General features: G+C 43.0%; 1 protein-coding gene across 3 annotated transcripts; it reads right to left on the reverse strand.

Moving 5' to 3' along the window:
* Positions 1-4,190: 4,190 nt before the first annotated feature.
* GRP (gastrin releasing peptide) lies at positions 4,191-15,993 on the reverse strand. 3 transcript variants are annotated; one of them, XM_050768070.1, is made up of 3 exons: positions 15,783-15,993; positions 9,491-9,730; positions 4,191-4,550 (listed from the first exon to the last, which is right to left on the reverse strand). In XM_050768070.1, the coding sequence occupies exons 1-3, from the start codon at positions 15,850-15,852 to the stop codon at positions 4,444-4,446; spliced, it is 417 nt and encodes a 138-aa protein (XP_050624027.1). In that variant the 5' UTR covers positions 15,853-15,993; the 3' UTR covers positions 4,191-4,443. The 3 variants fall into 3 exon arrangements, with proteins under 3 accessions (XP_050624027.1, XP_050624025.1, XP_050624026.1); XM_050768068.1 differs by lacking the exon at positions 15,783-15,993 and adding an exon at positions 14,802-15,127; XM_050768069.1 differs by lacking the exon at positions 15,783-15,993 and adding an exon at positions 14,802-15,124 and having other exon boundaries at positions 9,510-9,730.
* Between the last annotated feature and the right edge of the window lie 50,390 nt (positions 15,994-66,383).

Raw genomic sequence — 66,383 nt, forward strand, 5'->3', positions numbered from 1 at the left:
AAATGCAGGGCAATTTCGCACTAAACATGGGGCCTATTGTCTAGGCATCTTCTAGCGGCTTAGGACCTACTGGCTCCAACTTGGTTCTTTCTCGGATTCAATCTTGTCATAGATGACATGGCAAACACCTCTGGTTGCCTATCAAACATCCATTTTCTTTTCCTTATTAAGAGAAATTTTGTTTTTGTTTTGTTTTGTTTTGTTTTGTTTTCAGGGGAGCAGGGAGGTGATATGGTAGCAACGTCCTCACTGAAAGATGATATTTTCCAGCTTCCTTTGCTGCTAGAAGTGATCATGTGACACAGTTCTGACCAAAACACAAAGGCTGAAGATTCCTCAGAAAGTTTTGTTTTCATGATATGCAGATCCCACTCTTTTCTGTTTCCCTCTCTCTTTTCTAAATGAAACTGGGGCGTGTTGGCTGCAGCTGCAGCCACCATTTTATAGGTAAACACGAAGGGAAATTTAAGAGAATCACAAAGATCTTGGCTCCAACTCCTCAGATTACTGCACTGGCCTGCACCTCTAGCCTCTAGACTTCTTGTGATATGAGAGAAAATTAAACTTCTATCTTCTTTAAGCCAAGGATATGTGGTTTGATTTGGTTTTGTCACATGTATCCAAAAATGACTTCTAATTAATATAGATACAACTGACAGCCAAAGTACCACATGTTTCTTAAGGAGAGGGTGCTGGATTTTTAATCATCGGTATAAATCAATAGGAGAAATCTCTTATTTGGATATATTAAACAAAAATAATTAACAGATTCTATTTTTACATTTTAAAAATATACATTAAAAACTCTTATAATTAAATAATTAGAAGGCAAAAGAGGATCTTTAAAAATATGAATTATCATGTTTTTATCATGCCCAAAGTGTGTGCGTGTGTGTGTGTGTGTGTGTGTATATATATATATATATATTTTTTTTTTTTTTTTTTTTTTGAGACAGAGTCTCACTCTGTTGCCCAGGCTGGAGTGGAATGGTGTGATCTCAGCTCACTGCAACCTCTTTTTTCCAGGTTCAAGCAATTCTTGTGCCTCAGCCTCCCGAGTAGCTGGGATTACAGGCACGCACCACCATACCTGGCTAATTTCTGTACTGTTAGTAGAGATAACATTTTGCCATGTTGGCCAGGCTGGTTTCAAACTCCTGGCCCCAGGTGATCTGCCCACCTCGGCCTCCCAAAGTGTTGGGATTACAGGTGTGAGCTACCACGCTCGGCCACCAAAGCATATTTTTAATGTTTAAAATATTTATTTAAACAAGAGGTAAAGAATCTGAGCAACACTCTTGGAAAGAGTAGTATATAATTAGTGTCAGAGAGTAGAAGGATGAAAAATACATTTTCTTCCTTGAGGCTATTAGAGTTTCCTTTGTAGTATAATATATCCTTGGCATTAATCAGGTGGTCCTCTCAATCCACCCATATCACAATCTACCTTTTCTGTCCATCATATATATGTTATACAATACAACATATATACGTTATATATAATATATTACATATATTATATATGTTATATAACATTTGTGAACTAAGTAGAGTGGAAAGGCGGGGAGAGGATTCTATGTCACATCTGGGTCTGATTTAAGGTGATTAATCAAAAGAAACAAAGCCCTTGGAGGTGGAGCTAGGAGCCTTTTCCATGCACATGGTGAACATCTTTTGTTGCTGTGAGGATGACAGTGGTTCACAATTACAGGTCTCCCTTGAAGAGTTATTTCATGTTGTCTGAATAAAACAGCCAGTGGCTAAGGAAGTGAATAATGAAATCTCACACTCTACTTAGATTACTCCCCACACAGCCAAGCTAGGTAAAGATGCTGGGTAATGATTAAATATTCCCCAAGTAGGGACTACAAGGCGAGCATTTTTGAGGCTAGAAATTGTACTGCACTGCTGGAAATGCCTGCTTGGTGTGTTACTGAACCGCTAATCACATGTGAAAACTGCCAAATTGCCCAGAGCAATCCACCCTGTGGCACTAAAAAATGAAAATTAAAAAAAAAAAAAAAAGACGGCTTTTCAAAGGAGAAATTCAAAGGGCATTACTGCTTTCCTCCCTTTTGGATTCTTCCTTCTGATTATCCTGCTTTGCTGCAAGGATTTCTAAGGTATCTGCTCTTAGAAGCAATCTTTTCATCTTGCTGTACTATGGACACACCTGGACTGTGTGCTGTGCAGAACAGCCACCAGGCTCATGCTTTCCCTGAGTCCCAGGCTAGGGACTAACTGTTCTCTAGAGTAGGGATGGACAGGAATCAAAGGGAAAATTCTTTTTGGGGAAAAAGGGAAGGGGCATATATTATTTGTGGTCAACCACATCTCTGAACACCCTCTCTCCATTTTGATAGGGTCCCATTATTTTAGTCCCACGTCCCCAAAGTAGAATCCTGAAAACTCCATTTCCCAGCAGCTCTTGCAGCTAGGTTACAGAGATATAATGGAGGTTCCACCGATCAGACACTCATTCAAGACTGATTTGGGAGTCTCTGGAGGGGATTCTACTGTAGGCACAGGTGGTAGCGGAGGCAGAGGAAGAGAGTGCAGACTCAGGCAGTTCTGTAGCATGCTTCTAGGGGTAGCCACCTCATCAATACAATTAGAGACATGGCTTTGGGCACTAAGCCTGCAAGATTAGGCTTGAGCCTGGTTCTCTGGTCTTCCCTGACTAATATCTACCCATCAGTTTTCTCCTTTTCTACTTAAACTACCCAAGTTGGATGCTATTATCTTCAGCTAAAAATTACCTGACCCAATAGGCACACACATGTGTGATGTAATATAACTACCCTTGCAAATAATTTTTTTTTTAATTTTGTAGGAAAGAGTAGACCTCTCAAAAAGATTCTAACCTTGACCTGGGTTTGGCACAGAGGAGCACTGCAAGCATGAGGAGATTTGAGAGAGCTGTTCTTACTTCGCGATCAGAGTTCATGGAAAAAAGTGACGGCTGCCAAAACACGGGATCACATAGGTTTACTCTTGTGAAACAGCCAAACAAGTGATCGTCTGGATGGGGTTATTCTAGGAGCATTGAGGAAACCTTTTCTCTTTGCCTGAAATCCCACCATTAGAGAAAGCTTCCCCTGGATCTGGAAGGTTTTTTGGTTTGTTTGTTTCATTTTTAGCTCTATGAGTGTCCTATTGGAAGGCAAATCCTTGAGAAGGCTTACACCTTCATCATCAGCAGCATGGGGGCTTTAGTTGACATAGCTCAGGATCAAGTTCTTGGGAAAGAGGCTGAAGATAGTCTCATGATAGAGAACGGGGCCCTGTAGAGGAACGTGGTAACACTGAAAACACAGTTCACACGTTTTCCCAGGTCTAGCTGTGTATATGTTGTGAATCAACATGGGTTTAAAAGAAATTAGAAAGAACACGTCATCTCTTATGTGGTTCTTAGGTAATCAAAATAAGAGCAAGACAAATCTCTTTAGGGTTGCAAATGTGATTCTCCTAAATGAAAAAAATTCTAAACATATGGCAAGAAGCTTCGAAATCTGTTAATGTGCAAATGTCATGATAAAAAAGGAACCGGTAAAAAAAAAAAAAAAATAGAACTAGTGAGTGTTAACGAACTGCCAGGCCACATTCTCTAAAAATGGAAGGAATTGAATTCATCTTATCCTTTAGCTGTGGAGCTAACTAAATGTGGCACTGGGGACGACTCCTCCCAGACTGGCGATGAAATTTTGAAAAAACAGTGCTACTTGCTAGGCATAACTATACTGAAAGGGAGGTTTAAAATGAGTAATGCAGGAAATCTGGTGACTGTGGATATGTAGATCCCACTTCCATTTACTATGTGACTTGGGCAAGGCACTTGATCTCTCTAATCCTCTGTTTCCTCATCTGTTAAATAGAAATGATAATTCTGAGCTTAAAGGACTATTAGGAGGTGTCCATCAATAATATCAGCAAAATACCTGGTCATGGTAAGGGCTGAAGGCTAGGGAATTCTTAAGTGATGAATAGGGCTAGCCTCCATCTTCAACCTGGCCCACCTGATGGGAATGAGAAAGTGAGGGAGCCTCTGCAAAGGCTCTTAGTCACGACAAGGATTCAAAGGGGAGAGCTTCAGCCTGACTTGGTCAGTGAGCACACGAGTACATCCTCAAGCTGTTTGTTCATCTCTGCCACACTATCCTCTCATTTGGGATTGAAATAAGAGAACAGCCTGTGTTTAAGCTTTTATTGTCAATGGTAACAGCTCGGGGCCTTGAATCTAACCAACAGGTAGCCTAGATGTAGAAAGCATTAATTGGAAGACTCTTTTCGACAATTGTTCACAGCAAACAAGTTCAAACCAGAAGATGCTGCTTGAAAATCACGAATTTAGTCAAGGATGAAAGATACAAGAATAGTCAAATATTTTGCACAAGGAAATCTTGTTGATGATCCGTAGAACTGATGCTTGCAGAACGCAGTCTCTTACGGGTTTTGTTTTTCTCCTTTGAGAGAGGCCATCATTGTCATTGCTGGTTCAGCTGGGGGGTTCCTTCCTTCACGTTGAGAACCTGGAGCAGAGAGTCTACCAACTTAAGAAATATTAGAAAGAGTTCAGCAAACAGAGTGAGCTGAAGTCTAATCCTAGAAGTAAATCCATTCCTACAAGCCATCAGCATCACTTGGGAGCTTGTTAGAAAGGCAAATTCTTGGTTCAACCTAACACCTACTAAATCAGAAACTCTGGGGGCGGAGCGCAGCAATCTGTACTTTCACAAGCCCTGCAGGTGTTTCTGAGCATGTAACATTGGCGAACCAGAGCTGTCCCCCAAGAGACAAATTAACTTCTACTTTTTTTTTTTTTTGAGCTACTGCATTTTGGGATCTTATTGTTTTATCAGCTTAACGTGCACCCTGATATGATTACTCAGGTATGTTTTAATCAATGTTGGTTAATGTACTATCCCCAGGAACTTATTACTAGAGGAGCAGCTGAGTGGTAAATTCTGGGAATGTGGAATTTGAATTCTTACTTTGCTTACTTTGACAATGCATCATTACACAAATCAAAGCTAGTTTCTGGATTACATAATTATACATTACAAACCTACAACTGTAAATGGTAGTAGTGTGGAAACTTGGGAAGAGGAGTTAATTTGGATTTCTGCCAATTCTAAATTTATTGTGGTTTGCTTGTTGTGGCTTCTGCTCAAATTAACTAAGACTAAAGAAAGAAAGAGTAGTTATAATTTTAAAATACTTCTTTGTTCCCATATAGCACCCTTTATGCGCTGAGATGAAAAAACACTTTTCGTTGAGACTAGAGCTTATTACTCTTCCCAAGATTCTCTGGCAATTCAGATTCCCCAACTTCCATATCAGCCATTTGTTTCTAATAAAGGAACTAGTGATATTCTTGGGCAAATAATTACCTGCTCTGTGGCTCAGTTGTTTTGACCATGTGCTAATGAGCCCAGGGCCTGGGGTTTGATTCCCACGCATGCCAATTAACTTTGCTCGCCTCCACCAACCCAGGCTGCCCTATTAAAGACTGCCGCCTGTCCAAAGATGCCAGCACATATCTTGCCTTATGAGTCACTGGTCATAAAAGCTAATGTGTGGGGAAAAAAATCTACGTAAGTCCCCCATTGGCTCAAAATGTTGAATAAAAGAGGTTTGGCTGGAAGGAATAAAAGCTAAAAGGAAAAAGAGAATTGTGGAAACTAGGAAGATTAAGGACCTGGGAGGCAATGGGGGGGGTCTACTGTTGGGGGTGGGGAGGAGCTGTATTCTAGGTGGGAGCCAGCTTTACTCTGCTCCGTCATAGAAAGTGCCAGCATAATCAGAAGGTTATGAGTGATTCTTCATTGTATGTTGCTTTTTCTATATTTGGCACTTCCTTTGGAGCATTTCAAATATTCAGAAATAAGACCTTCCTATTCTCTGTACTGATTTGATGAGACAGTGAGAGTAGTCCCTTAAAAGTGAAGAACGAACACATTTACTTTCTTTTCCATAACAGCCTTTGTAGCTCATTTCCTTGCCCCCTTCATGTCCACTAAATAAAAGGAGAGACCTAAGCTGCAAAGAATAAGGGACTAAGTCCAAATTATAAAGGGAGACCAAAGGCCAACTAAAACCTCCACTGAAACTCAGGAAAATGCACAACCACATCCAGGATCATGGATGAGGCCCTGGAGCTTCATCCATGGGGATGAGTTTCATCTTGCAGGGACAGAACAGTCTCATGTTGCAGAAACCATGGGGAAAAGTTTCATTAATTGCAGAATAGAATTAAAAGATTTGGGCCAGGCGCGGTGGCTCACGCCTGTAACCCCAGCACTTTGGGAGGCTGAGGCAGGCAGATCACGAGGTCAGAAGATCAAGACCATCCTGGCTAACATGGTGAAACCCCGTCTCTACTAAAAAAAAAAAATACAAAAAATTAGCCGGGCATGGTGGTGGCGGGCGCCTGTAGTCCCAGCTACTTAGGGGACTGAGGCAGGAGAATGGCGTGAACCCGGCAGGTGGAGCTTGCAGTGAGCTGAGATCACGCCACTGCACTCCAGCCTGGGCTACAGGGCGAGACTCCATCTCAAAAAAAAGAAAGAAAGAATTAAAAGATTTGTGAGAAGGGCACAGTTAAAAGGATTAAGGTTAACCTTGAACATTGCTGGGCATAATTGCTCTGAAAGTTCTGGAGCTGTTTCCATGATCGAGTAACCTAGTTTCAGTGCACATTACACACATCCTTTATGAATTAAGTAAATATCTTTGTCATCAAAACATAGGAAATGCTTGGAGTTTCTAACTACAGCTCCAAGAGAGTTGGCAACAGTACTTGATGTTTTATTACTAAAATGAGAGAGGAGAGCATATGTAGATAGTTTTTAATTTTAAGAACAGTCCTTCAGCCTCTAAAAACTCCTGCTGCTAATTCTGGCAATGCTTGGCTAAGTTATTAAGTTTCTCTCTAACACTCCCATAACTCTAAGATATGGGAGATATATGGGTTTCTAATAGAACTAATCTCTTGGCACCCCTTCTTTTTGAGTCAGATCATTGTAAGGTGTTTTCAATTTTCATAACAACATACTTTCATTGAGGTGGAATTTCCAGTGCAAGAGAAGCAATAAAATATTTTGGTCTCTGCAAAGACTAACTGTGGAATTTGTTTTTGTGTTACTAGGAAATAAAGCCAAAAGAATAGTACCAACGTGTGCAATAACTAATTATTCAACTGGAGGTGGAATGAAATGAGACGGGCTTTCTAAACCTGTAAAAAGAAAAACAATGCATAAAAATAATAGAAAAAGAAAGCCCGACTTTTTAAAATAATCTTTTTGATGACCTTTTTCAGTTCACTTGGGATAAGGACTGCCCCCTTTAAGCAGTCACTGTCCACAGCTGCCCACTCAACCCATCCTATTTTACTGCTACTCAGACACCTTTGTGGAACTATTCTTTTTGCCATTGCCTTTGAAGCTTACAGAATATTCTTCTGAATATGGTGGAAAATTTTTGATCCTTAAGAAAGGAGTTGAATTTTCCAAAAGATTCCAAAGATACGCGGGGCCAGGTTGCGGAAATAAAATAACGCAAACTGGACACTGCTGTTTGTTTCAAAAATGAGGCACTATAGAATAGTAACATGATTGTGTGTTAATAGAGGGGAGTATTTCATGAACGAGCTATGAGGGCAAGTCCATTTCAATGTTTGCAAAAATTATTTTCGAGGGTTTTGTGGTGGCAATTTTTGTTACTGTTCAGACAAATGAGAAGGGTACTGCTGTTGGATATCCACCTACAGGAACTCCAGCAAAGCACCTGACCATGAAAAAGGATGGCCAGCTAGAATCTGAGAAGTCACCTGCAAGTTCACAGAGCCCTCAGAGTATGGGATCCATCAGTAAAGAAGGGGGCTGATGACATAACACCTAAGACACAGGTATGGACCAGACAATCGCTTGGGGTTTTGCACAAAGTTGGTATTTATTTCTGTATTGATTTATTTAATCCGGGATTTTTTTTTTCTGAATAAAAGCTACAAAGACTTTCCCTCTAGGCGCTTAGTGTAACAGGTGAAATTCAGTTTCCATTTAGCATAGAAACCCACATTTGGGAGGCCGAGGCTGGGGAAATCACTTAAGCCCAGGAGTTTGAGACCAGCCTGGGCAACAGAGCCAGTCCTTTTCAAAAAAAAAAAAAAAAGAGAGAGAGAGAGAGAGGGAAAGGAAAGAAAAGAATAGAAAGAAACCACATAGACAGAACTAGAAAGAAAGAAAGAAAGAAAGAAAGAAAGAAAGAAAGAAAGAAAGAAAGAAAGAAAGAAAGAAAGAGAGAGAAAGACCACAATAGACTCAAAGGGCAATGAAATAGAAAGCTTCCCTCCAGAAAGCCAGCTGAGGCTTGGCAAAGGCAGCTCTGAGCCCCTAAAGGGGCCATCAGTCTTCACTATGAACGAGTGAAGAAGGAAGCTCTCCAAGTACAGTGAGTGGAAAACAATATTATTTATTGTCAGAAGCAGTAAGAAGCAAGGCCTTCAGCCTGGATGCTTTATATTAAGATCAATGACGACCATTTCTGGAAGATGTCTTGCATGGCAGACTGAGCACAGGCCCTTACCCTGATTTTATCAATGAAAAGCTATGGGACTAGTTTCCTTACCTCTAAAATGGAGAGAATAGTAGAATCTTCCTTCTAAGACTATTGTGAGCATAAGCTGAGAAAATGGAGGTAAACTGCTTAGCCCAATACTCGGATTATCGTAAATATTCAGTAAAACTAGCCACCATTGTTATTGTAATTATTATTTTGTATTTTGTTATACATTTCATGGAAACTTAAAAGTTAGTGATAATCACCTCATTTTCAGTTGCCTTGCTTTCTTCCTATAAGTTTTATTCTCTCTCTTATCTTGTTCACTGTCTTTGTAACTAAGTATTGCCAGTTTAGTATAATTATTTTCCCCTATCCTCTATAAAATCATATACAGGATGAATTTGTTGATCTCAGATATGTCCACTGAGTTTTAAAATATTAGTATGAAACCTGAACTAGGTACTTCTGGAACAAATATGAAGAAGTGCTACTTTGTGTCAAAGGTAGCAAACAAGAATGTTCTTTTCTAAAACTAGGAACCTCCACTAGTGTTCACCAGAAATAAACATAAAATATGTAGATCCACATGGATTTACTCAAATACTTTGCAGACTCACTATCAAAACATTCTGGTAGGGCCTGGCTATTAAAAAAATATATATGCCATCAATGCATAACGGCAAATAGACAAAATTGCTGAAAAAAACTCCTAAATTGGAGTTTGGAATCAATATCCTTTTGACTATTACGTCAAAAAGAAGAGAACATAGAAATTGTCTATCAATGTGCTTAGCATGTATTGGTGTTAGCCTAATATAGCAACCATGAAGGTTTATATCATAAGCAATTCTATTCTTCCTCATTTGAACTTGCCCTCTTTCCACCTCTCCCCAAATACCTCCCACCCATCTCGCACATATGTTTCTTTTACCTTTGCCTTTTGAACCTACATCTTTGAAGTTGCTGCTATCCTCTGAATCCCACGAAGGCTGCTGATTGCCCAGGGCCTTGGGTTGAGGTGGCTGGTGGTTTCTGTTCTCCTTTGCTTCTATGAGACCCAGCAAATTGCTTGCAGCTTCTTCCCACCTGATGTACTCTCTCAGCTGCTGCTTTAGGCTCCCTGTCTCAGAAACAGAAGACTCCCCTGTGCTCTTTTTCCCCATTAAGTGCCCTGTAAAAACCAAAACAAAAACACTCATAATGCCACAAATTTAACCAAAGGGAATGAACGAATGAGAAATTTAAAAGGACATCAATTGTGTTTGTGCTGCTTCCTCCTAAAATGCAGAATAAATCACGTTTTATTATTAAGAGTTAGTTCATAAATGACAGATAGATTTTGCTGTCTGTTCAAAATGTGCAATGAGCTAGACTGCATTCAGAACTGCAACCCAGAAACCCTGGGCTTGGTTCCAGCACCTCTACTAGCTAGTAAGGTGACCTCTGCCAAGTCGTGTAGCACCCCAGTCTTTAATTTTCTCTACTATAAAATGAACAGGGTAGACTAGATTAAATTTAAGGAGCCTTCCATATCTAAAATTCTATCATCAATTCTGTATGCACCAAATTCTATTTCCAACTGAAAGATGGAGTTTAAACATCTTCCCCAGCCAATTTTGAATTGCTGCTGAAAATAAAAGTCTCCATGCTTTTCTTTGTGTGGTTTTTAAAAAAATATTGCTTTCCTTTTATCTGTAGTAAAAAATACCAAAGGAATTTTTCATTTAAACTTTCTCAGAATTTTAGTTGAGATTGAACCTAGGAAACTACCTAGATTGATTGTTTGTTAAGAGTGTAGTGAAAACCAAGTTGAAAACAAGCCCTGAGTAACACTTTACAGCCACATAAATGCAGAATTTTCTCTTGGGTGTCTGCAAGTCTATCAATGGCTCCAGGAATGTGTGCTAGCCGTGTAAATGATTTTTTTAAAAAAGCAGCTGTTAAGGAGGCAAAACCACCAAAAACATGAAAATTTATGTATGCAAGAGGGGATAACTTGGAGTCAGAAGTGGGTACAGAATTCAAGGTCTGCGTTCTTAACACTTTAGACCCTTGCTTGAATATTCTCATATTCTCCACTTTTTACTGTTGATTTTTCCTCTCTCTCTAATTGGACTTTGTAGCACTTTGAAATTCCTAACGTCAACAAAACTATGGTACTTTTGATCTAAAGTGTGCAAAGGAAAAGGTCTTTGTGATGCCAACACTGACTGGCATTAGAAGTATTTAAGACAAACATAAAATTTGAAAGATCTTCAGTCTTAAAATGGAAAGAGGCCCTTTCCTAGAAGTTCTATCCACCAACAGAGAAGCCCTCACTGTAAGCAACTTTATTGCTTTTATGTGTATTGCGATTTGCAGTTTATGGGATGTTTAAATGTGCTTGATTTCATCTGATCCATATGCTAACTGGTTTGGTGAAAATGAGACTTGCCAGAGGTCACACAGATGTAAGTAACTGTTTTAGGATTAAAATCAGCTCACAATCTAGACTACATTATTATACTGCGTGGCAATGTCTTTTAACTTGCTAAGAATATAAAGCAGCTAAAATCATTCTGGGATCTGGAAATAAGGATAAGGTCTACAAAAGGCTTTCTAATGTTATAAAAATAGGGATTATATACCAATATATCATGACACATTATGTAATTGAGAAAAAATAATTCTATGAGTATTAAGGAGCATTAAAATCAGGTTGTACTGCATTGCAGTGTGAGCGTTTACCAAATTGCTTATGACATGAGACTTCACACAATTTCAGGACCCTAACTGGGAATACTGTCCCAAGCAAAGGCCTGGAATCCTGAATGATTGGCTCCTCGCTTATCAGCTTGGTCACGTGGTGCTCAGCTATTCACTCAGTAACTTTGCATTCAGCCATAACAGTGATTACGTTGTGCAACTTCCCAGGAAGTAGTGATGCATTTGGTTTTATTTATATGGAGGAAATTGAATCATGATGATTGGAAGGCAGGACTAGAATCCTGATACTCCCAGTAATGACCTAGGTCACCTTACCCTTCTAACTGCCTATCATCTAGTTAGAATGCTGGAAATGAGAAAGAGTTATTGCCAATAAAACAGAGGAGTGATAGAGATATCACACATAAGAACCTCATTTTTGTCATGCCTGAATAATTTTGTGGACTTTTCTAAAACGGGAGGAGAAAGTCATTCTCCAGTCTGTGATTGTACTAAATTTCAGTACATGCATATCTGGGGAATGTGTGGGGATCCGTTCTTTACCTCTAGATCCATAGACTGGTTGTTAAGGAGAGCACGCTATCTATAACATCCCAGGGAAGTACACATTCCCTGGGTCTGATTTCACTTTTGAGCTAGTGACTGTCAACCAAATCATCATCTCCATGGCAACATGGATGATATGCCCACTTCCACCTCTTCTCCCAACATCATTTGTCAAGTGCCCATATCATAATAATGGAAATCTCACCATAGACAAAAGACAGTCACTTGAAAAAAATAAAACCTTGATCAGAGAAAAAAAGGCTTTTGTTCTTAATCGTTTAAAGATACTACTAAAGGGATGGTTTGAAACAGAAATGAATACGGCATAGATGAAAGTGTTGAGTACTCCTAAGAACTAGTTTCTCTGGACCCACAGTTAAATTCTATTCCACAGTTTCTGGAGCCATAACAAGCCATTCTGCAGCTGAATACTGGCATTTCCAAATTCAGCCTTCTAGGATATGTCTCACATCCAAGTTAGAGCCACAGTTAGGAGCATTTCATGGGTGCACAGGGAATAGTCACCAGTGTAAGTGTTGACTTATATTTTCATCACACAAACAAAACATTTCCACAAACATCAAGCGGATAAACATTTGTTAAGTTTTCAAACTGGTAACCTTTTTTCCATTGCTGCGCCATCCTTCTCTCAGCTGGAAGAAGCAATTTACTTACCAAGCCTGTAAATGTGTGCTGACAGCATCTTCGTGGACAGCAGTATGTAGCTTTAGTTTTATATAATTAAAACGAAGCTACATGTCTTTGGTGATTGAAGAGGATAAGCATTTTCTTGGGATAATTGAAAGCTGAATTTAAAATCTAACATCATTCATCCTTGTCAATGCTTATATTCCAACTGAGGTCATTTTACTCAAAGGAAACTTTTTCTCAACCACAAGGTAATTTTAGGCCAAAATGTGTGTTTCTGCTTCACCTCCCTCTTTCCCTTGCTCCTCCTCAACTCTGCACAGCTATCAAAGGGAGAGAAAGAAGTGCGTTTGAGAGTAAATATGAAAGTAGTATTTGGGGTCACCACTGGTTGGTATTTTTTTAGATTAGAAATGCTCAAGTACCACTGTGAAGAGCAATTAAATAGCAGACACCCTAAATATCTGGAGACAGGTGTTTACCAGAACTACAGCAAATCAAGATTGGCTTGACTTGCACCAGAGATAACATGATGCCGCTCCCCAGTTAACTCTATTGTCCTCCTTTGGGCCTGCAAGGGTTACCTAATAATAAGCTTTATTAGTATAATAATATAGATGAGTAAAAAGAGATTGGGAATCCAGAAGTTTCATTCCACCTTTCCAGCCAATGTGGCTGGGTCAGATAATGGCCACTTGATCTAAGCTCCCAGAAGCTCTCTTTGAGAAGCATCAATTCTAAATTTGGATTCTTCAACACCTGCTAAGCATCCTTCATTCTTGAAACGCAGGGTTTTTCAGCTTCACCCATTCCAACCTCTCCTCTCCACACCAGACTGCTGGGTTCCTCCTGTCCCTCAGCGATCACATATCCTCTCATTCCTGGAACTGTCAAGACTTGGCAAATGATTATTTTAGCAACAGTGAAAACCACTGTGTTGCAACCCAAAGATCTCGACTTCCCTCACAAAAGCACACACAACACAGAAGAGCTGAGGAAGCAACAGTTCCAGTCCCACTCCTTTCCCCAAATTCTTTGTCTTCTATCAAGATTTGTGAATGAGCCGATATATGAATTAGCAAGTACTTGTTCAACACACCGTTCTCCAGCCCTCCCCGCCCCCCTGCCCTGCCTTCTAAGTAGATGGCTAAGGAAATACACACACACACACACACACACACACACACACACACACACACACCCTTAAATCTCTTCCCACGAAGCTGGTTGGGGTTGTTGTAGTTGACTTTTGTGGGGCGGGTGGGTGGGGGAGTGAGGAAGTTGGATGCTCTGCGTTTGCTGGAAGCTATGCTCGGCGAGGCCGAGAGCCGCGGGGTGATGCTGGGTGAGCCGGGGCTACGGGTCGCTTCCTGCCTCCCAGCTGAGCGAAAGCAGTGAGTGCGCGCGGGGCAGAATCCTGACCCCACCCGCGGGCGCCCTCCCCACCCGCAGCGCGGCCGTCCTCTCCGCCCGGGTTCTGGGGGCCGTGGCGAGGGAGCCTCCAAGCCGGTGCCTAGAGAGCAGGACCTGTTGCAGAGGGAATGGGAAAGGAGCGAGGGGAAAGGGCGAAATCGTGGGTCTAGAGGGGCGGAGAAAGAGCGGAGCTCAGAGGGGCAGAGAGATCGGGATGAGCTTGGAGAGCAGGCGAGATTCCCCAAGCTCAGAGCCTGTAGGCTGGAAAGAGGACAAAAGGGCAGGGAAAAGAATATCGCTGCAAAGCGAAGAGAAGGACTGTGGAAACTCCAGAGAGCCACAGACAGGCGGGATTCAGGGCACTGCGCACTGAACAGATGTGAAATCCAGGGCGGGAGCGCTGCGCCGGAGGTCCCCACACCTGTGGCTTTGCGGGGCGCATAGGCGCAGCTTAGATTTCAGCCCATGCCGGTCGGTGTTGAGGCCACCGAGCTGGACTAGGGTTCTGAGATGTTCTTAAGGGACAACGCTCTCCAAGATTATTCTAGGAAAGTACCGTGCCAGACAGGGTGAGACTAGGCGGACAAAAGGAGATGTAGGATGCACGCAGAGGGAAGATGATCTGCACCGGGGTTGGCAGTTGGGAGCTCGGGTGCCCTGGGGAATACGGGGAGACACCGGCTGGAAGCGAGCGGGAAAGGATCAGGGGACCAGCTTCCGGCTGGTGAGGGGCTCATGGGCTCCCTAGAATGGGGAAAGGTGGGGTGGAGTTTTAGGAGAATCGGGAAGGTGTTTCGGTAGAAGGGTCACAGCAAACCCAGCTCCCAAAGCTGGGCCCGGGAAACGCAAAGAAACGGGGAGACAGGTCCCCTCTGGCTGGCTGATCCAGAGGAGGCCAAGCGCGCGGCTCCCGCGGCCAGGACACTCACCCACCGCCCAGTGGTTGCCGCGCGGGTACATCTTGGTCAGCACCGTCCCTCCGCCTGCAGGCAGCGGGACCGCTCGCCCCCGGGGCGCCTGGAAGAGGACCAGCGCCAGTAGGACCAGCGGGAGCTCGCGGCTGCGCATGGTCCCGACGGGAAGCCCTTGGAGCGCGGCGGAGAGGCTGGGCGAGGCTGGGTTGTGCGCCCTACTGGCAGAGCAGCGACTGGTGACCCGGACCTCAGAGGAGCTCCGCCGCCGCAGCCACTGGTGCTACTGCTGCGGCCTCCACTAGAGCCCCTACTTTATATGGAAGCCCGGGCGGGGGGAGCTGGGGGCTCTTCTACCGCGGACCGGAGCGCTCTGACGTCTCCCTATAGCTAGCCGGGGCGCTGGGACGCCCGGTCCGGAAAACCATCCATCTCCTCACCGAGTGACGAAAAGGCTGAGTGTACATTGCCCCCTCTTTTTTCTTCATAGCCCCGTCCGCCTTCCCCACATCGGATTAATTCCTCCGGTCCTCGACGCCTTACATCCAACACAATTTAGTGAACTCCTCCCTCTCCAGGCTCGCCGGCGCCTCCAGTGTTAGCTGCCCTGAAATTCCTGGAGAGGGCGACCCCGCTGCCTGATCTGGGCCGGGAGGGGTTGGGGGGTGGTGTAGATGGAGACGGGTGAGCTGTAAAGATAGATGGGCTTTGCTAGAGGGATTTAGAACCACCATTGAAAGGCCTTCTGATTCTCCAGACCTTTCTCTTCGTAGGCCACATCTTTGCTGTCCCAGTCCACAGACCTTGCCTCCTTCTTGCAGATCTCTTTCTTTTTCTCTGGACCTTGCCTTTTTCTTGCAGCTCTCCTCCTCTCCTCTCTTCTCCTCCCCTCCCCTTCCCACTCTCCCCTCCCCCCATCTCTCTCTCTCTCTCTGTCTGTCTGTCTGTCTTTCCCTGCTGCCCTGCACCTTAAGTTTAAGGGCAGTATCCTTAACCCACCTGGTATTCCCAAGCAGCCCTGCCCACTTGCATGGCAAGACAGAAGACACCTGGCCCTTTTCACAAGCATGCAGCTTCCATGGAATAGAGAAAGAAACTGCTTTATGCCGGTTTCCCTAGGCTGCCTCTACCCGAAAGCTCAAACTGTCCCTGAACTGCCACATACACACCCCTCTAGAGTTGCTCAACGTTCCTCTGCTCCTTCTGTTCTCAGATCTAAAGAATGGTCACCAGCCCAATCCCCGAGGTTCTAAATACCATGGATACAAAGGGGATCGGCACCATAGCAATGCAACAATAAATAGAAGCTGGTAGGATGCTGTTGCCCACGTTTTGGCTGCCAGAGTTGGCTGTGTGGTTGGAATAGGTGAGGTCTATTCCTCCCCAAATGCTTGTTAATTGCCTCCCTGGTGGGTCTTTACTGTTCCATGTTGATATTGGTATTGATAAAGTTGAAAACATACACTTGTGTCTGAGTATCTGCTGATTCAATACATCCTTTTTTTTTTTTTTTTTTTTTTTTTTTGAGACAGAGTTTTGCTCTGCCACCCAGACTGGAGTGCAATGGTGTAATCTTGGCTCACTGCAACCTCTGCTTCCCTGGCTCAAGCGATTCTCCTGTCTCCGCCTGTGGAGTAGCTGAGATCACAGGCATGCACAATCACATCCAGCTAATTTTTGTACTTTTAGTAGAGATGGGGTTTCACCATGTTGGTGGGCTAGTCTTGAACTCCTGACCTCAAGTGAACCGTGGCCTCCCAAAGTGCTGGGATAACAGGCGTGAGCCCCCACACCTGGCCTTCAATGTATTCTTAAGTGATTACACACTCACATTGCATGACTGAGTATTCTTGGATCTGAAGAGTATTTTCATGCATGTGTCTGAGTCTAAGAGTAAGGAAGTTAATTTTAAGATCATTAATAGTTTGGTAGCCAACAAAATACAATAATACTACCCTCCAACAAAATACAATAATACTTCCTCCAACAAAATACAATAATACTTCCTCCAACAAAATACAATAATACTTCCTCCAACAAAATACAATAATACTATCCTCCAACAAAATACAATAATACTTCCTCCAACAAAATACAATAATACTACCCTCCAACAAAATACAATAATACTTCCTCCAACAAAATACAATAATACTTCCTCCAACAAAATACAATAATACTTCCTCCAACAAAATACAATAATACTACCCTCCAACAAAATACAATAATACTTCCTCCAACAAAATACAATAATACTTCCTCCAACAAAATACAATAATACTTCCTCCAACAAAATACAATAATACTACCCTCCAACAAAATACAATAATACTTCCTCCAACAAACTACAATAATACTTCCTCCAACAAAATACAATAATACTTCCTCCAACAAAATACAATAATACTTCCTCCAACAAAATAGAATAATACTTCCTCCAACAAAATACAATAATACTTCCTCCAACAAAATACAATAATACTATCCTCAGGGAGTGATTCAAGTGAAAATCAAAAGAAAAAGGCCCACATATTGGCCTGGGCTCCATCCCTCCCAGGTTCTCAGCCTCTCTGCATTTCGTCCCCAGGCTCTGTCAGTAGGCAAGTGTTCCACTGGCAGGCAACTGATCATCCCTAGGCTTGCTGCCTCCCACACAGTGAGCTTGCTTCAAAACAGGGATTGGTGTTGTTCCTCTGTGTGTCCACGGAGCACCTGGATCATAGTGGTGCTTGAGAAGTATTTGGTGAATGAACAACAAACCTAAGAAATGCCCAGGTCTAAGAAATGCCTTTTGCAACCCTGGATCTTTGGGGATGCATTAAACCCTTATCTCTCCAAATTAAGTTGTAGAAAAACTTAAAGCTTTCTCTTTAGTTTAACCAAGATTATTTTAGAGTCTTTCAAATGAAATCCTCCACCTCCCACCATCCCCATGAAACTAAGGGGAAGCCACTGTAAAGACATTCAAGTGTAGAAATAATTCTTTAGAAAGCACAACACTTCTGCTAATTCGGGCAACACTGTTTCTCATGTCCATTACAGGCCAGGAGATGTCTAGGCCCCTCCACTCACCTTAGCTCTTGCTCCAAAGCCACCCCAGCCTACAGGTTTCCTGCCTGCAGACCACGGCTGGGCCACATGACTTGCTGTGGCACCCTATAAGGACAGCACCCATGTCATGTTGCTTGATACTGCATCCGCAGTTCCTGGCCCAGTCTTAGGCACAAAGATGGAACTCAGGAGATTTGAATCAATACATTGTCCTCCAGGAAAAGGAGGCTGAATCCAAACTTCTCACCAGAAAAGACAGTGAACTGTTTCCAGTTAGAGAATGGAACCTGTGCATGTTTGATTCAGTTGATAGGCGTCCTCTCATACACCTCTTAAAATCCTCACTACAGACAGCTGGGTAAATATGATTAACCCCACTGACGTAGTTAGGGGAAAGCTGAACTCTTATGAGACAGAGACCTTGCAGTGCAGTGACCCATTCAAAAGAGAAGTCTGTTTCTCTTTTCTGTCCAGGGCAGGTGTTTCAGGTTGGCAGGCAGCTCTGTTCCACATTGATATTCAGAACCTGGGTTCATACCACCTTCAGTCGCCACCGTTCCCTACAGCAGCACTACTCAAAGGGCTGGCCCGCAGGGAGAGAAGGAGCTTGCGTCAGAATGTAAGTCAAGGCACTGCTTCCTTCATCAAGAGCATCTTGCTATGAAAGAAAAATGTCAGCTGTACTAAACAATGTGTGTAGCGAGGTCACTGATTTGTGTCCTAGCACAAGATCTTTATCTCATTGTGGATGGGAAACAAATAGTTTGGGGATGAGCAACTGGTCTACGGACCACATGTGATGAGCACTTTCTTATGTGTCTGCACGGCTTGGGTTGCAGCTGCCAAAAAGGGGAAGATGGAGGAGGCACACCCGCTCTCTTAACATACCAGCCAAAATGAAGCATGTATCTCTTCTGCTCATGTTTCATTAGCAAAAAGTCAACCACATGGTCATAGCTAACTGCAAGAGAGATTGGGGGTTACAGTCTTAATAATCAGTTATGCCTGGCTCTGATTGCATCACTGTGGAAGAAAGAGTCCATGGAGTTTGACAGATCGCTGAGAAACTCTACCAGAACCAACTAGTGCCTGTTATTCCATGATTTACGCTGTGACCTTTTAGCTCAGTGACCCCGGATAGTTCATCACCGAGTGCATTTGTAAAGTTATTTCATCCCATGGGGCTCAGGGGTATTTTGTGATTTGGAGTTTGTTTTTGTTTTTGTTTTGAGACAGGGTCTCCCTCTGTTGCCCAGGCTGGAGTGCAGCGGTGCAGTCGCGGCTCACTGCAGCCTTGACCTCCCCGGCTCAAGTGATTCTCCCACCTCAGCCTTCCAAGTAGCTGACACTACAGGTGCATGCCACCATGGCTGGCTAGATTTTGTATTTTTTGTAGAAACGGGGTTTCGCCGTGTTGCCTAGGCTGGTCTTAAACTCCTGGGCGCAAGCTATCCTCCCACCTTGGCCCTGCAAAGTGCTGGGATTACAGGCGTGAGCTACCATGCATGGCTGAGTTCAGGCTTTGATGAGCTTTTAACTGTGCAACAGGCCATATATATTTAGATTTCCCATTTTTTTATTCATCAAAGACATAAGGAACTGTCTATCAATCAGAGCTTCTAATCAGGTTGAAACAACCAGCATCACCACAGAGAGTCGATGTAATTCCAATATAAATCAATGAACCATTGCATTTTAGTTTCTTCATGGCTTTTTGAAATATGGAAAATAGCTCACGCATCTCTGCCATTGCTCTTCGGGGATTCCGGGCTGAGAGTCTCTGCTTAAGTTTAGCGGCTATTTTTGCCAAGTGAAAATAGCTCAGTGTGGGGAAATACCTTAAGCTGTGACTGGCCATTTATATGTGGAGCCAGTGAAGGCTTTGAGGGCAGGTCTTGCTGCCATGAGATGCTCCAAGATTCCCAGGTCCAGGCTGGAGTGAAGGAAGCAGAGCAAGAAGGGGAATGACGGAGAACAAGGAGGCAGTGGTGAGGAGTTTAGGAGTCAGGCTGGCCCGGGTTCCAATTCCTCCTCTGCCATTTAGGAGCCATGATTGGCACCTCACTTAGCATGGGCATGTCAGTTTCTTCATCTGTAAACTGAGTTGGTAATGCTTCCCTCCCTAGGATGGTAGGACAGTTAAATGAGATCATGTGTATCTATTGTCCAGCAGCTACTTATTCTTTAAATTAATAATAATGGACGACTGTAATTAGGGCAGGCTAATTTCTGTGTTAGATTGTGATTTTCAAGATAGCATCATTTTCTTGTTCAAGGCCTAATCCAGTGTTGTGCTATTTAAGTCTCCTGAGAAGGAGATCATAGAAGTAATAGCTGCTGCTTAGTGAGTACTTATTATGTGCCAGGGACTGCGTGTGATTGTTACGTGCATTTGTTCATGTGCTCTTCACAGCTATCCCATGAGGTGGGTGTTATTTACCCCATTTTATAAATGAGGAAACCGAGGCTCAGAAAGGTTAAATAACTTGCCCAGGCCCAGGTGGTAATTGACAGAGCCAAGAGTTGACCTCAGAGCCATCTGATTGATTCACGCATCTGGTAACAACAAATTTCATTGTAATTCTAGGGTTTTTCTGGGGTTTGACAAATCGCACTACCCAGCAGGCATAAAAGGGGGATTAAAAGATAATTTTAGAAGATATATCAGGGATCATTCTTAAAGGCCTTTGAGTGAAACCTCAGCTTAGTTTCCTCTGTTTGCTTGTTTTCTATTCTTCTCCACTCCCTAGCCCATCCTGTCTCTAGATCTTTGCCTTCTAACTTGTACACAGAAGTAGGTACAAATGGTGGGAACAGAAAATTTGCTGTGTGGAGAATGACAGGCTCATAGTTTTGGCTACAGCAGAAATGGCCAGCATCCCAAAATATAACCCACAATGTTTGAAACTGAAAATATATTTCTGAGATTCATCTACTTGAAAATCTTACTGCACGGTCCTGCTTGAAATCCAGCTCTTCCCAACATGTCGCTGATTTCCTTTCACGGTCTTCTGGGTTGCCAGACAGATGGGAGGGGGCGATTACCCTCCACTTAGGCTTTACAGCTTATCTAATTTAGGGTTTCTCAACCTCAATGCTATTCATATTTTGGGCCTGATAATTCTTTGTGGTGGCGCCGTCCCATGCATGGCAGGATATTGAGCAGTGTCCCTGGTCCCCATCCATTAGAGGCCAGTAGGACCTCTCAGTTGTGACAACCAGAATATCTCCATACATTGCCATTGTCCCTTTCTGGGGGTAGGAGTGGAATCGCCCCTAGCCAAGACCCATTCATCGAATCTAACTGCCCATTCTCCTTAATTGCATCCTTGCCCAGTGCTCGTGGTGTTTTTGAACATCTCCAGTGCTGGAGAACTCACTTATTCTCGTCTTCGGAGAAAACTGAATTTAGCAAACTCTTCCTTATATTGAACCTAAATATGTCTCCCTAGCTCTTCCCCTGTCACATGGTCCTATTCTGCACTGCTTTCTGGTCCTTGAGGAGTCCTTGAGACACTGTCATGCCCACCGTAAGTCTTCTCTGTGCTACACTTTCCTGTGCTATCAACAGCTCGTCGCATGGGACGATCATTCCTCCCTTCCCCACCTTGGCTGATCCATTTGAGCATCCTTCAGTGTGATTATTTCCCCTTTAAAGTTGAGAAAGTGAGAGACAGGGGTGCCGAGTGTGGCCACAAAGGAGCCACTTCCTTGGATCACCTCCAGAAGAAACTGAGCATCGGTCAAGGGACTTGGTGAGGAAGGGGTACTATTTTCCAGAACTTTCCATAGGTATATTCCTAGGCCTCTTGGCCAAGGGATCCAGGCCTGAGACAATGAAAGCCATTGTGCACTCTGGGTCAACCCTGCCTGGAAGGCTGGGAGGCTCCGAATGTTATACCCACTCCTCAGACAACACAAACGTGAGGACTAAGGCAGGAGAGGGATCAGAGAGTAGGTGATGGTGCAAGGGGTGGGGCTGGCAGCATTCTGGGGCTGAGCAGCTCTTGTTCTTTCTTCTAAGGATCCATCTGCAGGGGCCATGCCCTTCATCCTACCTTTCTTCCTATCTTTGTCAGGACAAAATTTAAAAAGACTATAAATATTGGCTGGGCGCAGCGGCTCACACCTGTAATCCCAGCACATTGAGAGGCTGAGGCGGGCAGATCACTTGAGGTCAGGAGTTCTAGACCAGCCTGGCCAACATGGCTAAACCTCGTCTCTACTAAAAATACAAAAATTAGCCAAGTGTGGTGGCACATGTCTGTAATTCCAGCTACTTGGCAGGCTGAGGCGGGAGAATCGCTTGAACCGGGAGGCGGAGATTGCAGTGAACTGAGATCGCACCACTGTTCTCCAGCCTGGGTGACTGAGACTCCATCTCAAAAAAAAAAAAAAAAAAAAAAAAGACTACAAGTATGAAACAACTTCATATCTCTACATAAAGAGCTGACTTCACAAAGGTAAAGTGATTATCTCTAAATCACCACTCTCACCCTCCCACCCGCACTCCTATCCCACCCCCAAGTAGCTGGCTTCTCCCAGCCATAGTCTCAACTTCAGCCAAGAAAAGTTGCAACCAAGTTCAGTAACAAGTTCCTAAGGAAAAAAGTATTCAGAAAAATCTCCGAAATGCCATTAGTTTAATCTGATTTGACTTATCAAATCAAGATACATCCATCTATCTCTCTTGTTGTCTTTCTTGATGGCGCCCAGCACTGCAGCCCCCAGGTTTTCAGACCCGTAGATTACATTATGGCAGAAACAAGGGTGTCTGGGAGGGCCAAGAATAGGCAAAGCCTCCCTGCACGGCCTCCTGGGAAGGCCCAGGAAGGGATAGACATTGATGGTGAAGCAGTATCATGCATATGAAGGTTTATTCACAGCCTGCCTACCATGGTGACAAAAAGACTAAGACCAACTCAGATGAGTTATCAGAAATCCTAAGACTACTTATCATGGTACCAAATATTATAATACCATGACAATCCTTCCCACCAAAATTGATATTTTAATTCATTTATTTTTCAATTTTTAATTTTTTTTGTAGAGACAGGGGCTTGCTATGTTCCCCAGGCTGGTCTGTAACCCCTGGGGTCAAGTGATCATCCTGCTGTCGCCTCCCAAGGGAAGATGTGATTACAAATGTGAGCCACTGCACCTGGCCCAAGTTGAAACTAGTGTTGGCCCTCTCAAGGTTCAGAGTAGTGTGGTCCACTTCAGATGTCATTGAAGACAAAGGAGGGACACTCTATAGGTATCCAGAGGCAGTGAGAGGAGTATTGCCCCCAAAGTTGGGAGACTTTGTGTGACCTTGGTTGAGTCACCCTCTGGTAGTAAATATCAATAATAGTAAAGTTTTTGTATTAATATCTCATTAAATCCTTATTGATGAGTAGGTGGTTTTATTGTCTCTTTCTTGGAATGGAAGAGTCTTGGAAAGTGTAGCCACTTATGGCCAAGCAGCTGCCTGGCATTAGAATCCCGGCAGTACAGTGCAGACTCTCCTTTCTAAGTATCACCTTTCATGGCTAACCCTGGAGTGAGTGGCAACTTGTACATGGAGGCCCTAGAGCTTCACTACTCTAATTCCATGGTGTTACCTGTTTGCATTAGTCAGTGTTCCCCAGACAAAAAAAACCTACCAGATGTGTATGAGTGTATATATATAAATCAATGAGGGCGGGGGAGAGAGAGAGAGAGATTAATTTATTGTAAGGAATTTGCCCAAGTGATTATGGAAGCTTGACAAGTTCAAAATGTGCAGGCTAGGCACACATAGGAGACCAGGGAAGAGTTACAGTTCAAGTCCAAAGGCAGTCTGCTGGCAGAATTCCTTCTTGCTTGGACAGGTCAGTCTTTTTCTCTGAAAGCCTTCAACTGATAGGATGAGGCCCACCCAAATTATGCAGGGTAATCTGGTTTACTCAAAGTTTACTAATGTAAATGTTGATCATCTAAAAAACACCTTCAAAGAAACATCTAGAATAACGTTTGACCAAATATTTGCATACTGTGGCCTAGCCAAGTTGACACAAAAAATTCACCATCACACTGTCTCTTCCTGCTATTGAATTGGGGCAATTACTGTCAATGCTGCCATAGCCCCTGTAGCATTCTGCATTTCCACTAGGTGTTGGGAAAACACCACTTTCCCTGGAGTGCTGCTTAAACAAAAGTGGAATTTTCTAGAAGCAATTTGGCTAGTGACGAAGGAAGCAAACAGAAAAAACATAAAAATGGAGATGTAGACAGACTTAAAAAATATAAATAAACTTTGTCGAGGTATAATTTACATATTAAAATGTTCCCATTTTAAGGGTGTACTCTGTTGAGTTTTGACAAATGTATACAAACACCACAATCCAGATATTGAACATTCCTGCCACCTCCAATAGTTCCTCCCAAGTTTATAAATCACTGATAAGCTTTCTGTTACTCTAGATCTGTTTTGTCTTTTTTAGAATTTCATATAGATGGTCCTCTAGTGTATGCAGTCTTTTGTATCTGGTGTCTTTTATTTACCACAATGCTTTTGAGATTCAGGGCAGCAGTGGCATATATCAGATACCTTCCTTTCTGCGGGTGTTCTGTTGTGCAGCTATCCCTCGATTTGTTTGCTTATTCACCAGTCAACGGATATGTGGGTGTTTCCAGTTTTTTTGTTTTTGTGAGTTTTTTTGATTTTGCTTTTTGTTTGTTTGTCAGCTAGAATCTTTTCCTGACACAAAAGCCAGTGCTCTGTGTTTGGAGAAGCCATCGAGTTATTTCGCCATGTTTGGGGGTGCCTCTAATTCTGACTTTATGTACTGCACAGAAATGCCTGGTGGACCCTTATTCTAGTGAATGCTCAAACTCCTCCATGGGTGCTTGCCCTGGCAAAGGAGCTTTCCAGAACCTGCTCCGATAGATTTTTGATTTCAGTTCCTTTTCATATACTCTACTGAAAATGAACAACGAGAATAGCACATCTTATCCCCCTCCTGGCTCACACTTTGGCTAGAATATGTCAGCTGCTCAAATCAAGACACTGCAGGAATCAGGTTGCTTGGTTGAAGAAAAGAAAGAAAAAGATACTATTAGCAGCTTACCCAATACCCACTTTTCCTTTCTTCCTTGCAGAGAGCCCCAGGCCCAGGTTCAGGCAATGGACCATGGTTGAACTCAATCACGGCAGTCCTGTGTCCTGCTTTCCCAGTCTCCCCTTGAACAGCAGTGGCCATGTGACCTAGTTTTGGCCAATGAGACTTAGGTGAAAGTCAGCCTGCAGTGGGTTCTGGGAAAGTTTTTGCCTTTGTGATCAAGGGAACAGATATAGATGGCACAGCTCTTCTACCTTCTTCCTGCCTTGACTGTAGACATTCCACTGACCTCTAGCAGCCATCTTGCTATCTTGAGAGAAAGGCCGAGAAACACACAGAGACTTCAGCCTTGGCATTGTTGAAATGGGAAATCATTGCTACTATCTGTCCACCACTGTGTTCATAGTTACATGTGACAGATAAGCCCCTATTTGTTTAAGCCACTATTAAGGTTTTTGTTACAGCCAAATAAATTCCTAGATGATACAGGGGAGGAGCATATTGGAAGTATCTGCTATCTTTCTTTCTCGAGGGCTGATCTTACCTACAGAGTTCACCACTCCTCAAATCTGCTAGGACTCTCCTAGGTTTTTTTCAGATTCCCTCTACTGCAGTTTGTTTCTCAAAGAACATGGGTTGATACTCCCTACCCCTTCTCTGCCATTGGTTGTGTGACCTTGGGCAAAACACTTAACCTCTCTGTGAGTTTTCTCATCTGTACAATATGACTAATAATATCTGGTGGTTGTGAGGATTTTTCAAAGCTAACTAAAGTTCTTAGAACAGAATCTAGCATGTCAATCGGAACTCGGTAAGTGGTGGTGAAGATGATGATGATGACGACGATAGAACGATGACGTGCAAAGCTGAATCACCTTGTAACCATATTAGGATACAAATTTCACCTGAATTTCCATTTCCCTGCAGCAAAACTCTATGACTCTGACCTAGGATGGCAGGTCTATAACACCGACTTGCTTCTCCAGCTGCAAAATCTCCTTAAAGACACAATCTGCTAAATTCTTAAGACAACCTTCCAAGGTGTGTGGGAGGAATGCCAAGTTTCCCTTCAGCTATCCCCAGCCTCCCTCTGTGTGCTATCTGATTCCTTGGACCTTCAGGTGTAACCAAGCCTGACGGTGTCATATTTTCCTTGTTCATGTTAAATTTCATCTTACTGAGTTCTGACCAAGGTTGTCAAATATTCAGGCCCTTTGGTAATTTTAACTTTAATTTATCTTTTGCATTTGCCATTTCTCACTCATTTTGCGTTATCTGAAAATGTAATCTAAGTCAAATTGACTTTCTCCTCCAGGTTGTTAATGAGCACTGCATATTGGATAATACAGTTTCCGGTACTGAGCTCTGTGGAATGCTTCTTGATTTTTATTGACATTCAGATCTAATTTAAGATGCCACCAATTATTACTTGTACTGACCATTTGTCAATAAAACCCAGAACTATGCTACCGTCAAATCTTCCAGGCCCTATCCCTTTAATTGATTATGAATTGCTTGGGTCAGAAGTTTCACATCAAATAAATGTTTCAATGATTTCCCCTGAATTCCCCTGTGGGGTTTCAAGTTCATAATTGTGTTCAAAAATGGCTCTGTCTGTGTTAGGGAGAATAACTGGAGGCTTTTGAATCTGCCTGGCTTGTTGCTCATTAGATTCTCTTTCCTCATGTGCGTAGAGATCAATTTTCTTATTAAATTTCTTAACGTCTTACCTGGAAGGGCTGGCAGACCACGAGAACATTCATTTCCTGAGTCACCGTGTTGATGAATATTCCTCTGTCTCTGAGTTTGGGATCATGCCAGAGCGCAAGATTTCTGCTGCCATGGTTTGTGCTGTGGCTTTCATACCTGAAAGCCCGAAATGTCCCCCACTTCTCTTGAAGCACCAAATTTTAAATACTCCAGTGGTTCTCAACCTTGGCTAATTTTGTCCACATACCTGGCCTCCACCCCCGCCAGGACATTTAGCAATGCCTGGAGGCATTTGTGGTTGTCACAGCTCAAGTGGAGGGGGACAGTGCACTGGCATCGAGTGGGCAGAGGCCAGGGCTGTTGCTAATCACCTTACAATGTACCTCATAGCACAGCACCCACAACCAAGGACTTTCTGGCCCAAAATATCAATAGTGCTGAGGCTGAGAAACTCTGTCAAATTTCAGGTCTTCTCAAAGTCACCCCTTTCCCTCCCCTATCATCACCACCAAGAAAGAGGAACTAATTAACCTGATTGAGACATGGAGAACTGCCCCCAACTGGCTGTTGACTTTACCTCTCTGGCCACAGCTCCCTCATTGTTCCATCTGAATGGGGATGAGAATTGAACTAGAGGTACTAAATTTCTAAATCCCATTTATGTTCTCCCTCTCCCTCTCATCCTCCCTCCCTCCCTCCCTCCCTCCATTTCCTTCCTTCCTTCTTTCCATCTATCTTCTCCTTCCTCCCTTCTTTCCCCCACTTTTTCCCCTCCTTCCTCCTTTCTTCAACAAATATTTACTGCTTTTGAACCATGGACCAAGCACTTCCATAGACAGTATAGATGCAGAAATTAACAAAAGAGAAAATTCCCTACCCATAGGGAGCTGATGTTCTAGCTGGGCAGTGAGATAATATGCAAGGGGAGGAATTTCAGAGACCAATGGGTGCTGGTGTTGCAGTACTTTTCCTTAGTTCAGCTAAAGACAGGGTCCTTACACCACGGCCACAAAAATATAGGCTCGCAGACAATTTGAAGCTTGAGTAAAACAGGGTTTTATTTGCTGAAAAGAAAAAAAAAAAGTGGTGGGGGGGTTGGGAACAGGCCAGAGTTCCCTGCTGCTGCACTTCCTGCCTCACAGTTTGAATCACAGGAAGATCTTCCATACAGGAAGAGGAAGGGCCAGGCTCCTCCCAGCTGCAAACTGCACGAGTTTCCCGAGGCTCCACCCCAGTGTGCAGGCCTGCTGGAGTTTTGCCAGGGACTCCTTACCCACTGTAAAGAAGTACATCTAGCTGCTGTTAAAATAAGGATAAGGACGAAAACAAATCTATTTTTTTTGTTCCCCCCTGAGATAGAGTCTTGCTCTGTTGCCCAGGCTGGAGTGCAGTGGTATAATCTCAGCTCACTGCAACTTCCACCTCCTGGGTTCAAGCGATTCTCCTGCCTCAGCCTCCCAAGTAGCTGGGATTACAGGTGTATGCTACCATCCTGGGCTAATTTTTTTGTATTTTTAGTAGAGATGTGGTTTCACTTGTATTTTTTAATATTTTTTTTATTTTAGTATTTATTTTTTTTTATTAAAATATTGATTAATTTTTATTAGGGAATGTTTTATTTTATGATTTATATATTTTAAAAATTTATTTTTTAATTTATGATTTGATATTTTATCATGTTAGCCAGGCTCATCTTGAACTCCTAACCTCATAATCCACCTGCCTCAGCCTCCCAAAGATGAAGACCAATCTTAACTGCTTCCTGCTGACTGGAAGGTGACAGGAGTGCTGTTTTGGGGAAATGATAGTCAGATCTCAGACACCTGTTTAAGGGTTTCCAGTAGAAGGGGCCATCCTCAGAGGCTCTGGTTGCATGACCGTTTGGAGTTTGATGGCCTGAAGGCAAGAACAGATAAAATGAATTATTAGAAAATATTTATCAGAACAAAACAAGGGCGAGGTAAGGACAGCTCAGAAATCCCAAGGCCTTTTACCAGTTTGCCCAGGAAGATAGGGGCTAAAAGCCTGACTGATAAAAAAAAAAACAAAAAACACGTGACCCTTTTGCTGGCGTGTTGGGCTTCTGAATTCCCTCTCCCTGAGCCCAATCTTAAGCCAGCCAGTTGAAGGTTTGGGAAATTAACTCCTTCTGGTTTGGAGGATGCATCTGAGAGGAGTGTCCCGTAGTACAGAGACACAATTATCTATCAATGAAGAGAGGACAGAGGAAAAGAAAGCGAAAAAGAAGGCACCTTTTAAAGGAGTCCCAGGGTTTCAGGATGCATTCAAAAGGGGTACAGACTGAAGAGGAATGGCTACCCATCTAGAAAGAGGGGAGCAGGCATCCCTGGTTCCCTTCTCTTCCTAGCAGATACCCAGGGTATGTGAGGGAGAGAGGGGAGAGAATCCCCTTTCCTCTTCCGTCCTTGCATTCCCGAGTCCCGGCAACATTGGCAGGCACCACCATGTGTGCCAAAGTGGCTTGCATCCATGAAGCAGGGAGGCCTAGGGGATGGGAGTCATCCACTCTTACCCATGTACACCCTATCTCCCCCGCTTTCAGTAGCCTTGAATTTCCTAGAGCTCATTTATGCCATGGATACTAACATGGCCTTTATCCATAAAACAGGAAGCTTGGGCTTGTCCTAATTGGCAGGAATCAGCTATGCTTACCTGCACTGTGTCTTTTAACCTCTGTTATCATCTGCCTCTGGATCCCTTAAATCCAGTTTTCTTTCCTATGGCTTTGGCCTGAAGCTTGGAATTGAGTTTGGGACAAAAATATGTCTCGGGCGGTGGGCAGGGGGCGGGGAGTGTTACATAGACTTCTTATCGTAAGACAAATGCTAAGGTAAAACTGTGGAACTGAGTCCTCCTCCAATAAGGGAGAAAAAAGGATGTCTTGTGACACACCCAGATAACTAGTGGTTATGGTTATGCCTGCTAGGATTTGGGTGCATTGTGCTTGGCTTTGGTTAGCTCCCTTGGTCTTACTTTCTCAAAAAGGAAACCTCCAAATTATGGGCATCCTATTTAATCCCATCACCTAGCAGGATTTACAGGATAATTGCTCAGAACTAGATTTTTTTTTTTAATTTTAGATGGAGCCTCACTCTGTTGCCCCGGTTGGAGTGCAGTGGCATAATTGTGGCTCACTGCAACCTCTGCCTCCCAGGTTCAAATGATTCTCCTGCCTCAGCCTCCTGAGTAGCTGGGACTACAGGCGCATACCACCGCACCTGGGTAATTTTTTGTATTTTTGGTAGAGATGGGGTTTCACTGTGTTCGCCAGGCTGGTCTCAAACTCCTGACCTCAAGTGATCTGCCCGCCTTGGCCTCCCAAAGTGCTGGGATTACAGGCGTGAGCCACCACGCCTGGCCAGAACTAGAATATTGATCCAGATTTTTACATTACCCATCCCTCTTGTTCTTTCTGAGCTGCAGTTGGAGATTGATGGTAGGTTCACAGGAACAAGCAGGGTTAGTGTAAAATGTAGGCAAAATCTTAAAAACAACTAGTGAGTTTAGAATTGAATGACAGATGTATGATAAGTTTTGAAACATAATTTCTCTCTCTCCAGTCCTCATTTTTGCTGAAAAAACATATCATCATAGGACTGAGCGATTTGAAAAATAGACTTTAGTTTTATATTTGGCCTGGTGGTTGGCATAAAGTGCAGCAAGAATAATTATTTCTGTATAAAAGCCTTTAGGATTGGCTTTGATAGAACTCTGTTCCCCAAGGAATCTCAAATAAGACCTTTTAAAGCAGAGTCCAACCTGCGAGTTGGGTGATCCTTTCCTCCTAAGGTCCTAAGATAAACTTGGAGTTTCTGAACCTGTTAGACAGTGACATTCTTTACTGACTACAGGTCGGAAACCATGTATAGGTACTGTGTTGGCAAGGGTATGAGGCCAGTTTCCCCACTGGGCTTTTATTGTCTCTGCAAATCAAGACTGACTCCTTAAAGGGAAGCATACCCTTCCCGTCAAAGCCTCGGTAAAATAAACACTTTCTCCAATTTTGTTCTGTTGCAAAAGAAAAATGGATTATCATTGCACTGATGTAAACAAATATATTGCCATAAGAATACTCACAGATAGTTTCCAAATTTTAGAGGAACCAGACAGAGAGAAACAAACATGCTCCAAATTTTGTTCATAGGCGTATACCTTACTCAATTATTAAAGGTCATAAATAGTTCAAAGCAAGTTTCCTTGACTCTGAAAAACAAAACAAGGATCAGCAATAATCCAAGCAAAGTCAAAAGGTTGCTTCAGCTTTCTGAGTTCAGTTCATTTAGTTAACTCTTGTTTTGCTTGATGTTCATGACCACTCCAGCTCTTTATGAGTCCTGTGCATTTTCCTTTACTCCAATGTTACAATCCCCAAAGTTATCGGAAGCCTATATTTGAGAGCACGTGTTAAAGGCCTATAGTATTGTAGACCATCTTTTGAAAGGGATTAAAAGAAGACAACAATTGTCTGTGAATAGCAAAAATGTCCAGGGTAGTTACAGTTAGAAACACAATTGACAAAGAAGTTTGGTTATCTCTGTAGTTTACAATAATTTAATGTAACAACCCTAATTATGATTGGTAGCATATACTTAGACATTATAATTTTAGAAATCCCATACAATTTTGGAATGTATATTAGCATTATTTACCAAGATATAACCTAAAGAAGACTGAACATCATTTTGGCAATCCCATGTTCCTAAACATGTCAAGTAATCCTGTTTACCTCTCTTTTCTGGATGTCTCAGGGGCCTTCTGATTCATCTGAAAAGCCAGATGTCAGGAAAGACAATTTTGAAACTGAAGTTTGATTTTGGGAAGCCTCTTAAATATGTTTGAAACCCTTTATATTATGAAATAGAATCCAGATTACCATAAGTTATTTATTGTGCCAAAATGATGACTCAGAAATTTAAAGAAGCAGAAATCTTTTATAACCTTTTTGAATTTAGTCAATATGTTCACACAGAGAACCCCTCTGCAAGATTAATTTCCACAATCTTTCCACCACTTGTTTAAACCTTCAGCTTTTCCTAACTCAAAACAATCCTTTAATCATAGGCAAAAATTTACATTTCCATGCCTTTTTGTAACCTTTTACTAAAAAACACATTTTACTGTTCTTATACTCCTTGCATGTAAATCTATTTTCAGCAGTTTCAATTACACATTATAATGGTAACTCCTAGCAATTTTTAACTTTGGGGTAAAACCGGGTAAGTTGCTTTTATTGTGTGCTAAGTGCAGCCAAGGTTGTGGTTAGTTCCACATGTCCCCAGGCCCTACCAATTGTGAAGCTGGCAAGTCAAATAGTTTCCAATACTCAAAAAGCAGTTTGTAACCTCAAAACATTTAGCAAACCTTGCATCTGACCTGTATTTTACCAATAGTCTTTAGGGCTGTTTTTATTTCTCAAAGATTAAAGTCACGTGAACTGAAAGGTACCACAGCTTTTAACTTCCCTTAAAAAAATGCTTGATCCAAGCACTCGTTTTTCTTTAAGCCAAAGTAATAGAGCTCTTTTTGCTGACATTACACACAATACACACACTGTCAGGCAGAAGAAAACCCAGTCCCCACAAGATCCTTTTTCACAACCAAAACTTTACAGAGAATATAAACAGGAGTGCTTATCATTCCTAGGCTAGCAAAAATTCTTCTAAAAGAAAAAATCTTGCTAAATGGTAACTGCTGATGGGGTGGAGAAGGCGAAGGAAAAAAAAAACAGTTTAAAAATGCCTGGGGGAGAACCTCTTATTATTATGCAACTGGTTTCTTCACAAGGAGAAAAGTTTAATTACTGTCCAATGGAGTAAAATCCCTTGGCTGGGGAAGAGGAAGGCTGCATGGCACATGTTTCGGAACCAGCCAGCTGGCTGTGCGGAACCCTTGGGCCATGGGTCCCAGCCCCAGCAAGGAGCAGGGAGCAGTGGCAAGCCGGCTGCTCACCAGGTCCATCCTGAAAAAGGAAGGAAAGGCCATGAAAAGGCTCCTAACCCCTGGGTGCGACAGGGGATGGGAATGTAGTTTCCTGTAAGCTCAGAACTGTGAAGATGAAAAGGCTCCAAAGAGAGAGAGGAAAAGAATTCTTGGTTTGCATCTCACTCACCGCTTCTCGAGCCCCACGTTGGGTGCCAAAAATGTTGCAGGACTTTTCCTTAGTTCAGCTAAAGATGGGGTTCTTGTCCCATGGCCACAAAAATGTAGGCTCGCAGACAATTTGAAGCATGAGTAAAGCAGGGTTTTATTTGGTGAAAAGGAAAGTAAATGGGAACAGGAACTCTCTGCAAGGCCAGAGTTCTCTGCTGCTGCACTTCCCACCTCACAGTTTGAATCCCAGGTTCTACACAGGAAGAGGAGGGGCCAGGCTCTTTCCCACTGCAAATGACATGAGCTTCCAGAGGCTCCACCCCAGTGTGCGAGCCAGCTGGAGTTTTGCCAGGGACTGCCCCCCTCCCGCCATTCCCCAACCTGGCCATCTCACTAGGAAGAAAAGAAGGCAAAGTTCTGTGATCTGTACTATAGTCACCCATTTCGGTGGCCTGAAACCCAGCTTGGGGAAAAATAAAGCTGAGTGTTTCACCACAGAGCTGTGTGTCGTTCTTATTGTTTTAGTAATGCCATTGCTAGTGCCATATACTAAGATGTAGTTACTTTCCATGGAAAGAAAACTCTCTAAAATAAACAATAAATTTCAGTTTTACTTCATTTGCACAGCTACAAGCCTTTTTGTCCGGGCCACACAAAAGCTTCTGGAGAACGGGGACTCTGGAGTTTCACTCCTAGGTTTGGTACTTATGAGCTTATGTGTGACCTGGAGCAAGTTTCTTAATCTTTTTGACATATGAATTCCAAGAACATAACAACACCTACCTTGGAAAGTTGCTCTAAGAATTCAATACAATGCTGTATATTAAGAGCTTAGCATATTTGTCAGTACATTGCAAAGTACTCAATAAATAAGATTTTTCATATCATTCATATGAAGGAAAAGTCCCTCTTGCACATTTCAGTTGTCTTTTGCATAATGAGCACCTCTGCCCTCTTCTTCCCCTGGTATTTACAGGGAAGCAGAGGTTTAGTAAATGTAAATACCACTTGGGTAGATGCCAAATCCTCCTTCATGGTCCTGGCCTTCCCAGGGACCAAGTCCTCCTTCATCAGTGGTGTCAAAGAAAAACAGCGGGACAGCTGTTAGAGGTGGCAAGATTGACTTTATTCAGACTACTCCAGCAGGGGAGAGAGGGACTTCAGTATAAAACCAAACTCAAATCCACTGAAATAACAGATGGGAGACTATTTATTTACTTTTTGGAGAGATGGGATCTCACTGTGTTGCCCAGCTGGTCTTGAACTCCTGGCCTCAAGTGATCCTTCTGCCCTGGGCTCCCAAAGTGATGGGATTACAGGCATCAGCCACTGTACCCAGCCTAGGCTTTTTAAACCATAGGTTGGATTGTGCTAACGGAAAAGTATTGAAGAATGTAAAAGTGGGGCAGCAGGGTGGTCAATGTGATTAGCAATCTGTGTTTGCTAACTGGCGCTTATCTGGAGGAGAAACAAATGTCTCATATCTGTATGGCAGGAGGTAGTTTTGCAAATTGGAGCAAGGCACCCACTGAATTTGGTCCCTCACCCTCCCATAGAGACTGGCAGACAAGGGAGCTATCTCCCTAGATGTTCGCATTCAAAGACGCGGTTCCCAGGTCCTCAGGAAACATTTCTGGGTGGAAGGAGATTTACATCTCAAAGGGGCAGAGAAAGGATTTATAATTGTAAGTTTTCTAAAGTAACTGCTCTAAACAAAGGGAGGGCAGGGGCCTATAGCTGTTTTAGTTGGAACAAGCAAATTCTTTAGGCACTATTTGAGCCTTCTCAGGCAGGCACTTTAAGAGGGACTGGGCTCACAGTCTTGGGCTGATAGAAGCCATCCTAGAGTTTGGTCAAGTTTCTTAGTGTGGGGAGGTTGGATGGAGTCATTCCTGCCTAGAGTTTTGCAGTTGTGAGTGGACATGGCTTCTTTGTGGTCCAAGGCCTCCCTCTCCTGGGAGGAGAATCTCAGGGCATCTTATGGGCCCAATTGGACTAACAAATATCTTCACCCTTCATTAATCCTCATCAATCACACTGAGGGTGTGCCAAGAGTAGTTACCTGTTAATAGATGGCTTCTAGTTTTGAGACAACATCTTTTCAAAAGTCGGTTTAAACATTTCTGTAAAAAATACAGTCTGAAAGGGAATATGGAAAAAATTAAAGTTTCCCTTTCCTTCACGTCCGACACCCTAGAGCTGATCATTACTAATGGTCTGTCTGATATTTTCTGAAAGTCTATTACATGCCAATGAGGCAGATACTCTTATTATTTCCATTTTACAGAAGTGGACACCAAGGCCTCTTTCACATGTCCATGGTGACCAGCTGTAAGTAGCGGAGCCAGGACTCAAACCCCCACAGTCTGACCACAGAGGACCTGCTCTTATCCACAATGACATGTGTGGAAGCTTTTATTTTTTCCTCTTTCAAGTCAGATCACATTCTATTCTTTTTTTTTTTTTTGAAACAGTGTCTCACTCTGTTGCCCAGACTAGAGTACAGTGGCACAATCTTGGCTCACTGCAACCGCTGCCTTCCAGGTTCAAGCAATTCTCCCACCTCAGCCTCCCAGGTAGCTGGGATTACATGCGCGGGCCACAACACCCAGCTAATTTTTGTATTTTTAGTAGCAATGGGGTTTCGCCATGTTGGCCAGGCTGGTCTTGAACTCCTGGCTTCAGGTGCTCTGCCCACCTTAGCCTCCCAAAGTGCTGGGATTACAGATATGAGCCACCACACCCAGCCGAGATCACATTTTATTCTGAAGCTTGCTCTGTTCACTAAACAATATGCTAAGGATGCTTTCCCATCACTACACATAAACCTGCCTTACCCTTTTAAAGGAATAGTACTCTTTTGTATGAAGGTACTATCATTTATTTAACCTATCCCCTGTTGATGGTTATCTAAATTATTTCTCACTTCTTTGTATTACAATGCTTTGATTGTGATGAATGTTCTTCTTCTTTTTTCTTTTTTCTTACTTTTTTTTTTTGAGATGGAGCTCAGGCTGGAGTGCAGTGGCGCAATCTCGGCTCATTGCAAGCTCCGCCTCCTGGGTTCACGCCATTCTCCTGCCTCAGCCTCCTGAGGCTACAGGAGCCTGCCACCACACCCAGTTAATTTTTTCGTATTTTTAGTAGAGACAGAGTTTCACTGTGTTAGCCAGAATGGTCTCGATCTCCTGACCTCATGATCCTCCCACCTCGGCCTCCCAATGCTTCCTTTTTCTTTTAAGAGATGGGGCCTCACTCTCTTGCCCAGGCTGGAGTGGTATGGAGCAATCACAGCTCACTGCAGCCTCAACCTCTGGGACTCAAGTGGTCCTCCCTCCTCAGCCTCCTGAGTAGCTGGGGCCACAGGTGCACACCACCACATCCAGCTAATTTTGTTTATTTTCTGGAGAGATGAGGTCTCACTATGTTGCCCAGGCTGGTCTCGAACTCCTGGGCTCAAGTGATCTCAAGTGATCCTCCCTCCTTAGCCTCTCAAAATGCTGGGATTACAGGCATGAGCCACAGCACCTGGCCCTGAGTATTTTTATACATGATCTTTGTACACGTTAGTGAATATCTCTGCATGCCATAGTCCTAAAAATGAAATTGCTCTGTCTAAATATGTGCACATTTAGAATTTTGCTGATCATTTCCAAATTGCCCAGAGGCCACCTTTAAAATGGTGCTGTGTGACTGCACTTGGTGGCATCTCAGTTGTTTCACTTTTGCCTGAAATATTTGGTCTGTCACCATGTACTGTCTTCTCAGGCAAAATAGCTGGTTAATGACTGTTAGTAAATTAGCGTGTTGGGTCTATTGCAGCTGGGAAGGCTCTCTGGAGTACCTGCCTGTATTGATAATTTTGAATTAAAGTTGATAGTTAATCCTCATGAACAGAGTGAGTTTGATAAGCCTGGCTTCAGCTCAGGGTAGAGGCTGTCCCAATCACTTTCATAATTGATAAATACAGGCATAAATTTTATCACAATTCAGATTCTAATTCTCCCATTGTGTTGAGTTTTTATTCTTTATCTGAGGCATAAATATCCTAACATAACAGGTTGAATTAACAGTGAAGTTAGTCATGAAGAATTCTTTCATTAGAGCCCCTAAAATCACCTTTTAACTTTCTTCTAAAGAAATTAGATACACCGATTTTGAACAATTGAAAAATATATTTTTAATACCAAGGAATATCCCCTTATTTGAAGGAAGGTGCTTTACCGATTTGGTTTGTTTTATTTTTCAACCTCTGGCAAAATGATCCAGGGATGAGTTTGGGGACAGGAAGACATTTATGCCAGTAATCTCATTGCTTTGCCATTAAAGTAGTATGTATGGGAATGACAGGAACGAAAGAAGAAAATTGCCACATATTTATCATCATTCAGCTTTATAACATGGTGGCGACAGTGTCTGCCAAGGACAGTGCTGATAAAGTCTAAAAATACTTGAATCAGGCACTAGAGGACAGGGATGTCTACACATGCTTGATGCAATTGAGGCAAATCTAGAAAATTGAGTTAAAAAACACACCGGCTTGAAGTCTTCTTTTGCCTTCTGCATGTGTAGACTTGTTGCCTGATTTCCCAAACCTTTGTACTTTCCATGGAGCATTAGATTAAGTCGTATTTTTATTTGTAGCAGAATTTCTTGTCCCTTTAAACAAGAAATGAGCAAGCAGGAAACCTCCCACCCAACTCGCCACTTCCCCAAATGGAGGATCTTCCCTAACTCAGGTGCCACTGTCACCTGGCTGTACCCCTGCCACATTCCCCTGCCACATTCCCCCCGCCCCATCTTCTGCTTGCCCTGCATTTTCTGAGATGGTTCCCTCTGCTTGGATACCCTACTTTGACCTTCCCGCCCTTCCCTGCCATCAATTCTGCCCCATCGTCAGGAAATCGACATACCTCCCTGGGAACCTGAGTCTTTGAGCTGCACACAATAGAACCTTCCCTACCTGTGGCCTCATTTGGAACTGACCAGCCCCCTGCCACCTTTGGCCACAAGTCCTTCATTCCAGGGAAGGCGGTCTCCCTCTTTTATCCTTACTATTCTGCCTGCCAGGAATTTTCTTTCCACTGGTTCTGGTTATGCACACCCTGCTATTCAAGGCTCAGCCCAAAGTACCACGCCTCCAGGTGGTCCCCTGGCCAGCCCAGCCCTGGGCTCTGCTTCCAATGCTTGTTCTGGCCCCTTCGAAGTTCAGGTAGTCATCATCTTCTGTTCATTGGTACTTAATCTCCTCATCCAGACTGTATATGGCTCAAGGGCAGAGACCAAGTCTCAATCTGGAGGCTATTTAATCAGCAATTGACCTGGCAAGAAGATTTCTTTGCCCAAGCCAAATAAGCACAGGAACAGTTTAAAGCCAAGCTTCAACTGTTACTGAAGCTACCTGCTTCAGTAACTGGCAGGACGATAACCCCTTGCTGAGCGTAATCAAAGTCTTCCACCTGCTCATGGGAACCAAAAGCTGGTCCTGGCCAAGATTATAAACCTGTGCAGTCCCTTGTCTTCAGCCCAGCCTTCGTTGTTTTTGCTCCAGTCTTTTCTTTCCTCTTCTTTCTCCCTCTTTGATCCTTTCATTGCCCTCAAGTTCTCTTTGCTTGTTCTCTTACATAAGTAGAAATCCTATCATTTATATGTTGATCAAAGAACCTTTCACATTTGCATGGATGGACTCATAATAGCTGCTCCTTATTGACAGTTTGCAAACATGACTGCATAAAAGACAATCGCCCTCTTAATCCTTAAAAGACCCCTATAAGGAAGGTGTAGATCTCAGTCCCCAATTTACAGATTACGAAGATGAGAGTCTGAGAGTGATGGAAACCACTTAAACAGCAAACGGGAGAGCTGGGACAGATCTCAGGCCCCACCTAATTTCAAAGCCTACACTCCAAACCTCCACTTGGTATCTTCCCCCTCAGTTTAACCTGTTGCACTTTAGGCCTTATTTCATTATGGTTTTTTGAGTGTATTGTGCATCAAGTTTTGTGATTTGGGTATAATTATGGTTTAAAAATATTTCCCTTTGCTGCAGACATTTTAGGCATTGGCCCAGAAAGAGATTATCTTTTTATGGGAAAGGAAAGAAATACCTGAAATAGTTAGTGGCATAAAGAGGTCCCTGAAACTGTTAGCTGCTAAGGTTTGGGAGATGCCTCAAAAATCCCATGCATCACCAGATCCTCTTGCAGATAGACCCCTGACACACAAAGAAGCCTGTCTATCACTAGGAAAGCCCTCCTCCTGGGATGACGGGGGAGCCTGTGATTCTTTCCATGACCCCTGTCAGTGCCCAGGACCCCAAGCCACCCCATATTTTCTACCCACTTTCGGACCCCACCATTAGAACTCCCCTGGCAACTGGTTCAGAAATTGAACCCTTCTCCCACCTTAATCCCAAACCTCCTTTCCATTTCTTCCCAAGATTCCTGGGTACCAAACATGAGTGAATGTGTGTGTATGTGTGTGTGTGTGTGTTTCCATATTTAACGGTTATTCCTATAGTTCCTAATATACAAACATACTCTCTCCCCTTCATTTCCTCTCTGCCTCCTGTCCTATCTTAAAATCCCTTTGGCTAGGGCATTTCTAAAAGGGCAGAGTGCCCTGACAGCACAGCCTGCTCATCACCCTAAGAGCCTTTGCATTTCTCTTGGGTCTCCCACAGCAACAAGTGGAGAGTAGAGTACAGGAATCAAGCAGAAGCTCAGTGAATAGCTGCTGGCAGTGTGGCTGCCCACTAGCTCAGGGAAAAGCAGGTCTCTGTTTGCTGCCAGCTGTATGAACATAAAGCTCACACTTACAGCCCTGGAAGTTCAAAGGGAAGCAGGAAAAAGCCAGTCAGGAACACACACCTCATTAGCTGGCTTCGAGCACACTAGGTTGTTGTCCTGCCCCTTGGACACAGCCCAGGCCAGGTGAGCTGGTCTCTGCTCCAAGCCATTTTAGTTGCTGCATCCATGAGAGCCCCCCTCTGCTGGTGTCTTTGGAGGGTAGATTTCTGGGTATCGATTACCAGCCTTGCAGCTGAACAACTCTCATTTCTTTTCTGTCTATAAACACCATCTGCTTGGGAGAAAATGGTAACAGGAAAAGGAGAGGGTACTAAGTAATTAGAAAGAGTCAAGCTGTGTGTGTGTGTGTGTGTGTCTGTGCGTTGGGTGGTGGTGGTGGGGGGCCTACTTCAGTTAAGAGGAAGCTCCAAAATGAGGAACCTGGGATAGGATTTTCCAAGTAACCGGAAGTCTACCGCTGAGGCAGAGGTGGGAAAAAGCAATGGCGTTGAATAACCTTCATGGTGGCCTTGAGCATGGTCTGTAATGAAATAGAATAATGATTTTATGTCAGGAAGATGTGGGAGATGTCTCTACATGTGTTTCTCTCCTTCCAAATTCCTCAGTCACCCGCTGCTGTATGGAGGGGATATATCTCAGGGCAGGGTGGAGGAGTGGCGGTGACACTCACGCTGCTCCCTCTCTACACACCCATGGTTGTCACAGTCAAGATGCAATGGTGGCGTCTGAACATATAGTCTGCCATCATATTTCCTCAGGAAGCTGTACTGAGAGTCTGTGCCCTAGGGCTCCATCCTCAGTGCTGTGCTTTCCAGCAGTGTGATCAACAGCTCCATGATGAGAACAAGCACGTGCATAGCAAAAGTGGCTCATGCCTGTAATCCCAGCCCTTTTGGAGGCTGAGGCAGGCAGATCACTTGAGGTCAGGAATTCGAGAACAGCCTGGGCAACATGACAAAACTCCGTCTCTACAAAAAAAAAAATACAAAACTTAGCCTGGTGTGGTGGTGGGCGCCTGTAGTCCCAGCTACATGGGAGGCCAAGGCAGGAGTATCACTTGAGCCCAGGAGGCGGAGGTTGCAGTGAGCCAAGATTGCGCCACTGTACTCCAACCTGGGTGACAGGAGTGAAACTCTGTCTCATAAAAAATAAAAATAAAAAGTATGAGTGGTCTAGTTCTTATGGGAGCTGACACAACATTGGGTAAAACAGGGATAGTTCAAAATACCCCCTAACCTGGTTGGAACTGTGGGATTGGGCACATTGCGAGGGAAGGAAGAGGGAGTTTGATAAGGATCAATGCAATTCTGTGACACAAGAAAAGATATGTTGTCGCAGCAGTTTTCACAAAAAAAAAAAAAAAAAAAAAAAAGGAGAGAGAGAGATTTGGGGGTAGGGAGAGTACTTTCTAACAGAAGCTACATAAGGCAATAGTGTCATATGATTGCCAAAGAGGCTAAAGTCATTTTAGGCTATGTTAATGAATACTTAAATCCAGATTAATTCAGGTGGGACCAGTTCTTCATGCTGATGAGATTCCGGATTATTGTGATCTTAGTGCAACAGAAAGGACTGATGTGGAGTGTGAAGACATGGGTTTGCATCCCAGTCTTTCACCGAAGGGTCAGTCGGTTTCTTCAGGCAATCCACCACACCGAGCCTCAGTTTCCTGGTCTGTTATATGTGACTTTTTTTTTTTTTTTTTTTTTTTTTTTTTGAGACAGAGCCTTTCTTTGTCTACTGGCTGGAGGGCAGTGGCGTGATCTCGGCTCACTGCAACCTCTGCCTCCCGGGTTCAAGTGATTCTCCTGCCTCAGCCTCCCAAGTAGCTGGGATTACAGGCGTGCACCACCACGCCCAGCTAATTCTTGAATTTTTTTTAGTAGAGACAGGGTTTCACCATGTTGGCCAGCCTGGTCTTGAACTCCTGACCCCAGGTGATCCACCCGCCTCAGCCTCCCAAAGTGCTGAGATTACAGGCGTGAGCCACCATGCCTGGTCCTCTAATGCCTTTGCTGCGTATCTCAAAGGATTGGAAAGAAGAACAAATAAACTAAAATATTAAATTGATGCAAAAGTAATTGCGGTTTTTGCCTTTAAAGTAATGTTAAAAAGCATCATATCATGTCCAGTTCTCAGCATCACATCTCAGGAGGTGCGGGCAGAACATGGAGGAAGTGAAGAAAGCAGGGAGGGCTTCGGTGTCCCGTGAGCCTCCATGTTTCAAAAGCCCCACAGAGTAGCAGAAAGTCTGTGGGCTCAGTTAGTCTTGGTTATGTGGCTTTGCTGCTTTTCCAGTCTTCTAACCTTAGGTGAAGTCACTTACGTGCCCTGGGTGGGCCTCCATTTCTCTATCTGGGCTGTAGATAATCATAGAAAATTTGAAGATTATATAAAACCCTATGTAAGCACCAGGCCATATATAACAGGTATTCAAGAACTGGCAGAGTCTTTTCTTTTTGAAAGAGCTGAGGATGTTTTACCAGGAGCGGGGATGTCTGAAGAAGGACCAGATTGTTGTTTCCAAACATTGATTTGAAGGGCTGTCATGTGGAAGTGAGTAGACTTCTAATGTGTTGCTTTAGAAGCTAAAAGCAGTGAGTGAGCGCCACCAGGGCTTCTCTCAGCAGGAGCTGAGCACCTTGCATGCCCATGTGCAGAACACTGCCCCGCGGAATGAGCACCTGTCACCATCAGGCGTTAAAGCAGGGCTTCATTCACCACCTGTCAAAGACGTTGTAAAAGACACCCCTGCCGTGAGAGAGAGGACGAACAGGAGTTCCACTTTAAAGCTGTACGGCCGGGCGTGGTGGCTCACGCCTGTAATCCTAGCACTTTGGGAGGCTGAGGTAGGGGGGATCGCCTGAGGTCATCAGTTCAAGACCAGCCTGGCCAATGTGGCCAAATCGCGTCTCTACTAAAAATACAAAAATTAGCTGGGCATAGTGGCGAATGCCTATAATCCCAGCTACTCAGGAGGCTGAGTCAGGAGAATCGCTTGAACCCAGGGGGTGGAGGTTGCAGTGAGCCAAGATCATACCACTGCACTCCAGCCTGGGCAACACAGTGACTCCATCTCAAAAACAAACAAACAAACAAACAAACAAACAAAAATATGCCTCTATGATCCATAATATGCTATTTCTTTAATTTCCTCATATATGTTTTCACTCACAAAGATAAAACCTACAAAAGCAATCCCTTAGAGGGCTATGAACAGTGCCTTCAGTGTACGCATGGCTCTGGAAAATAACCCCCGCAGCTCTGCTTCTAGGAGGATTGCCAAGCAATTTGGGGACATTCATCTGCCACATTCTCTACAGCAAAAATAGAAACCCCGAAGTCTCCTGAGATCTCCACCGAAAAGCTAAAGCCTAGACAGACGAAGTGTGGTGTCAATGGCCATTGAGAACTTGGGGCAGACTTAACCTTAGGCAAAATTGCCATCTATACAAAAGTCGTTTTCAGTACCCCCCACCCCCACCACTGTTTTAATTTAGTTTTTAAAATACAGAAAAGCACAGAGTAATATTATATATGATTACATATCATGTATATACTATGCAGACTTAACAAATCTTAATTTGTGTCATATTTGCTTTAGGTCTTTAAAAAATATATATCGCTGATGCCTCTGAAGCTGACTTTGGACCCTTCCCCAATCCCATCCCACTTTTCTGTGTCTACAGGTAATAACTATCCTGATATAAAAACATCCAGGCATGCTTTTCTCTATTTTTATTATACATATATGTATTCATAAGTAAGGTAGATGTATTAGTTATCTATTGCTGTGTAATAAATCACCCTAAAACATAGTGGCTTAAAATAATAGTTTAATAATAATAGTTTTTTTCTCCTGGTTTCTGTGGGTTGGGAATTCAAGAGCATCTTGAGTGAGCCACTGTGGCTTGAGGTCTCTGTAAAGTTGTTATCAGATGGTGGCTGGGGCTGTAGCCATTTGAAGGCTTCATAGGAGCTACAGGGGCCATTTCCCAAGCAGCTCACTCACAGGACTGGAAATCTGGTATTAGCTGTTGGCAGTAAGTTTTATTTTCTTTTCACATGGACCTCTCCACAGAGCTGTTTGAGTGTCCTCATGGCATGGTAACTGGCCTCTCCCAGAGCAGGCAGTCCAACAGAGAGAGAGAGAGCAAGAGAGAGAAACAGAGAGAGAGACATAGCATTACTTCCTCTCTACCCCGTTGGTCAGTGTGGTTCCAACTGCTCACTCAGATTCAAGGGAGGAAACATAGACCTGAGCTCTTGGTGGGATGAGTGTCTATCACATTGTAGTTAGGAATGCTGGACTGGATTTATACTAGGCAAACTGCACCCTACCCACCCCTGTCTACCTTGCACAAAAAGGCCCAGAAGACACTTCCTCATCTAAAGCATTGAGAAATACATAAGTGAGGGGAGAACCTGAATCCTTGAAGAGCTTTGTGGTTGCTCTTCTCTGTAGAGCAGTTATGACAAGGGTGGGCACCACCATTGAGATGGGCTCCATGATTTCAAAGGGGATAAAAGAAGCAGAAGACAAGTGGCTACATTTGATCACCAAAGTCATGGTGGGTGCATCTACTGTAAAGGGATGCAGAGATGCACTGGTATAAGAATTCCTAGACTTTCAAAGATGTTCAATGGTGGTTAATTGATCATAGTGTCCATGGGAAGAAAGCAGTATACTAGAGTGCTTCTTGGTGTATTTAACAGGAAGACTGTAAGTCTGGTAGCCCCAAAACTGACTTGAGTCATCACAGTGGAGATTCATGATCATTCACTGAATTTCCAGACATAAGTCAATTAACACACCCACAATCCGTTAATTGAAGCTAGCTTGGGTCTCTTTGAGGAAGTACATGCGTACAAACATACATAAAATTACGTATAATAAATGTACAAATGTTTGATGCACATATTATAAATCTTCCTCAAATTTCCCCCCGAAGACTTGGGACCATTTTTTAGATAAACAGTGCATTGGGTAAAGGAAACTACCTGGACTTTTTTGGGAATTGCTAGACACTGACTCTGAATTAATTCTAATTCTTAGAGACAGAAAATGCCACTGTGTCCCACAAACAAGAGCAGGAGCCTTCAGAAGTCAAGAGCTATTTGGAGCCTTAGCTTAAGTTCAACTTACAGTGGCCTAGTTAGTCTACAGACCACTTGGTGGTTATTTCTCCAGTTACTGAATGTAAAATTGGAGCAGACATCTTGGAAACCGGGAGAATCCCCATATTGGCCCTCTGACATATGGAATAAGAACCAATATGTCAGGAAAGGCTAAGTGGAAGCCCTTGGAACTTCCCTTCCCAACAGAGGTAGTAAACCAGAAACAATATTATATCCCTGAAAAAATTATAAAATTACACCATCAAACACTTGAAAGATGCAGAGGTAATTATATCCCTCACATCCCCAGTTAGGTTACCTGTTTGGCCTGTAGAAGCTGAATGGATCTTAGAGAATGACTGGGTACTGCCATAAACTTAATCAGGTGGCAGCTCGAATTGCACCTGCCATCCCAGATGCATCCTAATATCTTTACTTGAGAAAATTAACACATGTGGTATGCAGCTATCGACCTAGATGAAATGTTTTTCTCTATTCAAAATTACGAGGATCTCCAGAAGCAATTTGCTTTGACCTGACAGGGCCAAAAGTTCACCCTCACAGTCTTGCCGGGGCCTTTGTCAACTCTACTGCCCTCTACCCTAATAGTCCGTAGACAACGTGGTCGTCTCTACAGTCCACAGAACATTATACCCGTAGACTATGTTGACATTATTCTGATTGAATCTGATGAGCAGGAAGTAGACAGTTACTTTAGCTGCCCTAGTAAGTCATACGCAAACTAGAGGGTGGGAAACAAACCCCACACATTTCAAGGGACCACCACCTCATTGATGATTCTGGGGGCTCAGTGGTTTAAATCATGTCAAGCTATTCCCTTCAAGGTGAAAGATAAGTTGCTGCACTTTGTACCATCTACCATGAAAAAAAGAGGCATAATGCTTGATTATCCCTTTTGGGCTTCAGAAGCAACACACGCCACATTTGAGTGCTGCTTTGACCAATCTACAGAGTCTCCCACAAAGATGCTTGTTTTGAGCGCAGACCAGAAAAAATTAAGGCATTGCAGCATGTTCTGGCTGCAGCGCAATCTTCCCTACCATTTGAGTCTTATGATCCTGCAAATCTGATGATGCTAGAAGTGTCCATGGCAAATGGGAACATTACATAAAGCACCTGGCAGGCTCCAATAGGACAATTATGGTGCAGAGCTCAATGATTTAGAAGCAAATCTATGCCCTCTTCTGCAGCTACGATTCTCAGTAGCAAGGTTTTGCCCTGTTATTGGCTGTGCTTTGATAGAGACTGAACACTTAATCATGGTTAGGCCTGAGCTTCCTGTAATGAACTACATATTGTCTGATTCATCAGCTTTAACGGTTGGCATGTGCAACAGCAGTCAGTCATGTAGTGGAAATGGTATATGAGGGACAAAGTGCAAACAGGTCTGAAAAGTACAAGTAAGTGGCATGAGGTGGTACTTGTGATTCCTTCAACACTTACTCTTGTTGTATTTCCTTCTCTCCATCAATCTACATCTGTTGTCTCCTGGGAAGTGCCATATAATAGCAAAGAGAAAAAAAAACCCTCAAGCCTGGTTTACCGATGGGTCTGTATGGTGGGCTAGTACCACCCAACAGCAGACAGCTTAGGCACCGCGGGCTCACTCGGGGAAAACTGTGAAGGACAGCAGTAAGGAAAACCCTCCCAGTGGAAAACCATTTTGCAGTACATTTGGTTGCCCAGTAGATTTGGAACAAGAGATGGCCAGACATGTACTAATTCATGGGGAGTTGCTAATAGTCTGGCTGGATAGTAAGGGACTTGTGATAGAGGCAAGACGCAGACAAATGCCTAGGCAGATAGGGAAGGGTCCCTGGTGAAACCTCACCTTCAAGCCAAAACAGCCTGAAGGCTGAAAGACCAGACTGCTGGTCCCAGATGAAACCCATGACCCAGAGGGAGGACTTCTGCCCCTGCTTGCCTGCCCTTTCCTGATTGATTCTTTCTGAATAATGCCTTCAGCCTCTCGAATGTAGCCTTTTTTGATACTATCTACGGCTTGCCTGGGCATGCCTGCGTGTGCACTAGGGTAATAGGGTAGAGCCACCAGGAATTCACGCCTTATGCAGGGGCAGAGCCTGGCCTCTTCAGCTAGTGTGTGGTGGCCCTGGTGAGGTGGAAACCTGCTTGTAGGACCTCTCTCTTTGCTGAGAGCTTTCCTTTCACTTAATAAATTCTGCCCTCCTCATCCTTCAATGTGTCTGCAAATTCTGAAGATATTTGTGCTCCACGTGAATGTTGACCAAAGGGCATTGATATAGTTTGGCTGTGTCCCCACCCAAATCTTATCTTGAATTGTGGCTCCTGTAATTCCCACGTGTCATGGGTGGGACCCAGTGGGAGGTAATTGAATCATGAGGGCAGGTCTTTCCTGTGCTGTTCTCATGATAGTGAATAAGTCTCATGAGATCTGATGGTTTTATAAAGGCCTGTTCCCCTGCACACGCTCTCTCTTGTCTGCCACCATGCAAGACGTGACTTTGCTCCTCCTTTGCCTTCAGCCATGATTGTGAGGACTCCTCAGCCACGTGGAACTGTGAGTCATTTAAACCTCTTTCCTTTATAAATTACCCAGTCTCACGTATGTCTTTATTAGCAGTGTGAGAACAGACTAATACAGGCATCTACTGCAGAGGAGGCTCTGCAAAATAATCTGCAAAATGATGGGCTCTGAGGATATTAGTCTCCCTCTTTCCCTAGCCACCCCAGTGCTTACTCAATGGGACCATGAACGAAGTGGCTGTGGTAATAGGTATGGAGGCTCTGCATAGTCTCATGACAGGGACTTTCCTCTGCCAAGGCTGATCTGGCTAATGCTCCTGATAAGTGCTTCGTCTTCCAACAGCAGAGACTACATTGACTCAATATGGTGCCATTCATTGGTACACTGGACCTCTCCTATCACGGGGAGGGCAAGGATCTGTCTAACTTGAATAAACGAGTGTTCTGAATATGGATGTGCTTTCTCAGCCTGTTGTGTTTCTGTCACATCATGCTCGCAGATGCCTTATTCATTGTTATGGAATAGCATTGCCTCTGATGGAGGAACCCAGTTCACAGCAGTGGGCTCATGTCTGTGGAACCAACTACTCTTGCTTCATACTCTACCACTTAGAGATGACTGGCCTGATGGGAAGCCTGAATGTTTTCTTGAAGATTAAGTTATAGCACCATTTGGAATACGGCACCTGGAAAGTATGGTGTTCTATCTTAAAGGATATGTACAGACTTTGAATCAGAGACTAATATTAGGTCTATCTCTCCCAGATCCAGAACTCTTGGGCCCAGGAATCAAGGGATAGGAGTGGAAGTGACTTCTCTCACTATTACACCTAATAATTCATTCTCTTTTTCTGTTTTCTGAAAAAGCTTATAGAATATATAAATTATTGGTTCCTGACTATGATGTAAAATGCACTTATAAAACTATCTGCACCTATGGGGGCAGAGGTATTTGTCTGGTTATTTAATTTTTAAAATTATTTTTGTTATTTATTTAGACTTTCTATTTATTCTTTTTATATATATACTTTAAGTTCTAGGGTACATATGCACAACGTGCAGGTTTGTTACATACGTATACATGTGCCATGTTGGTGTGCTGCACCCATTAACTCCTCATTTACATTAGGTATATCTCCTAATGTTATCTCTCCCCCTCCCCCCACTGCACGACAGGCCCCAGTGTGTGATGTTCCCCTTCCTGTGTCCAAGTGTTCTCATTGTTCAATTCCCACCTATGAGTGAGATCATGCAGTGTTTAGTTTTCTGTCCTTGTGATAGTTTGCTGAGAATGATGATTTCAAGCTGCATCCATGACCCTACAAAGGACATGAACTCATCCTTTTTTATGGCTGCATAGTATTCCATGGCGTATATGTGCCACATTTTCTTAATCCAGCCTATCATTGATGGACATTTGGGTTGGTTCCAAGTCTTTGCTATTGTGAATAGTGCTGCAATAAACATACATGTGCATGTGTCTTTATAGCAGCATGATTTATAATCCTTTGGGTATATACCCAGTAATGGGATGGCTGGGTCAAATGGTATTTCTAGTTCTAGATCCTTGAGGAATCGCCACACTGTCTTTCACAATGGTTGAACTAGTTTACAATCCCACCAACAGTGTAAAAGTGTTCCTATTTCTCCACATCCTCTCCAGCACCTGTTGTTTCCTGACTTTTTAATGACTGCCATTCTAACTGGTGTGAGATGGTATCTCATTGTGGTTTTGATTTGCATTTCTCTGATGGCCAGTGATGATGAGCATTTTTTCATGTGTCTGTTGGCTGCATAAATGTCTTCTTTTGAGAATTGTCTGTTCATGTCCTTCGCCCACTTTTTGATGGGGTTGTTTGATTTTTTTCTTGTAAATTTGTTTAAGTTCTTTGTAGATTCTGGATATTAGCCCTTTGTCAGATGAGTAGATTGCAAAAATGTTCTCCCATTCTGTAGGTTGCCTGTTCACTCTGATGGTAGTTTCTTTTGCTGTGCAGAAGCTCTTTAGTTTAATTAGATCCCATTTGTCAATTTTGGCTTTTGTTGCCATTGCTTTTGGTGTTTTAGACATGAAGTCCTTGCCCATGCCTATGTCCTGAATGGTATTGCCTAGGTTTTCTTCTAGGGTTTTTATGGTTTTAGGTCTAACATTTAAGTCTTTAATCCATCTTGAATTAATTTTTGTATAAGGTGTTAGGAAGGGATCCAGTTTCAGCTTTCTGCATATGGCTAGCCAGTTTTCCCAGCACCATTTATTAAATAGGGAATCCTTTCCCCATTTCTTGTTTTTGTCAGGTTTGTCAAAGATCAGATGGTTGTAGATGTGTGGTATTATTTCTGAGGGCTCTGTTCTGTTCCATTGGTCTATATCTCGGTTTTGGTCCCAGTAACATGCTGTTTTGGTTACTCTAGCCTTATAGTATGGTTTGAAGTCAGGTAGGGTGATGCCTCCAGCTTTGTTCTTTTGGCTTAGGAACATTCCATGCTCATGGATAGGAAGAATCAATATCATGAAAATGGCCATACTGCCCAAGGTAATTTATAGATTCAATGCCATCCCCATCAAGCTACCAATGACTTTCTTCACAGAATTGGAAAAAACTACTTTAAAGTTCATATGGAACCAAAAAAGAGCCTGCATTGCCTAGACTTTCTATGTATTCTTAAGTTAATTTTGATAATTTGTATATTTCTAGAAAACTATCCGTGGTATTTACTAATTATTTCAAAAATCTGCTGTACCTGTTTCAATCATACAGTTAATTTTGTTCAATCTTGCCAAATATTTTCTATTTTATGTGTCTTTTTAAAGAACCACCTTTGATTTTGTTTGACCTTCTCTACTGTTTGTTTTCTATTTTATTAATTTTCTGTCTTAATTTTATTATTATGTTTCTCCAATGTTTTTTGGGTCTTCTCTGCTATCCTTTTCCTAGATTCTTAAATTTAACAATTCGTATGTTTTTCATCTTAATTTTCTTAATGTAAGTGTAAGGCTAACTATTAAGACAAATACCTAATGCATGTGGGGCTTAAAACCTAGATGACAGGTTCATAGGTGCCGCAAACCACCAGGGAACATGTATACCTATGTAATAAACCTGCACGTTCAGCACATGTATCCCAGAACCTAAAGTAAAATTTTAAAAAATTAAGTATAAGGCTATAAATTCACCTCTAAGCATCACCAGTATATATTGCAATTGTGGTTCACCATATGTGAGACTGCTACTGACATCAGTTCTAATGATCTTGTCTTTTCCATCACAGAGTGATGTTTAAGCCATGAGTTCTTTAGGAGTGCATGCTTCAGTTTCCAAATATGTGGACATCTTTACTTGATTTTCCAGTTAATTTCTTTTAACAATAGTAATAATAGAAACTTGTTTGAAAATTGAGTTCTGATATGTGATTCTTTTCTTAACGTTTCAGGTGTTCTTTAAAAGAGTATATATTTTCTATCTTTTTTTTTTTTGGATGCATATCTCTGTAATTATGTATCATGTTGAACAAATCTTCCATAGACTTTCTAATTTTTTTTTTTTTTTTTTTTTTTGACATGGAGTGTCACTCTACGGCGCAGGCTGGAGTGCAGTGACGTGATCTCGGCTCACTGCAACCTCTGCCTCCCGGGTTCAAGTAATTATCTTGCCTCATCCTCTCAAGTAGTTGGGATTACAGGCATGCACCACCACACCCGGCTAGCTTTTTTTTTTAATTTACTTATTTTTTTTTTTTTAGTAGAGTCCATGTTTCACCCCTTTGGCCAGGCTGGTCTCGAACTCCTGAACTCAGGTGATCCACCTGCCTCAGCTTCCCAAAGTGCTGGGATTACAGGCATAAGCCACCATGCCTGGCCCATCTGGTAATTTGTGATAAAGGTTGTTAAAATCTTCCACTCTGATTTTGTTAACTTCTAATTCTTTTAGTTTTTACTTGATATATTTCAGAGTTGTATGTTAGATACATACAAGATTATGTTGACTGCGTACATTGTTTTGTAGCATGACGTAGTGTCTTTATCCTTAGTAACCTTTTAAAATTAAATTCTATTTATTTGATACTAATATTGTAAAAGTTTCCTTTGACAAATATATGCATTGAATATCATTTACAAAACTTTTCTTTTTAATCTTTCACTGGTAACTTTGTTTTAGAAATTCTCTGGACTTGGTTCATTATAATTACCATCATTGCTCATTTGTGTTCATCTAATTGGATGGTCCCTGTCCTTTAATAGGTAGGTTGATTCAATTTATATCTACTGTGATTACGGTTGCATTTGAATTATTTCTACCATCTGGTTTCTCTTTACCAACTTTTTACTTCTCTTTCTTCTCTGCTTTCTGTTGGGCTAATCAAGTTTTTATGTTCTCTTTGTTTTCCTCTCCTGTTTCAGAAGCTCTTATTGATGTTTTCATTCTTGTAGCATTAACTTTATTTATTTCTAACAGTGGGTCATACTTATCAGTATCTGGTTCCTTCAGAACAACACAAATACTTGGGTATACTTACCCATTAAATCTCTGCTGCTACCCTACTTCATTCATTTTCTCATTCAACAAATACTTTCCAAATACCTCCTATGTGATAGGAGGTGAAGGGATAGCAGAGAACATAGCAAAACTCCTGTCTCTTAGGGAATTATACTCAGTGGGGAACTGACATATGCATGCCCGTTTCTTCTTGTTATTGTCCAGAGCTTCATCTTTAAAGAAAATAAAATGCACAAAACTGTGCTCATTATTTTTTGTCTTTTAGTACTCAATAATTAATTAAAATGCCCTTAGTTGTCCTATGTCTACAAAGCTCATCAATGTCCCTACTCGTGTGTGATAGTAAAGCTGGGTAGAATTCCAGGTTAACAGATATTATTTTTCTTTTTTTGAGACGGAGTCTCACTCTGTCACCCAGGCTGGAGTGTGGTGGCACCATCTCAGCTCACTGCAATCTCTGCCTCCTGAGTTCAAGCCATTATCCTGCCTCAGCCTCCCGAGTAGCTGGGACTACAGGTGCACGCCACCACTCCCAGCTAATTTGTATTTTTAGTAGAGATGGGGTTTCACCATATTGGCCAGGCTGGTCTTGAACTCCTGACCTTTTGATCCACCCGCCTTGGCCTCCCAAAGTGCTGGGATGACAGGTGTGAGCCACCATGCCTGGCCCTAGCCCTAACAGATATTTTTCCAGCCCTTTGAAAATTTTACTTCATGAACTTCTAGAATAGACTGTTGTGGATAGTCTTTTTTTTTTTTTTTTTTTTTTTTTTTTAAAGCTGGAGTTGCACCCTTTATGCTCAGGCCGGAGTGCAGTGGCGCAATCTCGGCTCACGGCAACCTCTGCCTCTCAGGTTCAAGCGATTCTCCTGCCTCAGCCTCCTGAGTAGCTGGGATTACAGGCACGCGCCACCACGCCCAGCTAATTTTTGTATTTTTGGTAGAGATAGGGTTTCACCATGTTGGCCAGGCTGGTCTTGAACTCCTGACCTCGTGATCCACCTGACTCGGCCTCCCAAAGTGCTGGGATTACAGGCATGAGACACCACGCCTGGCCAAGAAGTCATCTTTTAACCTAAATGCCACTCAGTAGGTAACAAGTCATTTCTCCCTGATGACTCAAAAGATTTTTCTATCATTGATGTTCTTCAGTTTCACAGATATGTCTAGGTAAAGATTTAATTTTATCTAGTTTTCTCAGTACATAGAGAATATCTTGGTGGTGGGGGCTCATGACTTTATTCAGTTCTGGAATATTCTGGAACAAGATCTTCAAATAATGCTTCTCTGGAATTTCTTCTTTTGTACTTTCTTGACTCTTTATTGGTGCATGTTGCAGTCTCTCACTCTAGCTTCTATGTCTACCTGTTTCCTTTTTTTTTTCTTTCTAAGTCTCTTCATTTCTCTGACCTGCATTCAGGAGCATTATATAGTATTACCTTAAATTTATTAGTCATCTCTTTACCTGTATCTAGTCTAGTATATCCTATCCCTTGAGTCTTTAATTATTATTAGCATATTTTTATTTCCTGATTTCAAATTCCTTGTTTTTCATACACTCCTGTTTTTCATCCATTTCTGCCTACTTATTGTTGATTTTTATAGGTGGTTTTCCTTCATTTGCCTTTTTTTTTTAATTTACTTATTTTTTTTATAAGTAATGTTGACCAGGCTGGTCTCAAACTCCTGATCTCAAGTGATCTGCCCACCTCGGACTCCCAAAGTGCTGGGGTTACAGGTGTGAGCCACTACACCCACCCTCTCATAGCATTCTTAATCCCTGCAGTTCCCCAGGAACTGAACCCCAGACTAGCTCTGCCTGTTATAACTAAGAGCCCAGCAGGGGCATCTGTTAGTGTCTGGTGCAGAGGTGGTGCTTATGAGACAGAATGTCTTCAAAGCGTTATTCTCACCAGCCGCGTCCAATCACCTCCCCATTTTGGTACTCTCCCCATTTGGGTACTCTCCCCATTTTGGTACTCTCCCCATTTTGGTACTCTCCCCAGGCACTCAGGATGGTATTGCAGCAGCTCCACGTGCACTTTATACCACATCTTCCCAACCCTCCATCAAAATACCTATCCTATATATCATTCTCCTGAGCCTTTAATCTGCTCTGTGCAAAAGTTAACCTGACTTATCTAATGCTACCCACATTACAGCTGGGACGAATTATCCTTAAGGGAAGGAGTAGTCCCAAGTGAGATTTCATGTTTGCAGCTGGTATTCCTAGCTGGAGGAAAGCATTTCTACGGGCCAACTCCAATAATAATGAGACAGAGAATTGCTAACATCTTCAGTGTAATTATTCCAAGGTATCTGAGTTTCCGTTTTATTTTCTTGCAGAATTTAATTATATATTTGATTTCAGTTACTTAAATGTCATAGCTAAGACACCAGCCTTTGTGTAAGACTGGGAAATTAAAGGATTACGTTCATTAATTCATATTATTTAATATTTACACGTTTTGGCAAGATATTCACTGGTCTAAAACTGTTTGGGCCAGACATGGTGGCTCACCCCTGTAATCCCAGTACCCTGGGAGGCCGAGGCAGGAGGATCATTTGAAACCAGGAGTTCAAGACAGCCTGGGTCCTGCAAAGCCAGACGTTGTGTTTACAAAAAAAGAAATGTTTTTAATTAGCCGGGCATGGTGGCACACACCCGTAGTCACAGGTACTGAGCGGGGAGGCTCACTCGAGCCCACGAGTTTGAGGCTGGCAATGAGCATTCCAGCCTGGACAACAGAGCGAGACTCCATCTCTTTAAAAAAAAAAAAGGAGTTGGTATTTATTAAAGTCACTGCTACCCTTTCAGCAGGCAAAGATCGACTTAAATTCCCACACAGGGGAGGTTTGACTTTCACATATTGCAGGAACCAGGATAGTGTTCTAGTGCACGCTGGCCCGTAACTAATTCACGTGCTCACACAGGAAAGCCACCAAACGCCTTGGTACTGGACAGTTAAAATGACGTGTTACGGATATATATATATATATTTTTTGAGATGGAGTCTCACTCTGTCGCCCAGGCCAGAGTGCAATGGTGCAATCTCGGCTCGCTGCAACCTCCGCCTCCTGGGTTCAAGCAATTCTCCTGCCTCAGCCACCCAAGTAGCTGGGATTATAGGCACCCGCCATCACACCGGGCTATTTTTTTTTTTTTTTTTTTTTTTTTTTTTTTTTTTTTTTTTGTATTTTTAGTAGAGAGGGGATTTTACCATGTTGACCAGGCTGGTTTCAAACTCCTGACCTCAAGTGACCTGCCCGCCTCGGCCTCCCAAAGTGCTAGGATTACAGGGGTGAGCCACTGTGCCCAGACGGATTCATTTTATTTTTTCACTTTTTGAGACAGAGTTTCACTTTTGTTGTCCAGGCTGGAGTGCAATGGAGCAATCTTGGCTCAGCGCAACCTCTGCCTACCAGGTTCAAGCAATTCTCCTATCTCAGCCCCTCAAGTAGTTGGGATTACAGGCATGCACCACCACACCTGGCTAACTTTTTTTTTTATTTACTTATTTTTTATTTTTAGCTGGTATTACAGACATAAGCCACCACACCCAGCTAATTTTGTATTTTTAGTAAAGACAGCGTTTCTCCATGTTGGTCAGGCTGGTCTCGAACCCCCAACCTCAGGTGATCTGCCCACCTTGGCCTCCCAAAGTGCTGGGATTATAGGCATGAGCCACCGTGCCTGGCCCGGATTCATATTTTAACTTAAAGTAATATTTATTATTGTTGTACTCATGAGTAGTTTTTGGCTCCAACAAATTAACCTCATGTGTGTATATCACAAACATCCCCCAACAGTGGCCAGAGAAGCCCTGAATCCATCACCGAGGACCCTGAGGCCTCTGGGTGAGTAACAATAGAGAGTCACCTCAGCATTCTTTCAGGTCCACATGTTTTTCACCAGAGCGTTTCATAAGTCGGTATAAAGTATATTGATTTGAGTTTTATCTCCCTTCACTCTTCTTCTCTCGCCTACATTAGCCTGAAGCAGGTATCAGGAAAACTCAAATGTCTGGACCATTTATAAACTGGGTAATAAATTCCTAAATGTGCTACTTACCTGTCTTTGTGTGTGTGCGTGGAATTTTAAAATGGAGACACAGCTAGTGTTTCTGAAGGGCAATAATATAAGGAAATTAGAAACATATGTTAAGCTATCCTAATCAAACAATTCTGAAACAGCCCATCGAAAACACACTTTTGCAAATTCTGAGGAAAGAAGGCCACTGACTTTCATGTAGACTTTAAATATATGTTTATAATCTACAATTTACTGCTGTGCTCTGGCCTCTAAAACTTTGTATTAATCTTCCATTTTTCTTCTGGTACAGGAACATCCCTCCGTCATTCTTAATATTTCTGCTTTACTGTGGGCTGTCAGGAGTAATTTCCTTGTGGTTGGAGATGCAAATAGCCTCAGCCTTCCTTGGAGGGTCGCCCAGACCCTGCCTAATCCCTTTTCCAGGGGAAGAGGCTTCGCGCAGATGAGAGACAGAAAGCTCAGCAGCTAAGAAAGGTAGTGTTCAGGGAAGAAATGAAATCTAAAATTCCTTTAGTGGTAGCTGTCATAGTGTGTTTTCAGTATGGAGTCCTGCTTAGTACCTCCTGTTAAATGACACACCGTGTGTGGGGCTGGTGCTAATAGAAACATAGAGTGCAAGATTCAAGTGCATTGTTTTATCCATGCTCACCCAATAAATGTCATTAGTGAGCACCGTCTCAGCTCCAGACTAACAGAGATTGCACCCCTGGAGCTCCAAGGAAACAAGGTAAGAACTGGCATGCAGTGAAAGGGCTGATCACAGCACACGATCCCAGTATAATCAGGTGAGCATGGGCACAGAGGGTGGTCTTGACTGGGCAGTCACAGAAGGGCATGGACAGGAGACACTGTCTTTCCATGTTGCCTTTCAGTCGTGGTTGATTTTCTGGGGATAAGCCTCGTGGCTCTGTTACCCAGTGAAGAGAAGAAACACTTTTCACCTGGGCTCTTGTCTCAGCGTGTTCTGAGCTAAATCAGTACAGCACATCCTACCACGAGTGAGGATCTCAGGTTTCTCTCATTCTGGTACCCTCGCCTATGAGGCCATCTGACTCATTAGGTTCAAGTGGAAACCCCAAAACCTCCAGAGGAAAAGCTGGAGGGTAACAGCATCCTGGAGCCTTGCTTTCCACGTGGGTCCACTGATCAACAGCAGCAGCACCGCCTGGGAGCTTGCTAGAAATGCAGACCGGCAGCCCCTTCCCAGAACTTCTGAAGCCGAGTCTGCGCCTTGACAAGATCCCCAAGTGATTCGTATGCACAGTGAAGTCCTGAGAAGCACTGACTTAGGGGCATTTATATGTGTGGGAACCAAAGTACTAACCTCCCTCCTGCTAAAGGCTGAATGTCTGTGTCTCCCCACATTTGTATGTTGAAATATAAGCCCCAGTGTATTAGGAGGTGGGGCCTTTGGGAGATGATTAAGTCATGAGGACTGAGCCTTCGTGGATGGGATTAGTGCCCTTATAAAAGGAACCCCAGAGAGCTTCCCCAGCTCCTTCCACCCTGTGAGGACACAGGGAGAAGACGGCCATCTAAGAATCAGGAAGACACCTCACCAGACACCGATCCTACAGGTGCCTTCATCTTGGACCTCCTATCCTCTAGAACTGTGAGAAATCAATCTTTTCTTTTTCTTTCTCTCTTTTCTTTTCTGACGGGGTCTTACTCTGTCACTCAGGCTGGAGTGCAGTGGTGTGATCACAGCTCAATGCAGCCTTGAACTCCCTGGATCAAGCAACCCTCTTACCTCAGCCTCCCAAGTAGCTAGGACCACAGGTGTGCACCACCAGACCTGGCTAATTTTTTAAATTTTTGTATAGATGGGGTCTTACTATGTTGCTCAAGCTGGTCTTGAACTCCTAAGCTCAAGTGATCCTCCCATCTTGGCCTTTCAAAGTGTTGGGATTACAGGCATGAGCCACCACACCTGGCTGAGAAATCAGTTTCTGTTGTTGGTAATCTACTGATTGTATGGTATTGCTATAGCAGCTCCAATGAACTAAGATACTACCTTCCTCAACTTCACACACATACCACTGAGGTGCCCTTCTCAGATTCTCAAATATTTGAGGAGAATGCCCCAAGGAGGAAGTGAGTGAAGCAGGTGGCTCTCAGGCAGGAGCCGCCTCTGAGGGGACCTTTGCTCCATGGCAAAGGTGAGGTGGGTAGAACATCATCTAGAAATTCTCAGTCGACAGGGCTGGAGATGCAGGGATCATTTGTCCTAGTAAATCCCCTGGAAGAGGAATCCCCGACCCGCTTAATGGAGACCACTTCTCCTCTACCAGAGATAAGAAAGCTGTTTTTATGTTGTGAAGTTCAACCCTGGCTGCCCTTGACAGTCACCCGGAAGCTTAAAAAGATACAATGTCTGGTCCCCCCTGCAAAGACTCTTCTTTCAAACAAATTGGGGCCAGAAACCCTTATTATTATTATTAATTATTATTATTATTGAGACAGGGTCTCTCTTTGTTGCCCAGGCCGGAGTGCAGTGGTGTGATCACAGCTCACTGCAGCCTGGAACTCCCGGGCTCAAGTGATCCTCCCACCTCAACCTCCTGAATAGCTGGGACTACGGGCATGCTCCACCAAGCCCAGCTAATTTTTGTATATTTTTGTGGAGATGGGGTTCTCACTTTGTTGCCCATGTTGGTTTCGACCTCTTGGCCTCAAATGATTCTTCCTCCTCAGCCTCCCAAAGCACTCAGATGATTCTAATGGGTAGGCCGGGGCTGAGAACCACTGAGGACAGGAAACTTAGAAAATGAGAGCTGTTGGAAGATCCTGGGCCCTACTGTAGCTTCTTCCTTCCTACTTTCGGCCTCTTTTCCTTTCTCTCCCCTAACTCCCACCTGGCAAAGCTGGAAATGACAAGAGATGGGGGAGGGGCAGGATGACTCCATATGCAGAGGAGTGTCCACCACTCTAGGTCCCAGCAGCCGTCTACCGTGGCTATAGGTGAGAGGCGCTTCGGAAGGGAAAGCCCATCCCAGCTCCCTGGGAGGCCTGCTGTGGGGTATTCTCTGCCAGTGCTGGGCCCGGGTTGCTCAATTTATAGCCAGGGAGAATTACAGGAACTGTCTGGAGCTCCACTCCCAGACAATTTGTTACTTACCTCTTTATCTTCAGCTATATTTGTTTTTCAAATTTCCTCTTAAACCCCTTCATCTCCATTTTACACCTTCCTGTCATAGTCCTTGCAGTGATTTCTCATTTTGTAAGTTCCTAGCAGTTGCCTGAATGACACAAATTTGTTATTTTGATTTTTTTATTTGACCAATTTGGACTGAAATTTTAAGCTAACCCATGCATCAAAAGCCACATATGTGCACATACGTAGGGCGTGTGTGTGCATGAGGGTGCAGCCACAGCATGGATGGGAGCCAAGGCATTTTCATATAATGTCAGTTTCCAGTGGGTGTGGAAGCCGAGCTTGTCGGCACGGGCCACTGTGCAAGATGCTGTCTAAACTCAGTTAATTAGACAAATCCCTGTGTTCAATAAACGTAAATGTGTGACTTAATGGACTTAGAGAATTTACAGCCCCTGCACCCCAAATTTCCCTACTTTAGCTATCAAGGTATACCTCCCATGGAGATTGGAGGCAGAAGCAGACATTAAGCCCCTATTCGAGACTCTGTTTTTGCCTATTTGGTTAGGAGCTATGCCTTCAAGGTATGAGACCCAGAAGAGTCAACCTGGGGAAGCCCCATGGGTCCTGTGAGGACCAAAAGACATCTAGAGGTGGGTGGAGAGGGTGCCCAAGGACTTTTTTTTTTTTTTTTTTTTGGCTTCGGCTTTGGCTTTTTTTTAGGACCAAACCTGGATCAATCCCCACGGCCCTAGCAGAATGCTGAGCACATAAAGGGCAAGTGAATGACTGGTCAGGAATAAATGGACAGTTACACACAGGACAGATGTGGAGCAGTGTCCCAGTGTTTGAAGCCTCTGGCTGACGCCGCCCCCCTGCCCATCTCCTCCCAGACTCTAGATAGCGCCCTGTGGGTGCGAACACCAGGGAAAGCCTCCCTGTGCCCCCCGTTCCTGCCTCCAGGCTGATCTGCCCAGGCTTGTCACAGCTGTGCACTGAGCCTTGACACCCAGGGCCCATATCACTTAATTATCAGGACTGAGACAGCCTAAGCAAGATAGGGTGACCCTGCCTCCACAAAAGAAAATTGTAAAATTAGCCAGGCCTGGTGGTGCACGCCTGTAGTCCCAGCTACTTAGGAGGCTAAGGTGGGAGGATTGCTTGAGCCAGGGAGTTGGAGGCTCCAGTGAAGTATGATCATGCCACTGCACTCCATCCTGGGCAACAGAGTGAGACCCTGTCGCCAAAAAGAAAAACAGAAAAAAAAATTAAAAATGATAAAAAAAAGTTGTTTAAATGGACCAAGAACGGAGGCCACCTGTGTCAATGTGGCTTCAATGTCTTAGGAAATGCTTCTGGGAAGAGAAGGGGCAGAGGCAGGCTGAGCTAGAGGATTTTATCTTTCAGGCCCTCTTGCTGCTTAATTCAACAATTCAACACGACAGAAGGAACTTGTTTTCTTAGGAACCAGGGCTGCCTGGCTTTCTTAGGAAGCAGAGCAAGAGACTTCAGACATGCTGTGGGACAGAAGGAGCAAGAAAAACAAAGAATAGCTGAGAACAGGATCTGGGTCAAGACACAGGAACCCAGGGTCTAGAAATCTCCAAGTTTCTACTGGAGGAATGAAGCTGGGTGCTGCAGACACACAGATGCAGGTGGTTTGCCTTTCCTCCATAGTGAAATCATTTAGGATTCTGCAGATGCTGCTTTCAAAGATCTGCAGAGGCTCCCAGGAAAACTGTTTCAAACTACTATCTACTTTGGAGATTAATAATTTAAGTTGTCAAAAAGGTAAAACTTTTTTTTTTTTTCTTTTTTTTGAGACAGCATCTTGCTCTGTCACCAGGCTGGAGTGCAGTGGTGTGATCTTGGCTCACTGCAACCTCCGCCTCGCCGGTTCAACCGATTCTCCAGCCTCAGCCTTCTGAGCAGCTGGGACTACAGGCACACATCACCACGCCCAGCTAATTTTTGTATTTTTAGTAGAGACAACGGGGTTTCACCATGTTGGCCAGGATGGTCTCGATCTCTTGACCTCGTGTTCCGCCCGCCTTGGCCTTCCAAAGTGTTGGGGTTACAGGCATGAGCCACTGCACCCGGCCCATAAAACATTTTTAAGAATAGAATTGCTCTCATAGATGAAAGCACAGTTTCAAAAGATGGATCTATGAGCTTTAAGCAAAGGAAGCCTTGTACACGGAGAGGAGAGGGGAGCCATGATCTTACGTGGACCCAGGCTGGGGAGGTTACATCTCTGCTGCCTAAGAATTCGCATGCGTGAAATAAAGTGTTTTGTTTTGCTCTCAAGAGCAGGCCTGAGTGGGAAGCTGCTAAGAACTCACTACAGAGGATGCTGGTCATGAGAGAAGGGACTTGGGCTGTCATCCTAAGGAGGTGGCCCCAGTGACTGCTCTTCTACCAGACCTACATTTATAGTCACAGAGGGCATGAGAGAACAGCCTGAGATGTCCCCCAGTCTGGCAGTCGAGGGCATTTCTTTGATGTTCCTGAATTGTGGGGAAGCCTAGAAGAGAGCAGAGGGAGGTGATGTGACCTCTGTGCCCTGGGAGCCTCTCTATTTCACAAGTTTGTTCCCAGGTCCGTGGACCAATGTGCAAAGCGCCTGTAGGCATTACTACCCTGGAGTTATTCTGAGCCCCACAGTGAAGGATGCGGGTCCCTCAGAATGTCCGGCAAAGTAAAGCAAACTTCCTGGAGTCCATCCTTGTTCTCTGGACTTTGTCTTTTCTACCAAAAACAAGCCAGACAGATTCAGCATAGTACAAATGTATCCTCCATTTCCTGGGTTAGCAACTTGAAGCCCATCGACAAAGTTCTGGACTATCCTCAGGGACACGAAGAAAGACTCAGTCATGTTCTCTGACCTTCGCAGATAATAGTTTCTCTTGCTAGAGGAAGAAAGCCACTGAAAAGGAAATTGGGTATACAGGTACAATGAGACTGCACAGAGGTCATGAGACAATAGAATGGAAAGCACTATCCTCCTTTCGTGCATACCCATGACCCTTCATAAAATAGTCACAAATATCTCATGATGTTGTTATTACACTCATTATCTGGAAGAACAGGTCATGGGTGTATGTATGTGCCATGTGCCTCATTATTGGAACCTGTTTCTGTGTCTTCCTCTAACTCTACCATATGAGTATCAGCGGGAGGTAGAGACTTCCTCCCACTATAAAAGCTGAAAATCTGAGATATTTTCTCAGCCTTCCTTTCATCAGGGCACAAGCATGTCACCAAGTCTCAGTCAATCAAATGTAACCCATCAGGACTTTTTGTCTCTGAAGAAGCAGAGAAAGAAGGTGGCCAAGGCACCCACATCTCATCTCCAGAGACACTGTGGCTGCCATGCCTCTGACTGCTCCCACTGTCCAGTGCTCATGGTTACTGACAAAAGCACCAGAATCATGTGATCTAAAGTGGTAGACACAGTGTATTCATAGGACTGTTAGTAGCCTGAGCTTTTTTTTTTTTTTAATAAGGTTATGAAAATTTAACCTCCCTCTCTTCCTCCATTTTCTGAGACTGGATCTCTTGCTTCCATGGCAATTTGGTGAGTTACTAAAAACCCTTCCAGAAAATTGTTTTTCTGGTTGGATGAGAATTAGTTTCTGTTATTTGCAACTTAGACTGGATAGATAAATCACATAAAATACAACAAGTTAAAAAGTATTAGGTGGTGATAAAACTAGGATTTTAAAAAACAATTTCAACTTCTGAACAAAGCAAAGTGAATAGGAGCAAGATTTGTCCTCTCACTTTAGGCCAACTAGAAAACTGGATAAAATAATGAAACAATATCTTTACACACTAGACAACAGGTAGTGCAAGACTGTAATCTCAGAAAAGGAGTAAGATGCGCCCTGTTATTGCACAAGCTTATTGCCTAGAGGCAGTTTCCAGCCCACAGCATATGGAGGAGAAACCCACAGAGAGCCCAATAATCTTGAAGACTAGAGAAGATAGGTCTCATAGTTCAGAGAGGTCAAGATGGCTAGAATGTGTGGGACAGGGTACTAGAGAAAAGAGAGCTGCTGGCCGGGCGCGGTGGCTCAAGCCTGTAATCCCAGCACTTTGGGAGGCCGAGACGGGCGGATCACGAGGTCAGGAGATCGAGACCATCCTGGCTAACACAGTGAAACCCCATCTCTACTAAAAAATACAAAAAAAAAAACTTAGCTGGGCGAGGTGGCGGGCGCCTGTAGTCCCAGCTACTCGGGAGGCTGAGGCAGGAGAATGGCGTAAACCCGGGAGGCGGAGCTTGCAGTGAGCTGAGATCCGGCCACTGCACTCCAGCCTGGGCGACAGAGCGAGACTCTGTCTCAAAAAAAAAAAAAAAAAAAAGCTGCACAGAGAGAGCTCTGGAAATCTGTAGAGGGGTCCTCTTAAAGTTTTGACTGAGAACTAACCTGCATATACATGAGAAAAAGACCAGGGAAAGAACCACCTAAAAGGAGCAGACAAAACAATGAAGTGCAGGCAGGAGTGGAATAGCTTGTACTCCCTCCAGCCAGAGTGGAAAGACCTTGTAAACATGGGTCATCATTTAGAATCCTCAGAAGGGCATCGTCTTAGCAGTGGGGTTACATTAGCCCTGGGCCAAAAGATAGACTAAAACCACCCTAACAGAGCTTAAGAGCAAGTCTCAAAAGAAAAAATATATATATTCAAAAGAATACAACAAAGTCTAGTGCCCAGAAACAAATTCAAAATGTCTGGTACCAAATACAAAATTCCCAGGTATGCAAAGCAGCAGAAAATTATAATCGAAAATGAAAAGAAAAAATTCAGTATCACAGGCCCCCAAATGACAGACATAATGGATGTCAAGGACATTAAAAGAGCTTTTATGAATCTGTTCCTTATATTCAAGAAGGTAGAGGAAAACATTGCCATAATGATGACAGAAATAAAATACATGTTTAAAAACATATCCAGAAGTTAAAAAAAAAAAACTGAATTAAAAAACACATTGGATGAGATTACCAGTAGATTACACACTGCAGAGGAAAAGATTAGTAGTCTTGAAAACATAGTATATAAATTACTCAAAACGAAGCACAGGAAAAAAAGACAAATTAATAAAGCATCCGTTACCTGTAGGATGTTTGACATATGTGTGATTGGAGTCCCAGAGAGGACAGAGAATGAGACAGGAAAAAAATGGAAAAAATAATGGCCCCAAATGGTCCAAACTTGACTACAGGTTCAAGAAACCCAACAAACACCAGTGAAATACATAAACCCATGTCAGAGATTGTCACCAGCAAACTGATGAATACTAGTAATAAACAAAAATTTTAAAGTAGCCAGAGGAAAAAAGATACATTGTGTTCAGTGGAACAAAGATAAGAATAACAGCAGACTTTATGTTCGAAATTATCTAAGCCATAATGTAATGGAAATATTTTTTAAAAACTGAAAAAAAAAAAAAAAAAAAAAACAACACCATACCTGTCAACCTAGGTTTCTTTATCCAGCAAAAATATTCTTCAAAATCAAAGCAAATGAAGACTTTCTCAGCAAACAGAAGCTGAAAGAATTCACTGTAAACAGGTTTGCACTACAAAACTAGTTAAAGGAAGTTTTTTCAGGCATAAAGAAATATCTACATTCATTCCTTTGATAAACTCATCCAGTTTTATGACTTTTAAATAGTATCATTAACCTAACAACTGCTAAGTTTATATCTCCAGCCTCAAACTCATCCCTGAACTCTATATTGATGCATACAACTGCCTATTCAACATCTCAACTTGAGTGTTTAATAGCATCACAGACTTCACTGTGTCCCAAACTGAATATCTAACTTCCACCCACAATCTTCACCATCTGGACAAATGACATTATCCTTGAAGTGTCTTGGGCCAAAAACCCTTCAAAGTATATCCTGAATCTGACCATTTCTTTATGTTTTAAAAAAAAATTTTATGGATATATAATAGTTGTACATATTTAGGGAGAACATGTGATATTTCAACATAAGCATATGATGTGTAACGGACAGCGTAATTGGGATATCCATCACCTCGAATATTTACCTTTTCTTTTTGTTAGAAGCATTCCAATTCCAATCCTCTAGTTATTTTGAAATATACAATATTATTATTAACTATATTCACCCTATTGTAATACCAAACCATAGCTCTTATTCCTTCTATATAACTGTATTTTGTACCCATTAACAAAGCCTTCTTTATCTCCCCACTCCCCACTACATTTCCCAGCCTCTTGTGACCATCATTCTACTTTTTACCTCCACAAGATCAATTTTTTTAGCTCCCACACATGAGTGAGAGTATGTAATATTTGTCTTTCTGTACCTGGCTTATTTCACTCAACCTCATATCCTCCCATTCTATCCACATTGTTGCAAATGACAGGATTTAATTCTTTTTATGGCTGAGTAATACTCCATTTTGTATATGTACTTTTTTTTTATTCATCTATTGTAGACACAAGTTGATTCCATATCTTGGCTGTTGTGAATAGTGCTGCAATAAACACGGGGCACAGATATCTCTTTGACATACCGAGTTATTTTATTTTGGCTACATACTCAGCAGTGGAATTGCTAAATCATTTAATAGTTACACTTTTAGTTTTTTGAGGGACCTCCATACTGTTTTTCACAATGGCTGTAATAATTTACATTCTCACCAACAGTGTATGAGCATTCCTTTTTCTTCACATCTTCACCAGCATCTGACACTTTTTGTCTTTTGGCTAAAAGCCATTTTAACTGAGGTGAGATGATACCTCATTGTGGTTTTGATTTTCATCTCCCTGATGATTAGTAATGTTGACCATTTTTAAATATACCTATTGGCCATTTATAAGTTGTCTTTTGAGAAATGTCTGTTCATATCTTTTGCCCATTTATATATATTATTTTTTGTGATTGAGTTGTTTGAGTTCCTTATATATTCTGGTTATTGTTCCCTTTTCAATTGAACAACTTGCAAATATTTTCTCCCATTCTGTAGGTTGTCTCTTTACTTTGTTAGTTGTTTCCTTTGCTGTGTGGAACCTTTTTAGCTTGATGTGACCTCATTTGTCCATTTCTGCTTTGGTTGCCTGTGCTTATGAGGTTTTACTCATGAAATCTTTGCCCAGACCAATGTCCTGGAGAATTACCCCAATGTTTTCTCCTAGGAGTTTCATAGCTTCAGGTCTTAGATTTAACTTTTTAATCCATTTTTATTTTATTTTTGTATATATTGAGAAATATGGGGTCTCGTTTTATTCCTCTGCATATGGACATCCAGTTTCCCCAGCACCACTGATTGAAGAGCGTGTCCTTTCCCCAATGTATGTTCCTGGCACCTTTGTCAAAAATTATTTGGCTGTAAATATGCAGGTTTATTTCTGGGTTCTCTAATCTGTTCCATGGGTCTACGTGTCTGTCTTTATGCCAGCACTCTGCTGTTTTAGTTAGTGCAGCTTTGTATTATGTAGGTAACATGATACCCCAGCTTTGTTCTTTTTTTTTTATCACGATTCCTTTCACTACTTGGAGTCTTCT

This window comes from Macaca thibetana, chromosome 18 (assembly GCF_024542745.1).
Source record: "Macaca thibetana thibetana isolate TM-01 chromosome 18, ASM2454274v1, whole genome shotgun sequence".
Classification (NCBI taxonomy): Eukaryota; Metazoa; Chordata; class Mammalia; order Primates; family Cercopithecidae; genus Macaca; species Macaca thibetana.

Coding starts and splice junctions, on each gene's coding strand:
- GRP (XM_050768068.1), bottom strand. CDS start 14,940: ATGCGCAGCCGCGAGCTCCCGCTGGTCCTACTGGCGCTGGTCCTCTTC. Junction 9,731..14,801: donor CGGCAACCACTGGGCGGTGG/GTGAGTGTCCTG, acceptor TGGTTTTTACAG/GGCACTTAATGGGGAAAAAG. Junction 4,551..9,490: donor TGTAGGTTCAAAAGGCAAAG/GTAAAAGAAACA, acceptor ATATTTCTTAAG/TTGGTAGACTCTCTGCTCCA.